The following is a 72,089-nucleotide window of genomic DNA, read 5'->3' as shown; positions in this document are numbered from 1 at the left end:
GATCATGCATAACACAACTAATTACCTGCATTGATGAATGGACAGACGCCTTGGATAGGGGAGAACCGATGGATGCGGTATACCTCGACTTTAAAAAGGCATTTGACACTGTACCCCATGAAAGGCTCATTCAAAAACTACATAACTATGGCATCAGAGGAAAGATAAACGAATGGATATCTAACTTCCTGCACGACAGAAAACAGAGAGTCTCACTGAACGGGCACACATCACAGTGGTCGGATGTCACCAGCGGCATTCCACAGGGGAGTGTTCTGGGTCCAGTATTATTCGTGGTATTCATCAATGATCTACCTGATGTTGTAAATAACGTGATCAGAATATTTGCTGACGATACAAAGTTGTTTGGACCTGTAAGAACAGAAAGTGACCGACATACTATACAAGATGATATCGACAAATTATCAGACTGGTCAGACAAGTGGCTGTTAAGGTTTAATGCAAGCAAATGCAGCGTAATGCATCTTGGTTACAAAAATCCAAAGCACACATACAGAATGAGAGACGATAACGGAGTGTACCAGCAGCTAGGGGAAACAGAAGTAGAAAAGGATTTAGGAGTGCATGTAGACAACAGACTATCCTTCCACCATCATGTCAACTGAGCAATAAATAAAGCAAACAGAACTCTAGGAATTATTAAAAGGACATTCACCAGCAGAAATAATGATATTATTAGGCGGCTCTACACTGCTCTGGTACGACCATCACTTGAATATGGTAATGCACCGAGGATATCACAGCATGTCGGTGACATGGATAAAATTGAAAGGGTACAAAGGAGAGCAATGAAGCTTTGTTCAGATTTGAAGCATCTACCATATGAAGATAGACTGAGGCATCTCAAACTACCATCATTGTACTACAGAAGACAAAGAGGAGACATGATACAAGTATATAAGATAATAAATGAGAAAGATAGAGTAGATAGAGAGCAAATACTACCAGAGAGCACATTTAATAGAACGAGAGGACAGATAACTGGAACAGCCTTCCAGAAGATGTAATTAAAGCGAGGACAGTGAATGAGTTCAAAGACAAGTTAGACAAACACTGGCATTACAAGCGTTACCAGCTCCGCCCCAACCATGCAGGTGCGCGTTAGATATATCAGAGATAGTGCAGAACGGGTATTACAGGCATAGCCTTCAACCCGAAGAAGAGGTATCAAGGTATCATTTATCTTTTTCTTTTGATACTAACATGTGTTGTTGGTTTGTTTGTTATATAATGTTAGTGTCTTCCAGTGCAAGCAGCAATTTTCATCTGTTAAATGAAGGACCATTATATTTCTTGCATTGTGATTTTCTTTGTGCTCAAAATGTAGGTTTCTGGTATAATATGTGATCCATGAAAGTGAATAATAAGGCCAGTCAAATATTAAGCATGTATTGCCATTAAATTGTGTGATCCATAAACCAATATTGACCATCCATCTTATTTGTCGGCATCGCCAATGTTTATTTAAACCAATTGTGATATAATCACAAAATGTGATAGGTAATGGCCCAACTTAATCCTTCTTTCTCTCTATAACTTTTCTTTTCCTCTTTCACAATGTCAGTCAATCGTGCTGATTTGACTTTTTATATATGTGAAACTCCCACAGAAGCTGTTAACTTCATCAAAAATTTGGTAACAGAGGTAAAATTTGAAAAAAAACCCACAAAAACAAGCCGTCGTAGACTATTGGCTTAAAGCAATATGACTTCTTGCAAACTGCAGTGGATTTCAAAATATATAAATATTTTAAATTTGCTATGAGCTGTAAAATATATGAATATGAACGTTATGAGCACATATAGATGATTATTAATTAATCAATTGATTCATTAAAAAGATGTTTTGGTTTTGGATAATTTAAAGGCTCTTGATAATAATAATAACTTGAAAGAGAGGACTCAATGTAAATATTTATGGTATATTTCAGGCATGTTATCCAAATACCCTCTCTGTTTCAGTACTGATTTACTAAACAATTTGGCATAATAACGATGACCAGTATCACATAAACATGTCACAATAGTATGACCAGGACCCATTTTCTTGGCAACATCAAAAGCAGCATGGACATTGAGTCCTGTGGAGGCCCCAACGAATATTCCTTCTTCATGTAGCAATCTAAAAGTCATATTAACAGCATCAATATCCATTACAACTAAAGCATCATCTATTGGGGCATCTTTCAAATTTTCTGTCACCCGGCCCTGTCCAATGCCTTCCGTAATGGAATCACCTGGCGTTCTCTCCAATTTCCCATGCTTGATAAAGTTGTACAAAACACTGCCTTGGGGGTCAGCAAGAATCACCTCTATTTTCGGATTTTTGTCTTTAAGGTAAGTACCTACACCAGACAGAGTTCCACCAGTCCCTGTACCGAACGTTACTGCATCCACTTTACCATTAGTTTCACTCCAAATTTCTGGACCTGTTGTTTCTATATGAGCTTGCCTATTTGCTCTGTTATCAAACTGATTTGTCCAAACTGCGTTTTCAAGGGTATCAGCATGTCGTTTAGCTTGATGATTGTAGTTGTTTGGATCATCCCAAGGAACAACTGGCACAGGTCTTACATCCGCTCCTAAAGTTTTCAATAAATCAATCTTTTCCTGGGACTGATTATTAGGCATGTATATAACGCACTTGAACCCCATAGCCAGACACATATGGGCCAACCCGATTCCGGTATTTCCAGCTGTACCTTCGACTATTGTTCCACCAGGTTTCAAATCGCCCTTTTTTAACGAATCATGAATAAGAAAATATGCAGCCCTGTCTTTGACAGATCCACCACCATTGCACATTTCAGCTTTAGCTAGAATATCACATCCTGTCTCATCACTTATCTTGTGTAAACGAACAAGGGGTGTTTTACCTACCATACCAAGTAGGCCATCGCGAATGTTTGTATTCGTAGAGGCCGATAATGATAAAAACCGTTTAGAGCAGCGAACGATTTGTTGTCCTTTACCATGCAAGAAAAGGTGTGCACACATGATCAATTACAATTTTCTGATGATCTTTGATAAAGTTATAAGAAATTTAAGAAATTACAAGAAAGTTAAAAACGTTTTTAGTTTCTTGACTTGATTGAGAAGAGCCGAGTCACGGTTCACTCTTGAACGTGATTTTAGGTATGTTGTTTGTAGAATGCAGATTGTTGTGGGGCGTGACCCATTGACCTCTGAACTTTCAACCTCTATATTATTTTCTTGTATTGAAAAATTTCAGTCAGTCGCTGTCGACTGCTGTAAGCTGAAACAATTTGAGCCAACTGCTTATTTCTTGATTTCTTATCAGGCTTGTCAGATTGTGACAGTCCAATATTTTGACTGAATAATTCGAGCCAATATTCTTGCCTAAATTGGTTTAAAGTAGGAATTGCAACACGATATTGCCATTGCTATCGCATGACTTAAAAAATGTGGGATTCCTTCAACTTTGATGAATTTTCCTTTGGTCTTAGTCTTAGTTCAAGAGGAAGAGTGTGCTGACTGGATCTGGAACATTATTTATTATTATCCCAGATTCTCTCAATATTATACTTTTTTTTACAGACACAAGAGTTTAAGAAATGCTGAATGTGATGTTTAATTGAATCTGAATTAGGTTGTGCGAGCACAAGCTTCTTCTAAGTCAAAGTCCGTAAAGTAACGTTGCAGACCCCATTCGTTCCTTTAACATGTCACATTGATTTTGAAGCACCCTATATTGAGACAAGTTCTATCAAGACGTCTGATTTGCAACAATTCACTGAACCCACGCCCAAGACGTAACTAGTTTTCAACTATATGAGATAACAGCCTTTTATGATGAACTATACAAATTTGACAAATGGTGCATTGCCACAGCCACTAAAATGTTTTCAACACTGTAGAAAAAATGTTGACTTGATCTGTTTCAATATACCTTACATTTGTCCTCTATGTAATCAGTATACAACAAACACTGAGAGCCGGATTCCTCCATACATCCTTCCATCACCTTTCACATCATCTGAGAAATGCACAAGATCTGTTGTACTCAAACCTACTCAAGGAGATTTTATTAAGTGAGGGGATATTTATTTATAAATGTTTTTTTGTTTGTTTTTTTGGGGGGCGGGGGGTCTTTCCACAAGTTCCTAGCAGTGAAGGGCAAAAGTCCCATTGGGAAAAAAGTCATTTGTTGCACAGGATATTTAATTTGTACAGCGCATCATTCATTTTATGCCCCCATATAGTTGATTTGTTAGGTCATCCCGTAATATGAAGGTCCCGATAGCTCAGATGTACTTTAGACACAAAGGGACTGAGATCGATCCCAGATTTTTTTCAGACCCCCCAGTCCATCCAGCAGTGATTGGGAAGTTAGGTCTACTAGATCTGGTGGAAAGTGCTTTGCGATCTACTAACCAAAGGGTAGCAAGTAATGGCTATTGTCCATTTCACGCTATAGAAACCGGGATAAACTCCCATTGACCTGATGGCTATTGATATTATTATTAGTGTTATTATAATTATTATTATTGTTATTTTTTATTATTATTATTATTGTTATCGGCGTCAGCGTCATTCTTGTTATTATTATTATTATTATTATTTCTTGTGTCATTATCAATTTAATTGTATGTCGTCCACAAGAAGTAAATACATTGCAAAGGGGGTTGAGCATAGCAATAAGCCAAGGGAAATTTGCGCATAATGGACTATTTTTTAAAATGTAGGTCCTCAACTAGAACATTTAATGAATATGTCAAGCATTTTAAAATTGATAAAAATAAAAATTAATGGATTATGTATATTTATGCTCAGGGGAAATTTTCATTTAGGTCTGTCTCGAGATAAGACTGAGATATCTTAGGCATCAGCCGCAGTGCACTGCTGCTAAGTGAGAAATAGGGGATAAGTTTTTTTGCGGAAGTTGGGCTCAAAACCTGGTACCCAGGTTGAGGTGCGATACTATACCAATTTTCATCTCACCTTAGATAGCAATTTCTGAAATAATCCTCGGTTATTATTAACGAATATATATATCAGCAGTAAAAACTGTTGTCTCTCTTCTTTCCACTCTATTTCAGCAATTATGTGCAGACATGCAATCTTCACATTGGAGTGTCAGATAAAAATGGTAAGCATCCACATTTTTCCTTCTTAAATAGACATTTACATTTCTTTCTCACCCATGGGTGCCAGTTTTCCGGTTCATGCCGGAATTCCGGTTTCGCGATATCTCGAAGTCAAATACCTCCGGTTTCAGTGTTTTGAGTAAAATACTAAATTTTTCAAAAAATGTTGAGGGAGTACCTCTGGTACTCTCTGTCTCTCTCTGTTCTTTGGCTCCTCTAGAGAGAGACAACTGCACTGTGAGTATTTCACTATGTATTATAAGTTGGTTTTAAAATCAAATTTATTTCCTGATTGTGTCAATATGTTTGCTGTGTAATCATTTAATAAGGGTATAAAAACAGTGATGAGATAAGAGTAAAGTTTAGCCCGTATTTTCAATAGGAACATTTTCAGGTTTGGCAAAGTGCCGAGATTTTAGTTTCAGGTTTCATCACTTCTTCTTGCTGGCACCCATGTTCTCACCTCTTCTTCTCTTTCTTTGTTTATACTTATACTGTCAATAACTTCATGTTAAAAAAATAATTCTTGCTGTTTTTATTTTTTGTTGTTGCTGTTGTTGTCGTCGTCGATGATGATGATTATAATGATGACGATGCTACTGCTGCTGCTCTTCTTCTTCTTCTTCTTTTTCTTAATCTTCTTCTTCTTCTTCTTCTTCTTCTTCTTCTTCTTCTTCTTCTTCTTCTTCTACCTCTTCTTCTATCCATCTGTCTGTCTGTCTATTTATCTATCTGTCTATCTAACTGTATCTATATATCTATCTATCAATCAGTCAATCAATCAGTATCTATCTATCTATCTATCTATCTATCTATCTATCTATCTATCTATCTATCTATCTATCTATCTATCTATCTATCTATCTATCTATCTATCTATCTATCTATCTATCTATCTATCTATCTATCTATCTATCTATCTATCTATCTATCTATCTATCTACCTATCTATCTATCTATCTATCTATCTATCTATCTATCTATCTATCTATCTATCTATCTATCTATCTATCTATCTATCTATATATATATATCTATCTATCTATCTATCTATCTATCTATCTATCTATCTATCTATCTATCTATCTATATCTATCTATCTATCTATCTATCTATCTATCTATCTATCTATCTATCTATCTATCTATCTATCTATCTATCTATTTATCTATCTATCTATCTATCTATCTATCTATCTATCTATCTATCTATCTATCTATCTATCTATCTATCTAGCTATCTATCTATCTAGCTATCTATCAATCTATATTTATCTATCAGTCTGTCATTCATCCATCCATCATATTTTTTATCTATTTTATTATATCTTTACTTTAATCAATCTAAGCATGAGTATTCAAAATTGTTTTTCTCATGCTTTTTTGCATTTTGAAAATTTACAGGTCATATTTATGACTTTGATGAAATGGGCTTGAAGTATGGACCCCCGTGGGCAGAATGTCTTACTGTGCAATTTGATGTGATAACTCCGTCTTTATGGGACTCTTGTCTTTCAAAAGCAGTCAGTAATGCAGAAATGTGGAAGTCAGTCAGGTAAGAGTAAAAGAGAAACAACATTGTAACAAGAATACACAGTCAAAGTGGGTAAAAGGAATTACGCTTAGTTGGAACATCTCCTTAATTGGAAGATCTGCTTAATTTGATATATATATATATACAGTAAAATTACTTTAAACCGAAAGAAGCTAAACCAAAAAATACCTTAAACCGCAAAGAATTTAATAACTTGTACTAGTTTCTTCATTATCTTTGTACTAATTCTTACGATGAACCAAAATACTTCTAAGCAGGACTTTCTTTAAACCGAAACAACTTGAGAGCACCTTCCCTTTTTCTCTCTCTATTTTTCTTCAAAAATTCGGGAAGGAGGCCACACGTAATAATGCCCGGCGATATTAAATAAAGAGCGTAAGTATAAGATGAGGGTGATGGGTGGGTAGGGGGGTAGGCAAACACTTCAATCACTGCACTGGGGCTTGGCCAACACCACAATCGCACAGACTGGAAAAGGAAGACAGCGGGTGACTGGCAGGCGAAAAATGAGGATAGAGGGGGGGTTGGGGTGTAGAATCACGCAAGCGAGAGGTTCTTGCTCGTGTGTTGATGCTTTGGAACTGACTGGATTTTCAACACGACAATAAGGAGGGGGGTGGTAGACAACTTACCATTGACATGCCATTTCATTTCCACTTCGTTTAAATGTGTGTGTGTGAGGGGGGGGGGGGGGGGGGGTTCGATGTAATTAAGCCTTTGAACCTAATGGCTTTTCAACAAAAGAGAGATGTGTAGTAGACAGCTTAGCATTTACACGCCTTTTCATTTCTACTTCACTTCACCTCTGAGTAGCTGCGCATCATTCATTATCAATTATCGCACAAGAACTTTCGATCTTATTTTAGCTTTGCATTTTACTAAAAGATGTCTAAAAGAAAGCACTGTGCTTACACGTTGGAGTTTAAAATCAAAATACTATGTGAAATCGATGAAAAAAAAGTTGATCAAGATGGAGATATGTAAAATACACGGCATCCCAAACTCAACTCTTTCAACAATTTTGAATTGAAAACGAAAACCCCCAAAAATATTTTTAAAACACAAAAAAAAAAAAAAAAATGTAATGGTTACGAAGACGGCATTTATTCAACAACTCCATGGAAACCCATGATACTATTAAATGAACAAATTCCTTAAATAGTTACTACCTTGAAAAACATTGCAAAACGGGAACTTGCTTTAAACCAAAATGTCTTTAAACCGAAATGGTTTAGAAGGTCCCCAAATTTTCGGTTTAAAGTAATTCTACTGTATATATATATATATATATATATATATATATATATATATATATATATATATATATATATATATATATATATATATATATTATTTTTAAAAATATTTACCACAATGTTTGAGACAGTCTACATTAATGTTTCAGGCTTAATTCGCCATCGTCAGGACTGAGTTGTTTTATTGACTGTTTTTTGTTGAAGACTTCAACAAACAACAGTCAACAAAACAACTCAGTCCTGATGATGGCGAATTAAGCCTGAAACATTAATGTAAACTATCTCAAACATTGTGGTAAATATTTTTTAAAATAATACTTCGCTCCATTACTACATGTCGAGCACTTTTCGTACCATATTTGTATCAAACACGATTCAATATATATATATATATATATATATATATATATATATATATATATATATATATATATATATATATATATATATATATATATATATATATATAATTTCAGCTGGTTAATTGGAATGAACACAGGTTAATTGGAATGATTTTAGAGCTTCCTTTAACTTTTTTTACCCTTTTGTCAAAGAATTCTTTAGAAATACAATATGTCTTTTTAAAGGAGCAATAATAATGGTATAATAAAATATATAATGACTCACAACCAACAACGTCATTGAGCCACTTACATTCAATGACCTTTATCTTGTTTGCTAGACTTTACAATTTGAGCATCTGGGAGAGCAATGAATAATCAGTAAGGTACCAGGCTATGTTGCAAATGGTTGCTTGCTTTAATCGAGCACGTTGCTCTTTGAGGTTTCGACGAAAGGCGCTATAGAAATATGCTTATTATTATTATTATTATTTGAATGAGTATGAGGAAACCATGTGTTAGTGTTAGAGGAAACCATGTTGAGGAAACTACTCGAGTGCATTTACATTTTAGGACTGATTCACATACTTCATGCACATAATTAGTTTATTTTTTTAAAATTGATAATGGTCCAGTGCTTAGTTCTCAAGAGTTTTTTGTTTTCATTAAAGTTTTTATCATCCCTTTTGTTCTTATTAACCAGATACAATGAGGACAAATGGAATTGCTTCGACTTTGTATTGTACTTCATGAAACATCTTGCTACTTACGGTGAAGGACTTGAAGAGTTTGCCCAGATGTCAAGAGATGAATTCTCCACTCTGTTTTTGACCAAGAAAACAAAGAAGGCTGAGCAGTATGTCCATCTGTATCGGCAAGTCATGTCGACAGGATTTGTATCTGTCTTGAATCAAGACAATCCTTCTTACTCATAATGAATCCAAAATTGAATATGTCCTTAGCATTTTTCCATGTTATCAGGGACTAGATGGGACTCAATGATTCCAAAAACTTTGTTTATTGGTAAATGCACATTACAGACTTTACCCTACACGACCTGGATGTGAATGAGTACCTGGCCGGAGATGGAATGCTTATTTTATTGTTCATACTCTAAAGAGTGGGCTTAACTGATAATTTGATAATAAACTTGGAATTTAGTTCCATGTGGCCTGCTGGAGGAATAAATGAAGCATTGTGAAGCTCAATGAGCATGATGAAATCATGGAACTGACCGTTATAAATGTTTATATTTTTTCAACGTGAACAAAACTATACAATTTAACAGGCGTCAAAATCTGTTAAATTCTATATGTTATAAAAATGCTCAATTTGTGAGCAACATGTAGAAATACACAAAAAGCCATAAAAACAATATATATTGCAATATAATATGAATCTTTAATATCCCCTGATGATTACTGTCATTGGTATCAATTAATCAGCAGTTTAATTCATCAATTTGGAACTGTTCTGCATGACAAGCGAGTTGATGGATGACTAAGTTTGCAAAACTCTGACTCCAACATTGTGTACTTGTGTAAGGATTTTATCACATTAAATTTCTCTTGACTGAGATGGAAAAGTACCAGTGATGGCAGTGATGCAAATAATAAGAGTGCTATTACAACAAAGAGGCTTAAAGGTAACTTAGTGCACGAAATAGAAATTGAACGCCATTTGTCAGCTAGGCTAAATAAATCAAGCATTGTGAACCATATTGGGCATGGTGAATCTATGGAAATAAAATAAATGATGTTCAAATTTATTCATTTGACCAAGCTAAGTGGAGTCTTTTGACCTTCAATTGTAAGCAGAGAAGTCACATTTGCTGTGTCTTCTAATCTATCCGCTTTAAATGTTTTTCCATTTCCATGTTCTCTGCTATCGTTATGGATTGAGATTGATTGTTTATTTTCCTGGTCCTGGCGGGGATCCTTAGCTTAGAAGGAAGCAGTCAAATGTATAGTTCCTTTTATTGAGAGATATTTTCCTTGTAAACCATCTGTTATATTTTAAATTTTGAGTTTATCGTACTTTGTAAACATTTAAGTGTATCCTTCATTGCGGAATCCATTGCTTGTGTCTGGATGGGACTTTTAGGTAATATAAAAAATGGGCAAATTGATGGAGTTGTGAAATTCTCTGTTCCCTATTTGAGCTAGTCTTCTTTGTCTGACTTTTTCTTTTGTGCTTTTAACTTCAGATCTACAATTTTCCCCCTCACATCTTCCTTTTTTATTGGCCCTGAAATGACCTACAAGTGTCACTACTGCCATAAACTCTGATAAAAATAAAAACAAAAACATATTATACAAGCAAAAGCAATCAAAAATTTCTTTTAATTTTTCAATTTTTTATTTGTCATGAATTGGTCCATTTTTTCAAATAATAAATGGGTTTTTTAGGGCCACTACTAATAAAACACATTTCTTCCCTTCATTCGCTTCTTAAATTTCTGAATGAGAAATGTTACCTCTCCATTCTACTCTTATTATTGATATTTTGGCAGTCACTGCTGACATCATCCTCACAGCTGGTAAAGCGTGCTTGTGATATAAACTAGCATGTGATATCTTACTTAGACTTTCATTCTTGTTATTTATTTGAAATCTCTAGTCTCTAGTTTTCTTATATTTTTCTCAAATACAATTTTTTGAATTGCACTTTAAAGTACTTTTTTAAAAAAATTATTTTTCATGTTTTCCATTTGTCCTGAAATGCTACATAGATGTAGAAAATAACTTAGTATGGATGAATAAAGTATTAAAAATTTTTGTACTACATATATCAGTTCTCTCCAAGTAAAAGTTGAATAGAATGGCGTTAAATTTATAAAAAAAAACTTTAGGAAAGGCAAAAGGCTATAGGCCTCCTTTACAACGAATCGCAAATTAATTTAATAGCACTATTAATCTAAACTTCTTAGGCCAGGAAAATATTACAAAACAAAGAGAGCAACAAACAAAAAAACAAAACAAAAATGAGTTTTTATATTGTGCAATATCCACTAAAGAATTCTCAAAGCACTTTACAAAGGGTCCCTGGCCAACAGCAAAACGTAACATGTAGGGCGAGACATGACACCTGGTAGGTGATATTACAATTTTTTCCGACAGAGAAACGCTACCAACAGCCAGGTTCAGGTACTCATATTGTACTGAGTATGGTGAGAGAATGTGAGAAAAGAGCCTTTTCCAAGAACTCAACTATGCACTGGTCAAAGTGGGACTCAAACCCAGGACCTTTCGATCTGAAGGCGAGTGTCATACCACAATACCGCATAGACGCATAAAGAGTATAAAGCATCAAAGCAGTTAATAAGTCAAAACCTTATGAAAATTAGTCTTTTAGAACTATTGTAGTCAACATTTTATTTCTTTATTTGGAAATATTATTTATTATTGCCTTTAGATAGACAGCACTGAGGATAAATGTACAATATAGAATAATGTATTAGTACTTACCTGTATTAGATATAATATGTAATTGAAAATATTGAATTCATAAATCTTTGGACAGTAGTTATTTTCATCATAATCATCATACTTGTTGTGATTGTCATCATCATCACATTAATCCTGGGTGGGGATCCTGATTTCCCATAGTGGGCAGGGAGGCACCTATGAGTCTTCTATCCCCCTATACTGTTTTCCAACATGCTTTCCATCTTTGTCTTGGAATGAGATAACTTGATTTTATCCTGGCCCTGGTCGGATGCCCTAGATGGAAGATAAAGTCAAAGTCAAATGTATACTTAGTTTTGGGAGATTATATTTTTTGTCTTGTAAACAATCTCTCTGTTATGCACTGTATTTTAATTTTAATTTTATATGCTTTGTAAACATGTGTGTTCCTCTTAGTGGGGGCATGTGTTTGTGTCAGGATGAGACATTTATGTCATCTCAAACTAAGTACATTGATGGTGGTATGCTCTTGGAATCTACGTGTTCCCTATTTAAACCCATTTCCCTTTGTCTTACTTTTTCTTGGGTGTTTTAATTGTAATTATAGAGCTTTTTACTATCCCATTTTCTTCCTTTTTACTGGCGCTTATATGACCTAAATGTGTTGCAAGCGCAGTAAAACCCTTAAAAACAAAAATAAAAAATCACCATCATCATCTATTATCACTATCATTCCTCTTTTTGTTTTTGAGGTCAAATTACATAACTTTTTACTTTTATTTAGATTCTTTCATGAATTACTATTTTGTACATATTTTCATACAAATTGCATTCACTGCTTTTAAAATAACCTTTAACATTGACTTTTTATGAATTGGTAATGATAGCAATGGTGTAATGAATAAAAGTTAGTGAAATTTGCTTGGTTCAGAATTGTTTATGTTTTTGCTTTTGTCTAACAGTGCTTGTGACACCGCTATGCAAGTCATTTAGTGATTAAGATTATAGCACAGTTAAATATGAATTGAAATCGAGTTTATCAGTGCTGGTAACACTCATGGTCAATTCTCCCACCCCCCTTTATCATATTTTGTCCTTTCTATATAACTTTGTGTCCATTTGATTTTGCCTGGGTTCTATAGTGCAACTTCTGGATAAAGACAACCCCTGGATAGCAACATTGACCTCTGGGCCCAATTTTTTGGCTATATGCAATAAGTAATAATCACCAGAAAATAGCGACATACATTTTAGTAAAACCCCTGTTTTGCGACATTGATATAGCAATCAACGGCAGTTGATACGGTCTAGCCTCACGTGTTCGATCAACATTTATCTTGTCTTCTTAGCCAATAAAGACTCCTTTTCCTGTCAATGAGATGTCACACTGAAGAAAATGAGTTTTCTGGATGGGGTTCCTGACCTACAATAGTGGGCAGGGAGGCACTTACTGTGTCTTCTATCCCCCTATATGTTTTCCAATACGCTTTCTGTCTTTGTCTTGGAATGAGATTACTTGGTTATGTCCTGTCCCAGACTGGGAGGGAAACAGTCAAATGCAGAGTTTTGGGAGATTATATTTTTTCCACTTGTAAATCATTTCTCGTTTATATTTTTTCCACTTGTAAATCATTTCTCGTTTATGCACCAATCTTTTTGAAAACATTTGAGTGTAATCCTCTTAGTGTGGACCTGTGTTTGTGTCAGGATGAGACATATAGGTGGTCTCAAATTAAGTACACTGATAGTGTGCTCTTGGAATCTACATCTGTTCCCTATTTGAACTAATTCCCCTTTGTCTTGGGTCTCTAATTGTAACTCTAGAGCTTTTTACAATCCTATTTTCGTTTTTACTGGCGCTGATATTACCTTAAATGTGTAGCAAGCGCTGTAAAACCCTTAAAAAACAAAAACAAAACGAGTTTTGTCATTAGTTATTTTTTTCAAAATGACTTCAGTGTTGGATTATTTTTGTGACGAATGTTACAGAAAATATCTTTTGGCATAGTCAAATGCACCGACTTCTGGTCCTATCATCTGCGAGCAGGCAAAAATTATTGCGGACAAGCTTGGAGTAGCAGATTTTCAAACGAGCAATGGTTAGCTCAAAAGATTTAAACAGCAACATGGCGTTGTCTTTAAAAAAATGTTTATGAAACAAGTGTCTGACACATTTTATCAGATCTTTATATTATACCAGTGAGTGCTCCTTAATTAATCAATTTCATGTTGTCTTTAAAGAGGCCTGTGATGAATCGGCTGAGCACTATTTACAATGAAAACAAAGACACTACACATTGGAGAGAGAAACTTGAGCTTTTATATAGCGCAATATCAACTAAACGTGCTCAAAACACTTTACAAAGGGTCCCTGACTAACAGCAACATGTAAAACGAGACGCGAGGCGATATTACATTTTATTTTCAACAAAGACAATGCTGTTGACGGTCAGGTACTCATTTTACACCTGAGTTCGGTGAGAGAATGTGAATAAAGAGCCTTTTCCAAGGACTCAACTATGCGCAGAGCAAGGCTGGAACCCAGGACCTTCCGATCCGAAAGCAAGTGTCATACCACAAGACCACATAGCCACACATAGAAAGTGATACTAGTAAAACCTTTGTCAACATGAAAAATACATATTCTAATGTGGTAGGGATGTCTTATTACAGGCACTGGTATGTGCACCGTATTGTTTTACTACCAGGTCTTACCATGTCCCCTTTTCCCGCCAACTTGAAAATCCCGGAGTGAAGAGTCCTGAATAATATAATTTTCTGGTCCCCGGCGATATTGTTATCCATGGGTTTCACTGTACTTGGAGTTCTTTTGCTAAGAAGAATCAGTTGCGTGGATTAATCTTTTCATGATTGATATTTTTTAAACTTTGTAAATCATCCCTCTGGATGGGGTTCCCGACCTCCTATAGTGGGCAGGGAGGTACTTATTGTGTCTTCTATCCACCTATATTTATTTTCCAATTGCTTTCTGTCTTTGTCTTGGAATGACAAATACAGAAAGCAACTTATAACATATAATTAGGGAATAAAAGACACAGCAAGTGATCTCCTGCTCACCATGGGAGGTCAAAGGATTGTATGGAATTCATACTTAAATATTCTTATTCATTATTCTGATCTTAATACACAGTCATTCAAAGATGATTTAGAATAAAATAAACTATCTCTCCTATAACACACATACGCTTACATATGACAATCTCCGTCATTCGCAATTAGTCTTGTTTGTTGCTTTAGGTCTCTTCCAACACAATTGAGGTTATATGAGAGACCGCTGAAACAAAAAAACAAGCAATCTAACAAAAATAGTACAAATGTAAATCAAAATCATAACCTAAAGATATCATAAGCTAAATTATAAATAACCAAGAACAAACAGGCAGAAGATTTACAGAAAAAAAAAATATCCCCTGTCAAAAATACAATCACAAACCAAAGAAGCAGGATAGGCTAGTAAAAAGAAGAAGAAACGACATCACTATCGGATCGTACACCCATGAGAACATCAGGTATATGATTCAAGGGTGATGCTCCCATCCAACCACCCGCCAATTAGTCTTGGCAAACTTTTCATGGGGTCTTGCTCCAAGACAAGAACAGAAAACACTTGAAAGGGACATAAAGCTGGATAAAATTCCATACCAGTTGTCTGCTTGTTTTTGTTTGTTTTTAAGGGTTTTACGGCGCTTGCAACACATTTAGGTCATGTCAGCGCCAGTAAAAAGGAAGAAAATTGGATAGTGAAAAGATTCTAGATGTACAGTAAAAAAGGATTTGAGGATAAAAGTAAGACAAAGGGGAGTGGTTCAAATAGGGAATAGATGTAGATTCCAAGTGCACACTATCAGTGTACTTAGTTCGAGATCACCTAAATGTCTCATCCAGACACCAGCACAAGACCCCACTAAGAGGAATACACTCAAATGTTTACATTATACATTCAAACAAACATAATAATACATAACAGAGAGATGATTTACAAGGAAAAAAATATCATTTCCCGAAACAATAACTATGCATTTGACTGTTTCCCTCCCAGCCAAGCACTACGGCCAGGGCCAGAGCCAAACCAAGTAATCTCATTCCAAGACCAAGACAGAAAGCAAATTGGAAAACATATAGGGGGATAGAAGACATAGTAAGTGCCACCCTGCCCACTATGGGAGGCCAGGAACCCCACCCAGCCAGCAGTCTGCGTTCAAATGAATTTAATATGAATAAAATCCACACATAAAATAGTTAGAAAAATTCACAAATAATTTCTATTTTTATTTCATTAAAATTCATCCAATTATCATTTATCAATGAATTATTGTGAAAATCAACAAGAAAACATGCCATTTAATTCACAGTAGTTGTAGTAACTACAATAAATTCATTACAATTAAGTCATCAAGAAATCAAAATGAATTCATAATTGGAAATCCCCATTAACATGAGATACAATTTTGCTATTGTAATTTTATTCCTTTTAAATAATCCACTCATGGAACATTTCTGCGACATTATACAAGCTTGTCTCTTAGGTGCAAAGTAATTAGATAATCTTGCTCATTGGACATTGGCAAGGGGAGAAAAATCCTGTTTGTTTCTATGAGTTTGTGAAGGGGAAGGGGGGGGGGGGGGGGGGGGGGTGTTGTTTTTAAGGGTTTTGCAGGGCTTGCGACACATTAAAGTCATATCACCAACAGTAAAAAGGAGTATGAGACAGAAAAAGTAAGTTTTGTTTTTACGGCGCTTGCAACACTTTAAGGTCATATTAAAGCCAGTAAAAAGGAAGAAAATGGGATAGTAATAAGTTCTATAACTACCATTAAAAACCAAGAAAAGGTAAGACAAAGGGGAAATGGTTCAAATAGGAAACAGATGTAGATTCCAAGAGCACACTATCAAAGCACTTAGCTTGAGATCTCCTAAAGTCTCATCCAGACACAAGCACAGGTCCCCACTAAGAGGAACGCACTCAAATGTTTACAAATCATAAATAATTTGTAAACAAAACATAATACAGTGCAAAACAGAGAGATGATTTCCATGGGAAAAAATATCATCTCCCAAAACTAACTTTACATTTAACTGTTTCCCTCTCAGGCAGGGTATCCGCCCAGGGTCAGAACAAAACCAAGTAATATCATTCCAAGACAAAGACAGAAAGCAAGTTGGAAAACAGAAAGGGGGATAAAAGACACAGTAAGTACCTCCCTGCCCACTATGGGAGGTCAGGAACCACACCCAGTGAAAAAGTAAGACAAAGGGGATTGGATCAAATAGTGAATTAGATTCCAAGAGCAAACTATCAAGTGAGATTACCCAAAAGTCCCATCCAGACACAAGCGCAGCATCCCACAAAGAAGAATAAACTCAAATGTTTACAAAATACACAAAACAAAAATTAGAACATTACACAATAAAGAGATGATTTACATGGGGAAAAAAATCCCTCAAAACTAATAGGCCCCAACTATACCGGAGATAGGACCAGTATCAGTGATCACCTCACCCACCACGGGAGGTTAATTGACCCCACCCAGTTCTGTAGTTTAATGATACTTCGATAAGACTTATCAGCCCCCCCACCCCCAATTTTTAAAAATATATTAATAAAAAAAATAAAATAAAACTATTAGGCCAGAGAAATTAATTTGACCATTTTAGCATCAAAGAAAAGGTCAGACAAAGGAGGTTTAAACTGCAGAAATAGATTGGACTAGATTGACCTATACATTTGACAAAATGCCTCTCTAGGACTAGGACAAAACACAAGTTGTCTCATTTCAAGTCAGCGAATTGAGAGTGGTGCAAATAAAAACATGGAAAGAACAAGAAAACCCCTTTTTCACTATCTGTGAGGAAGAAAATTCTATTGCGAGGGGAAAGATATGGCCCCTTTGTCTCAAAATGATTACTGAAGTTTACAGTACTCGTGAGCAGTTCTACGTGATCATATTAGTTTAGATCATATTATTTCTAGCAAAGTAATCCAGTACCAGCAAAATTGTACCCTTTTGTCCAGTTTTCCAGTCCTCTGCATTTAATCTCTACAAAAAAAAAATACATTCAATTCATTTATAAGAAAAAAGACAAGGATAAAAATAAAGAGATTTTAAAGAGAACACGTTAAGAGGTGGGGGGTGGGGGGGGGGGGGGGGGGGGGGGGGGGTGGCAGTGTGGCTTAGCTGTAGTCTTTGCTTCACACCTGAAAGGTAACAAGTTCTAATACCCGCTGTGTTGTGTGGCCTTGAGCAAGTCACTTTGCCCTAGTTCAGTTTGCAGTGCTGCATTGCGGTTGATGCCTGGGTTATTCCAGTCTTCCCTTGGAATAGACCCTAATGAGAAATTTCCCCTTTGGGATTAATAAGGGAATTTTATTTATTTATTTTTCTTTGTAAAATTTTATTGAGAAGTAATGTAATGAGACAAAACAAGTACCAAATGTTGTCCTCCTTATTGTAAAATTAGAACCAATTTGTAATGTGATCATTCCCAATCACAACAAATGCTAATCAATTTTGAGTATATAATACAATTTATTATTATTGACCACACGTTTGTGTATTCTTTTCAAGGAATTATAATTCAGTAGACCCTTCCAATAGCCTTAATCAACCTCTCATTTACAGAGATTGTCTACTCATTGTATTTATAGGCATGAGGTTGAGAATTGTTGGGCAGGCAGCTTACTATTACAATGATCAAGTCCCCCCTTAAAATCTGTTTAGTCGTAATAGTCTTATTATTTGTAATATGAAATAAAAGAATGCGCTATTTACTACACATCTGATTTTACCTTAAATTTTGTTGTTTTTTAATAACTTTTATTCTTGTGTTTGTTTTGGGTTTTTGTTTTTTGTTTAAAGAACTATATGACATCTTGGGTGAATTTTTTTTTACAAGTACAATGAAATGAATTTACTCACAACCTCAGCATCAACAAATCTCATTTAATGTTGTCAAGTCTGTACAATACACATAAGTAATATCATCGGGATAATTTACAAAGATATCATTGATACATACAGGTTTTGAATTAATCATCTCCCTTTTAATACAAATTACATGCAAAAACTTAAAAGAATTGAGAGTATTATGATACAGTGGAAAGAAATTGCAAAATAACAAAAGATAAATATTGATGCAGGCTAGAACGAAAATCCAAATTATTTTTAGACAAAATCAATATAAGCCTTGCTAGAATAAATCTAATACATTGCATAGATATGGCAACAATTTTTGTCTGTCATTCAATTTGTGGCGATAAAAGCTGCCTGAAGTAGTAAACATAATGATCAAGAATTGATAAGGATTTAAAAACCAGGATGAATTGGAACAACTTAACACGCACGCACACACACACACACATACAAACACACACACACACATATATACAAACCATACACAAAAAATGTTGATGGTACTTACATCCCTTGCCACGAAAGTTCTGCATAACAGAAGAATCGCAAAGACGAAATTAGATAGTGTCATAGTAATGGTGGTGGTAGTCGTAGTAGTAGTAGTAGTAGTATTAGTAGTAGTAGTAGTTGTAGTAGTGGTAGTATCAGTAGTAGTAGTAGTAGTAGTAGTAGTAGTAGTAGTAGTAGTAGTAGTAGTAGTAGTAAAAGTAGTGGTATCATCATCATTATTATTATTATTTAAATTCTTTAGACACCATTGACAGATTGTCCAACCACCATCAGATAATCACAACCTCATTTCATTCAGATAATCTTTTCAGTTTTTACGATACTTCAGCACCAGTAAAAAGGAAGATGATAGGAGAAAAGTTGTAAATGTTAAAAGAAACAATTGGGGCTGGTTCAAATAGGGAACAGAAGATTCCACGAAAAATCCATCAATGAGCCAATTCTGACATCACCTTAAAAAAAGTCCCATATAGGCCCAAATCAAGGATTCTGCTATGAAGGATACATTTAAAAATTCTTACAAAGTGCAGTGTATTAAAAACGAATCACTTTATTAGTAGTACATAACAGAGATGATTTACAAGGAAAAGGTGATCAGATATGTGGGATAGAAGACACAGAAATAGACATCTCTGTCCAACATAGGGAGTCAGAAAGCCCCCATCTAGCATCTTGTACACAATGATTAAGTAAGTGCTCTGCTACTACTACTACTACTATTACTATTACAACTACTACTACTACTACTACTACTAATAATAATAATAACAATAATTGTTATTATCTATCATTATTATCATTTTCCTTTTTTTGAGAGGGGGGGGGGGGGAGGCGGCGGAGGGAGGGCAATTTGGAAAACTACAGTTAGCCCTTAATTAATAAAAGCATCATATATGGATTTATATGAAATGTCAAGCATCATGATAACAATGATAAAATACCATAACATGATTCGAGAAATCAATGACTAATTAATTACCGCAAATTTCTGAAAACAGAAGAGTTCTTATCATTGAGACAAGAATGAACTAATCAATCCACGGGAAAGCGGTGTTGACTCTCCAGCTAAAGCAAATGTTTTGGAAAAATCTTTTTATTTTCATGAATTGAAGATAGCAAATAACAGTTTCCAGGAAGAGATTGATTGTCAAATAGAAGTTGTTGACAAAATAAAACCAAAACTATAAGTCTTCCAAATAAATAAGAAGCCCTACTTGAGAAAATAATTGCCAGTAAAGATAAAGAGATGGTGGATAACAACCAACTTTTGACCAGCCCCCAAGATTAAGCCATAAAAATAATTTCTTTGAAAAAGGTAGAAGAAAAGTTTCTACTTCTCTGTCACGGTTTCTGAAGGCATTAATACCATTCTCTCTGTAAGATTACTATCAGATTATAACACTAGCTGGTGAGGATCTGGCAAGGAAAAAGACATAGTTTTTCTTGCCTATTTGTTTCCTTTTCTTTCTTTTTTTGGTTGTTGTTTTCTTTGGTTCATTTTGATGTACACAGTTTCCCATTAAGTGGGTTGTACAGTGCTAGAGACACTTTTAGGTCATTTCAGCAAGCGTAAAAAGGAAGAAAATGGAATATTTAAAAACATTTTAGATTTACAATTAAACGCATCCGAAGGATAGTTCTAATAGGAAATAGAAGTAGATTCCAAGTGCCAACTATCAACATGTCAGTTTGAAATCACATAAAAGTCCCATCCAAGAACAAGCTCAGGGCCCCCACTAAGAGAAATAAACTTAAATTATTGTATTCAAAATGCAAAACTAGAACACTACACATCAGAGAGATGATTTACAAGACAAAAAAAATATTTACCAAAACTAATACACTACATTCAACTGTTTCCCTCACAGTCATGGAATCCAGCCAAGGGCAGGACAAAACCAACTTATCTCATTCCACAAAAAAGATAAATGACAAACTGTAAAAGATATAGGGGGATAGAAGACACAGCAAAAGTGACCTCTCTGTCCACCATGGAAGCTCAAATGACCCTGGGGCTATACATTAATTAAACAATCTGTTAAAAATATGTTAAGTAATATTTCAAGTACAATACAAATAATTTTCTCCCTTTCTAGTAACATTTAATCAATGGGAGCGATCTATATCCAATTTTTCGTCTAACAAAGTCATCAATCATGATTTTTTGCAGTCCAGTTATTGGATATTTCTTAATAAATGTAAACACACTCATTGTTATGAGTGTTTTAAACATATTCATGGGTCAATCTGAACAAAATGACCAAATGTGATGTTGGATAGTCATAAAACGGTGAACAATTTTAAGTATGAAGGTCATTTTTAGCACATTTTTCAATGTAACCAATGACTCAAACGCATGGAAGAATAATATAGATCGTCCCCATTCATAGTCAACAATGCATCACATAAAACTCTAAGCACATCACATTCTTATCTGCTAAATTTCAAATGATCAACAATGGTTTGAAGAACAATAAACACATAATTCAGAAAACGTTTCAATTGTATTTACCAACTGGACTCTGGTTGCTGCCTTGTCCTGAATAATAATTTTTAAAAAGGATATATATTAGATGAATAATGCAGTATATAACATGTTACAAACATGACATAGCAGTTAAGAAATATTAAAATTTAAATTTCACTATATCAAAGCTAAGTTCACATAAATTCATCAACCATTTATTTCCAACGAGTTATGATTTAAGACTACACTTTGTCTCCTAAACCTTCTTTGTTTTTGTCACTTTGTCAATGATTCCTATTAACTCCATTTTGATTGGATTACCCTTAACGAGAGTGAAGATATGACTAGTGCAGTGACATTCAAGCAGTTATTTACACATACACTCATGAGAGAGAGAGAGAGAGAGAGAGAGAGAGAGAGAGAGAGAGAGAGAGAGAGAGAGAGAGAGAGAGAGAGAGAGAGAGAGAGAGAGAGAGAGAGTTTATCTCAGTTTCTAAAGCATGAAACGACAATAGAAATTGCTTGCCACCCTTTGGATAGGATGCTTTTCTACTACAAAGTACAGGTCCAAATCCCATGTTCGATGGAGGGGAGAGTGTCAGAAAAAAAATCTCAAATTCACCCAGGATTGATCTGAGTCCCTTTGTGTGTGAAGGGAGTGCTCTACCAACTGAGCTATTCGAACCCAGACAATAATAATAATAATAATGGTAGTAGTAGTGGTTGTTGTGTTAGTAGTTAGTGCGGCTATGTGGTCTTGTGGTATGACACTTGCCCTCGGATTGGAAGGTCCTGGGTTTGAGCCTCACTTGGCGCATAGTTGAGTCCTTGGAAAAAGCTCTTTACTCACATTCTCTCATCGTACTCGGGTGTAAAATGAGTACCTGGCCGTTGTCTCTGTCTGAAAAAATTGTAATATCACCCCACAGGCGTCTTGTAACATCCTACACGTTAAGTGTTTTGCTGTTGGCCAGAGACCCCCTGTAAAGCAATTTGAGCATGTTTAGTCGATATTATGTTATATAAAGCTCAAGTAGTAGTAGTGTTAGTAGTAGTAGTAGATGATAATGAGATGATGACATCATTAATAGAAAACCTCCCTACCTAATTTAGGCTTTCCTTCTATATTCATAGCCATAGCCAACACCTTCAACCCCTGCTCCTGAGTGGCTTCCTGGTTTAATATCTGTGACTGGATTTGATCATATAACGATGTTGCTGTAGTGCCTGGGGACCCTGGGGACTTTTGAGGGGATGGGGTGCTTGTTCTGGACACCGAAAAAATCGATGTTGGGGAAATACTGGCCGATGACAGCATTGAGGTTTGGATAGACAATGGTTTGGTTGTTGAATTGGTATTGGTATTATTACGATTGGTGTTAGAATTGCTTTGTGGTTTAAACTTTGATAATGAGGTACCCAATACAATGCCCGATTTGACTTGCGATCCTGCAGGAATTGACAAAGAAGATGACGATGATTGTAAGATATTCACAGGGCTAGATTTGTTGTTCAGTAAAAACTGATTATTCTTGGAAGGTAAATAGTTTGAGGATGACTGAGAAGACTTTTGTTGCTGTCTCAGTGGAGATTGCTTGGCCATCCCGCCAATGCTTAAGGGTGAGGTATTATTACTAGAAGCAACAGCAGGCGTAGGGCTAGATTTTCTATTTGCTGGTTGTGAATTGGGAGGTGAGACTATGGTAGCTTGGGATTGAAAAGATTTCACACCTTGAAATTGTTTTTGTTTTTGCTGCTGTGGTTGCAATGCAGGAGATGGATGAATGATTTGTTCTGGCTGCCTCTGTTGGTTTGTCAGCAATGATTTATTATTGCCAAGGTGGGCTGCCTGAGAGGCCGTTGTATTTCCCCCCTTGGTAACTGAAATTGGTATGGATTGCTTGGATGCCACCATTGCTGCTTTTGGTATAGAATTTGAATTTATAGTAGGATGCTGTGGGTCTTTATTGGAAGCAGGGTAGGGTGCTGTATTTTTTTGTTGCATAGGAGTCAATTTTGTTTCCTTTGATGGACGGATTTTCTGCTGTTGCTGCTGTTGATATGATGTCAAACTGCTGCCTGATTTAATAGAAGATTGTATGGTGTTGCTGTTGTTTCTAATTTGAGGTGATGATGATGAAGATGGTAAAGATAATGATGAAAATTGATTTTTTTTCTGTTGTTGTTTCTGTTGTGGCTGATACGCCTGTAATACAGCATTCATTATATTACTACCAGTAGATTTATTCTGCTGCTGTTGTGGCGACAATAGGGAAACATGTGGCTTGGATGGGAGTGGCCCTTCTTTCTGGAGTTTTGGAGGGTCCAAAGCTTGCAGGAATGACCGGTTGTTGAGAGAGGTAGAGGAAGTAGTCTGAGGACACAATTTGTTTTGAAATTAGAAATCATGTGAAATATTACATCCAATAAAATATCTAAGAAATTTAATCTTTGTCATCTTCTGCCTTAGCTTTTTGCTTTTTTATTCAGGAAATAGAGGAAGAGAAAATAGAGACAGTTGCTTGAAAAGCATAATTCAACTGTATTCCCCACTATCTAAAGTATATTACATGACTATTGTTCGATGTTTAAAATGGTAAAATACTGTATTCGCATCTCCTTCTGAATGACCAAATATTGAGAATCAAATTATTACAGGTATCATTTTTGCAGAAAAAAGGGGACAGTCACTAATGGGGACTCTAGGACATGTTGTTCCAAAAAAATTATAAAATTTGATGTCAAATAATGAACTCTGACACAATGTTGGACTTTTTAAAAGCATTTAAACTAAAATTTCTAACCATACTGTTAGATCCATAAGGAGAGATCAAATATGAATATTTCTGAGTTTTCCAATTTAGTACTAAATCTCTTAGCACCAAGAAATACCTGCTTGATGGGTCATGTTAAAATACAGTGAAAGGCAATACTCACCACATTGGACCCAGTTAAAACTGGAGTGGAAGCGGCTTTGGGAATAGGAGTTGAGATCACAGTGCCTAACCTCATGGGTGTCGCTTGCATTTTTGGAGATTCCGCCACAACGATTGGTGAAGATGATTTATTTCCTGTTCCAGTTTTGTCAGGTAATTTTTTAACAGCATTATATAAATGGTCACTGACTGGACCGGATGAAGACGATGATTTATTTGGGATTGCTTTGGACTCGGGTTTAACCTGATTGAGTGGAGTATTAGAAGAAGAAGGGAGGACTGGGAGTCCAGCGCTAGAAGGAAGAGAGGAGGAACGAGACTGAGCTTGCTGAACGTTGATATTGGAAAGAGAGGATTTTGCATCTGAATCCGGGAGGGTTATGACAACATTTTGCTTTTCTTCGACATCATCGTCAATTATGCTCGATATTTCAATGATATCATCTGTAATAGAAGTGTTGCTTCTCATTGTTTCTTCAGCACCACCAATTTTTTTGTTGATTTCCATGGTACCATCCTTTTTAGCCAATGACAGCTGATTCGTGTTAACTGAATCAGATGTGGGAACTGGAGAAGTTTTTCCACTGAGGGTTTTCTTCGATTTTCCCCTGAAAAACAAACAAACCGAGAGTTACACAATTTCATTGGCTTTTTAAAATGAGTAAATATCACTTGAATAAAATAATAAAAAATTAAAAATTGTAAAATAGTTCAACAATTGTTTTAAAACTTTTATTATTCAATCATTTATATTCAACAATGGTTTTTAATATTTTGAATTTAAAAAAAAAATTAGACACAAAGAGTTGAAGCCATAAATGTTGAAAAATAGTTCCTTACCTCTTAGCAGTTTCCTCTCTATGAAGCTTCAACAATGCTCTGAAAATGAAATAATTGAAAGAATATTAAAATAAATTACAAGAGATCTTTGAAGTATATTCCCTTCACGTTACCTTCCACTTATTGTACAGTTATTAAAAGGAAAATGGATAAAATGAGAAAATGTAACATTGATAATCCCGTACAGTGCTATAATAAAAATAGTTGTCTTCACATTACCTTATCAATACTATACACAAAAAAATTGGATAGAATGAAACATTGATCACTAAATACAAAAAGTAAAGTAGTAGTCTTTCAGAGCCATTAGGCCCATGGAGCCAGAGTTTATCCCAATTTCTATAATGTGAAACAGACAGTAGCAATTGCTTGCTACCCTTTGGATAGGACGTCAGTCTATAGCAAATTCCATCAAATAATGAGCTAAAAGTATCGTAGCATTGAGCTAAAAGTATCGTAGCATTGATGAATTACTGATATTAATCTTTATTCTTTCAGAATAAGAGAGATAAGCCATATGACATGATTGACAGTAAAAAAACAGTTGTTTTCTAACAAGATTTTATGTTTTCAAAGACTGTACTCAACTGGTTGATAAATGAATTACTTGCTATCTCAATTTTATTTCTTCTTATTTTTACTTACTTTCAAGAGAAGTGTTGAATACAATTACCACCCAGTAGAAACATAATACATTTAAGGACATTTTAAGGAAAACTAGTGAGGGGTCTCTATTCATTTCTTTGTATCATTTAATGTCAAATGGCTCACGAAAATCTGAATAACCCAGATTTAGCTGTTTTAGTGGCAGGCCTGGAAATGTGAAAATTTCAGACTTGCCAAATTGAAAACTTCAAATTTAGTCATTTTAATGTCAATTTTTAGTAATTTGACAAGGAAATTCGTAATTTCTGAAATTTTGTATGAACAACCACAATATTATTATTATTATCATCATCATTATTATAGTAGTAGTAATAGTAGTAGTAGTAGTAGTAGTAGTAGTAGTAGTAGTAGTAGTAGTAGTAGTAGTAGTAGTAGTAGTAGTAGTAGTAGTAGTAGTAGTAGTAGTAGTAGTAGTAGTAGTAGTAGTAGTACTAAGAATTAAAAATTCGTAATTTTCCATAAAATTTCGTATTTGGCTATGAAATTTGTCTAAAATTTGTAAAATTACGAAATATTCGTAAGATTCGGCATGTATGAAATTTACAAAATATTTAATACATCCTCCTTCATATCTGGAAAAGAGATGTTACAGTTTGTGACAGCTCTTGTGCATCTATTAATTCCTGATACATCAATCATGTGTAGAGTTGTTCAAATAGGCTAAAGAAAAATGAGAAAAAATTCCCAAAGCAGTACCTGGTGTTCATCCAATTGTTGGGCCAAATTGGTTTGACCTCTGCTTCCAAAAATGCCTTCAAATATTCATCTGGTGTTTGGGACTTGGTTTTCATCAGGCTATAAACGCTCATTTTCACGTCAACAACTTTTAAAAACAATTCACTGGAACAGTCATGCAAAAAGAGAAAATGTTGAGAAAAAAATTACTTTAAAAAATTACAGAAAAACTATTTGATTTCAGAGTTTAAAGATACCTTCCACATCATCAGTGCAAATGAAGATGATATTTTTTTTTCTGTTGTTTGCAATAGATACAATAAAATTTACTGATTCTTCCATTTAAAAATACCAAAAGGTTTATTCATCAACGTCGTGGCATCTCGCTCTATCAAAATATCATATAACATATTCACAAATACAAAAATTGGTAAAATTCTATTTACAATATCTGATAAAAATTTCAAAACAGTAATGAATTCAAACAAAATCTCTATTTAAAAAATTTTAAAACAGCAATAAATTCAAACAATTTTATCTTTATAATAAATCATTACCTCCTTTGGAATGAGATTTCGACACGCTAGGATTCTAGCATGCTTTTTGGCTTCACCCGAGAGCATGCCAGAGTACAATGAGTATTGTATTAACAGCAGCCGAAACTCTTAGATTTTGCCCATCCTAGGAAGGGACCACTGTATTGTTATCATTATAATTTTTTCCTGAACTGAAACTGGAAATTTCTTACTTTGGAAATATTTCCAATTCCATGATAGTAGCATTAGAACAATCTGGAAAACTGACACCTATCTATTGCAATACGGAGGGAATTAATTTTTTTATTATTTTCAATGGAATATCACCAACACCATGACCCTGTGACCAAAGTGATCAGATATTTACATGATTTCAGGACTCCATGAAAACTTTCGTCTTGGCATCCTGGTCTTCTTTGTGTCAGTTGTTTTATTTTCATCTTCATCACTCTCTGTGGCAGCATCTTCCGTGGGAGTGTCAGCACCATTTGGTTTGGCTTCAAGTCTGAAAAAAAAGTAACAAAAATATTAATAGTAATAATCAATTAATTCTTTTTAAAGTAATAATTTTTTAAAAGAAAGTAAAATAAAAGGGTTTGCTTTCCATTGTGTATATCGGAATAGGAAAAAGCAACTCATACTCTAATGACTGCAGTAACTACACAGCAAAGAATTCTGACATGGAAAAGTTAGCAGTTGTAAGCTAAGCAATTAAAAAGAAAAAGAAAAGAAAAAGGGATCAGTGATAAATTTCTGAAATAAGAGTGTGGACAATCAAATGTAAAAGAAACCAAAAAAAAACAACAAATAAACAAAAACCCCAAGAGAATTGGCATGTGTTGTCTTTTGTTAGGTTTTGAAAGCTTCTGATGATTGAAAATCTAGTAAACAGTTGATTTTTACAACATGGTTACAATTCCGGTTGTCATTAGTTCAGAGAAAAAAAAATTATATGAAAACAGACGTTACAATAAACAACAAAACAATACAAGACAAACAAAACAAATTAAACTTTCAGTAGTTTACTTACTTAGCCTTTGCAATGATAATCTGATGATCCTCTATGGCTTTTGGCATGGCTTGTTTGACAGCTTAAATAAAATATAAAAGCAAAAAAGCAAAAATTAAATCACAGTCCTACGATAAAGTTTCCAAATAAATCTTGCTACAGCTTTCCGAAACAGTGAAAAACTTTAATTCAGTTGCAATCCAACCACTGACTTTTTTCCTCCCATTTATGAAGACTCAAGAAAGGAAATAATGTAAATATTACCAATTTCCAAAATAAAAATAAATATATTAGTCTCAGCAAAAAAAAAAAATCTCTTTTCTTCTCTTGTTAAAAGATAAAAGTTAAGACACAAACAATTCTGTAGTCAATTTTGATACATACACATCAATACCAGAGGACCTAAAATGTGATGTGTTTTCTTCTCAATTATAGAAGGGCTTTCACCTCATCAATGTTAGAACTGGGTTACACATGTTTAGGAACTTTTCTTTTTCAATGCCCCATACATTCAGATCAACAAGTCATTGCTTTATTCTTGTTTTCAAAATTTGTTCATTTCCTTCTACCTATTAGTCTTTTCAAAATCTTTGGGAACACTAGTGCATTGTAAATATTAAAATGCTTTATTTTATTCTATTTTACCCATGGATTATTTCACTGAGATAAAAAAATATTTAAATTGATAAAAGACTAAGCTGCCTGAAAAGGTGAGAATAAATCTGACCTGCTGAATTTCAAAGAATAGAAAATGCCAAACCTCAATGGAAGATTCCATACTTTTTAAATGGATTTTCATTAAATTATACTTTAGAATTTATCAAATGTTCACCTCAGACACAATGTTCACCTCGGACACATATTCATTTGTGGGTATATTTGTAGGTAATTATAAATTACGTCCAAAACAATAAGACATCCAGATTTGACCACTAAAAGTGTAGCAATTTCGAAACTTGTTGCTTTGAAGTGGTAGGTATGTGAAAATATGTAAGATAAAATTAAAATAAATAGTTAAAATACTAATAGATGGAAATTGAAAAGTAAAAAGTTAAAGAGGAAAACTGTGAAAGGAATAATCATGGCATTTGCTCAACCGTATAATGTTGGAAGTTTGACTTCAAATATTGCTCTCTGAACTCTCATCCTCATTGTCTCAATCTTATTTCTTTGTCACATAAAATAACAATATTCTAAATTTCATTTATGTCAAAATAGATATATACTCTCTCATCTCTCTAACAGTGACAATTTTACCTTCTTGCAACTTTCCCATAGGTCCTTTCAATGGGTCTTCACATTGTGCCTGTCGTAATTTTTTCGCCCTTCGTAACAAAGCATTCTTTCCGCAGGGTAAATGCTCAGCCAAATGGTTGAATATGGCGGATCGATGACTTTTGGACAACTTGAGGGATTCGTTTTCAATACTGAAAGTCATACATATAAATTGTGTCATTTACATAAAAAGTCATTTATTACCGAAAACAAAAACAAAAAAACTACCATGAGAAAATCTGTTATTTTGCTCAACACATTTAAGTCTGGTTACAATACAACAGCATGTGAAGTTAGTGCAGAGTTCATAATAAAAAATAATAGAGAAAAAAATTCTTAAATCTTTATTCATATGTAAATCTCCAAATCTGAAATTATATCTTCATTATTTCGTGTATAAATAAATTTACCTGTGTGATATAAGATCACATATTCTGAAGTTTAGCAACAACAATAAAATTATATTAAGCTCTTCATTCTTTCCGCGAAACAAAATAGCTCCATAAGAATTTCACCATCACATTTTCATTCATAGGCGTTATGGATGGGGGAGGGGGTAAAATGAAAACCCATTTGATATAGTGCTACACATAGACACAAAATAATTTAGGTTTGACTCAAGTTTTATACTGGCCCTTATACTGGTCAAGACATTCATTCATTAATAACAACAACAACAACAACAACAACAATAATAATAATAATAATAATAATAATAATAATATAATAATAATAATAATAATAATAATAATAATAATAATAATAATATAATAATAATAATAATAATAATAATAATAATATTTTTCTATAGTGCCTGAGCCTCTCCACAGTGCTTTACAATTAACTCATTAACTAATAAATTGCCTGTACAATAATTAATTATCAATTAATACTTACGTCAACAACAATTTGCTGGTGTTCCCTGAAAAAAACTTTGTTTTTCCTTCTGTGCTCATCTTTGCCAACTGAAAAACATTTTAAAATATGTGTGATTTAGCTTGACACCATACTTTTATCATTTAAAGCAAGGCGCAAAAACTGGGATACTATTACTCAGCTTTATCTGTTCAAATTAAATTAAACTAAAAAGCAAAAAAAAATTTTTTTAAATTAAAAAACGAATAACTTGAATCATACGCCTGATCTGACATAAAGTTTTCTTAACCAGTTTGAAATAGTTTTCTTTGTTAATTGTAAACTTTTCTTAATCGGTTAAGACGTTTTGCAATGAGATCAATGATTATTAGTTATAAAAAAAAAGCTTAATACCTGTTTAATCTTGGCAATATCCTCAGCTAACTTTGATGGCAATGAACTGGGCAACTGTGTGTTCTTTTCCTCACTTGTGGACTCTGCCTTTTTCTCCTCATCCCCTGATTTGCTTGATGAATCATCTACATTTATTACTACATTGTCAGGCTCCTGCAACGTTGTCCATTTTGTAAAGAATGAGAATATTAATTAGTGAAGAATATGATCCAGGCCTTGGGGGGGGGGAGGAGGAGGAGGAGGAGAGAGAGAGAGAGAGAGAGAGAGAGAGAGAGAGAAAGAGAGAGAGAGAGAGAGAGAGAGAGAGAGAGAGAGAGAGAGAGAGAGAGAGAGAGAGAGAGCATAAAGTGTTACAGTATTTCAGGTATAAAGGTAAATTCTAATCATTACTGGAGGAATCTTCCTTCTAAATCTCTAACATGAAAGAGAGATGAAGAAAAGAAATGAACAGAGGAGTGACAATTCAAATCTTACCTTCATGACCACATCCTCAGGAACTCCGCTCTTATCTTCCTTTGGAGAAGTAATATTGCCGTTAAGATTAGGGGTAGTCTGCGGAATGGTGGCTGGATTTGGTGATGTTGACACCAAATCTGTTGATGCAGCTGGAGATGCATCATCTGTTGTCTGTTTCGGCACGGGTGAGACACCTGAACTGGTTTCTTTGAGAGGGAGCTCATCTCTTAGTGATTGTTTTCTTTTTAGAAGACAATAAGTTAAAGTTAATAAGGGACATACTGGTAGAAAAAATACAAATACTGTTTACAGAATAAGAAAAAAAGGATTTTTTTTCCCCAAATTAGTAAATTGCTAGTTTAGCTACCATATGATCATAAATGAATTATTGCCTCTGTTTGGGATAGTGATGGGATGAAAAAAATTATTAAAATTGGAAGAAAAGTAGGAATAATAATTAAACGAATTTCATTCAATGTTCCCGATAAAGGCATATTTTCAGCATCTGGATTTACTCCACCATAAAACCATACTGAGGCTGTTGGTAACATTTGGGCCAAATAAAAATTCACTTTATAATGGAAAAATATCTATTGCTTTATCTTAATAATAGCTTTTGGTACATTAGCCTTAATTTTTATATCCTTATGAAAGAAAAACAGTTCCAAAGAGTGGTTAATCAAAACATTGAATATTTATTATATACTCACAATTTAAGGAGATTTTTCTTTTTCTTCTTCTTTAGGATGGAGACATCTCCATTCAAACTGCCTCCTAATTTTTTCTTCTTCTTTTCTGCCTCCCTACCTTCTAAGAGCTTCTTCCTCTGCAGAGTGATAATAAAGGTGCAATTAGTTTTGATTTTTCAAGTTATGAATAATTTTGGGTTTTTAAAACTGTTTTTAGGAAGGTTTTAATGAATCTAAAGGTTAAAAAGCATAGGACATATAGACGGAGTTGACATGGCACTGATGGCTGCATTATTGAGAAAATTACGAAATAAAATATTTTAAAAAAATTTTAATGGCAAGAATGGATACTTACAAAATTTAAAAGACATGCTTTTAAAAAATCAACTATTTTTAAAAGTGGCAGATTTCCCAGTTGGCTTTAGCAACAATTACTGTGGGTGATCGTATCTTTTTAAAAATTGGGTAAAGACAGGATACCACCATTAGACCTTTATTTTGAATCATTCACGGATCCAAGCTCACACATCAATAAACTATTCTGTTCCATCATTGAACTTGACCTGTAGTTTTTACTTACCAATATACTTAAGCTTCATCTATTCATTATTTTTTTATTCGCCTTCTATGGTACTGAAACTTGTAGTTTTGCTTATATCCAAATAATAATTATACCTTCATGGCCTTGAACTTCTTTGCAATTGCTTCTGGCGTCTCTTCGTCACTGTCCGATTCAATTATTTTCTGAAAGGAAAAGAATTATAAAAAGATAAAATAAAACCGTCTTCCTTCCATACCTATGAAGCATAGCTTTCTCTCTCTCTCTGCTTTTCTCCAATGGGAGTGATGCTAAGTCAACTTCTAAGTAAATTGCATAAAACAATCATTACAACTGTGTACAATATTGTTTTTTTGTTTTTAAGGGTTTTACGGCGCTTGCAACACATTAAGGTCATATCAGCGCCAGTAAAAAGGGAAAAAATGGGATAGTAAAAAGTTCTAGAATTACAATTAAAGCATCCAAGAATAAGGCAGACAAAGGGGAATTGGTTCAAAAGAGAACAGATGTAGATTCCAAGAGCACACTATCAGTGTACTTAAATTGAGTTCACCTAAAAGTCTCATCCAGACACAATCACAGGTCTCCACTAAGAGGAATACACTCAAATGTTTACAAATAATATATAATACATAAATAAAACATAATAGAGTGCATAACAGAGAGATGATTTACAAGGAAAAAAATATCATCTCCCAAGACTATAACTATACATTCGACTGTTTCCCTCCCAGCCAAGGAACTCCGACAAGGGTCAGGACAAAACCAAGTAATCCCATTCCAAGACAATTACAGGAAACAATTGTTTTTTTTTGGTTTTTTTTTGTTTGTTTGTTGCTTTAGGTCTCTTCCAACACAATTGAGGTTATATGAGAGACCGCTGAAACAAAAAAACAAGCAATCTAACAAAAATAGTACAAATGTAAATCAAATTCATAACCTAAAGATATCATAAGCTAAATTATAAATAACCAAGAACAAACAGGCAGAAGATTTACAGAAAAAAAATATCCCCTGTCAAAAATACAATCACAAACCAAAGAAGCAGGATAGGCTAGTAAAGAGAAGAAGAAACGACATCACTATCGGATCGTACACCCATGCGAACATCATAGGTATATGATTCAAGGGTGATGCTCCTATCCAACCACCCACCAGGAAACAATTGGAAAACGGGTATGGTGGGATAGAAGACACAGCATGTACCTCCCTGCCCACTATGGGAGGTCAGGATCCCCACCCAGTGTGTACAATATGGCATAACATTATGATCTTTGCCTTGTAACAGAAGGGTACCAGAGTCCATGTCACACCTGCCACATACTGTAAGTTTGTGAAAGTCCTCTCACCCTAGAATTAGGGCATTATTCTTATGGTGCCGGTGGTGCTTATGACTCGGAATTTAATTTCATTATTTCAATGGTGCTTATGACTCAAATATAATTTCATTATTTCAAAGGTATGAAAAATGTTAACTTTTAAAGAGAGAATCTAAATGTTGCCATTGCTCAGATATATTGTGCTCAATCAAAGCCTGCAAATTAATACTTAGTACAAAAGGCTAGCCTGGTAAATTTTCAAAACAATAATCTCTGATAAGATTTGTTAAAAATTATGAATTAAGGGCAGGGAAAATATAGTTCCGACTAATTTTGAAATATTAAAATTGCTCTGTAGTTTCCTATTAAAACTTCAACAGCAAGGCCTCCAGATGAAGCTAATAAAATATAATCCTTAATCATTAAAATGAAATTTGTTTGATCACATGAGAAATGAATGAATAAAGATTGCATTTGAATGGGTTAACTTTAAAAATCTTCAAGAGATAGGCGAGAAAACATACCCTCTTGTTCTTCTTTTTGCTTTTGTCCACAGCAATAGAGTCATTGGAATCATCAGAAATTGATTTAAAGTCCAGCCTGCCTTGGTTGATATAGAATCCTCCGTACTTGGTTGTTATGGTGGAAGGAACCACTTCGTCATACTGGAATTGTAGAATTGCATGATGTATGATGTATTTTTTAAAAAGCTTCACAAGATGCTTTTCTTCAACAGCAAAAATTTCTATTTCTTTCCTCCCTTTCTTTCATACAAATAGTAAGGAGATGTCAAAATTGATTGACAAAAATAAAAGAGAATTTTTTTTTGTTAAAGCCTGTTATGAACAAAAAATTTTAACTTTCATGACAAATTAAAAAAAAATAAAAAAATCACAAATTGATAAATCGGTAAAACATAAAATCTAATTGATTTACTACATAAGAATGGATATAAATAATAAAATTCTCATTTAGCAGCATCAAAACCAATGCAGAATGCACAAATGTGGAAGGTATTTACTGAAGTCCTCTTATATAAGATACTTTTAAAAAATTGGGGACAGATGTAAACTGACTGTAAGACTTACAGGACTGACTTGAAATAATTGAAGAGTGGTTTTCCAAAACTCCCTAACTCCGTTTTTCCCATTTTGAGATATTAAGGATTATTTCCCCTAAAATTTCTCATTCAGTCTATTATTTCTCATATTTAAACCCACACAAATCTAGGGAAATTCTTGTGCAAAATGATGCTTAAAATTAAGTTTACATTTCAATTTATATCATGGATGGAAAATCTCGAAAAGTAGAAAAATCGACTTAACGAGTTTTGGAAAACCAGCCTTCAATTGTACAATGAATTTGCAATTGTCACAATTTGAGAGGACGGAAAGAATTATAATAGTATTTATTTGATTATCTGCAGTCTTGATAAAGAGAATGGACATTTGTTTTTTTTTAAATAGAGCATTTATATTGTGTTATATCCACTAAACATGCTAAAAGCACTTTACGGGGGATCCCTGGCCAATAGCAACACTTAACATATAGGACAAGATATAATGCCTGTTAGGCAATATTACAATTCATTTCACCAACAAAAACAATGCTATAATAATTTTACACCCGAAAATGGTGAGAGAATGTGAGTAAAGAGCCTTTTCCAAGGACTCAACTTTACGCTGCTTAGTGTAGGACTAGAACCCTGGGCCTTCCAATCTGAAGGTAAGTGTCATAACACTAGACCACATAGATGCAATAGAATTTCAATAGAAATAAATTCAAATGTTTAGCTACACATTTAAAAACTTACAGCCTCTGAATTGTCAATAAAAGGGTCATCCTCATCATAACCATCACCAACATCATAGTAGTCATCCATGTCTTGGGTTTGCCTTTTCCTGCCACTTTTTAATGTCTTGGTGCCCTTTGGAAAGAGCAGATTAGAGGAATGAAGCGTTTTCTTTCTTTTTCATAACATTTTTTTTTCAAAAAAGCAATCCCTCAAATATACATATAAACAAAAGATTAAGAAGAAAAAGAAAGGACAAATATTGAATAACTTTGCTTTAAAAAAAAAAGCCAGTCTAAAGTCTAAGGTCTGCAGCTGATGGGTTCAATTTAGGTTCAAACAGATAACTCCAAAGATTGTGAGAATGAAACTATATTAATGCGACATATTCAAGGAAATTTTGTGTTCTATCACTAGAAATTACAATTCAAAAGTTATGGAGACATTATCTACATTTTTTTGAGGAGATAAGTAGACTACTCACATATTTTGCTTCAAATCGCTGAGCAATGGCAGCCACTTCCTTTTCTTCGTCAACTTCAAAAGGATCAAAAGTGGCCCCATTTCTGTCCTGTAAAAGAAGAAAAAAAAAGAGTTGAATTCAATAATTTAGAGTTACACCAATGCCAACAAAGTACTCCATGATAACTGGGGTTTTATAACATTAAAATGGTTGTCATTCAAATCATTGATGGTATTATTGTCAGTCTTTTCCATAAAGGTAGAATTATTCAAAGTTACTTCACACAGCAAGGACATCAATTAAATGGATGGAGGACATTACAATTACAACCAACATTATGCCCTGGCCCAGCAAGCGTCCAACTTGAATCCTAGCAGCAGTGAGGAGGGAATTCTTGAAAAACAAATTCAAAACAGAAAAAAAAGAAACAAACAAAACTGAATGGACCTTTAAGGAATAAAAAAGTAGAAAAGTATGGTGCACCAATATTTAACGTTGGGTTACTCCCTCCAGTAATATTTAACAATGAGTCCTTACCAGCAGCAATATATAATGATGAATACATGACAAAGTACCCCTCGATTATTCGGGTTTTAATAGGGTTGTAATTCAAATCATTGATTGATCATTGACAGTTTAGTTACTAATATTGTCAGTCAATTCTAATATTTCACGAGTCCCAGAGACGCCAACTTTAAATTTGGCTCACAGGAGTTTCAGCCACCACTCGTAGGAATTTCAATGGAAAGAGGAATTTCCGCGCACAAAAAAAAAAAAAAGGAATTCAAATGGTATTTGGCATTGTGTTCACATATTGTATAGTTCTAAATAGATAACTGATTAGAATTATATTATGATACATAAACACATTGCAAATTACAATCCCACAAAGTTTCCTTATTTCAAATGAAGTAAAGCGTCAAAACCTAATGGTAAAGATTGTAGTACTGATGGTAGTGAGGATGATGTGGTGTTGGTGGTTGTAGTAATAGTGGTAGAGATGATGAAGATGTGATAGTGGTTGATGTTGTAGATGTAGTGGTAGTGACGATGATATGGTGGTGGTGGTATAGTGGTTGTAGTAGTTGTGGTCGTGATGATAATCATGTGGTGGTGGTTGTAGTAGTGGTGGTAGTGATGTTGATGTGGTGGTGATGGTGGTTGTAGTACAAATGGTAGTGATGATGATGTGGTAGTGGTGGTTGTAGTAGTAGTCGTGGTAGTGATGATAATGCGGTGGTGGTGGTTGTAGTAGTACTGGTCGTGATGATAATGTGGTGCTAGTGGTTGTAGTCGTAGTGGTAGTGATGATGATGATGCAGTAGTGGTTGTTGTTATATATAGTAGTAGTAGTAGTAGTAGTAGTAGTAGTAGTAGTAGTAGCAGCAGCAGTAGTAGTAGTAGTGGTAGTAGTAGTAGTAGTAGTAGTAGTAGTAGTAGTAGTAGTAGTAGTAGTAGTAGTAGTAGTAGTAGTAGTAGTAGTAGTAGTAGTAGTAGTGGTGATGATGATGATGTGGTGGTGGTGGTTGTGGTAGTAGTAGTGGTGGTGGTAGTGATGAAGATGACGTGGGTGGTACTTGTAGTAGTAGTGGTAGTGATGATGATGTGGTGGTGGTGGTGGTTGTAGTAGTATTAGTGGTAGTGATTGATGATGTGGTGGTGGTGGTTGTAGTAGTATTAGTGGTAGTGATGATGTGGTGGTGGTGGTTGTAGTAGTATTAGTGGTAGTGATGATGTGGTGGTGGTGGTTGTAGTAGTAGTGGTAGTGATGATGTGTGGTGGTGTGTTGTAGTAGTAGGTAATGATGATGGTAGTAGTAGTAGTAAGTAGTAGTAGTAGTAGTAGTAGTAGTAGTAGTAGTATAGTAGTAGTATGTAGTAGTAGTAGTAGTAGTAGTAGTTAGTAGTAGTTAGATAGTAGTAGTAATAGTAGCAGTAGTAGTAGTAGCAGTGGTGATGATGATGTGGTGGTTGTAGTAGAGTGGTAGTGATGGTGTGATGATGTGGTGGTGGTTGTGTAGTGTGGTATGATAGATGAGTGGTGTGGTACTGTATGTAGTAGTGGGAGTGTGTGAGTGGTGGTGTGTTGTAGTAGTATAGTGGTAGTGATGATGATGTGGTGGTGGTGGTTGTAGTAGTATTAGTGGTAGTGATGATGATGGTGGTGGTGGTGGTTGTAGTAGTATTGTGGTAGTGATGATGTGGTGGTGGTGGTTGTAGTAGTAGTGGTATGATGATGATTGGTGGTGGTGTGTGTAGTAGTGTTGATGATGATGATGTGGTGTAGTAGTAGTGGTTAGTGAGATGATGTGATCTGGTGGTTGTAGTAGTAGTGGTAGTGATGATAGTGGTGCGTGGTGGTTGTAGTAGTAGTAGTGGTAGTGATGATGATGTGGTGGTGGTGGTTGTAGTAGTAGTAGTGGTTGTGATGATGATGTGGAGGTGGTGGTGTAGTAGTAGTAGTGGTTGTGATGATGATGTGGAGGTGGTGGTGTAGTAGTAGTAGTGGTTGTGATGATGATGTGGTCGTGGTGGTGTAATGTTGATGGTGGTTGTAGTGATGATGATGATGTGTTGGTGGTGGTTGAGTGTAGTTGTGGTAATGATGATGATGTGGTGGTGGTGGTGGTTGTAGTAGTAGTGGTAGTCATGATGATGTGGTGGTGGTTGCAGTAGTAGTGGTGGTGATGATGGTTGTAATACTAGTGGTAATGATGATGATGTGGTAGTTGGAAAGGGGAGGGGGGGGGGTGGGGGGTATCCTTGGAACAAATTGACCCCACCGGAATTTGACGGAAGTTGCCCGGAGCCCGGAATTTTTTGCTCCAGACCGGAGTTTTTTCCAGTGAAACCAGAGTTTTGGCATCACTGCGAGTCCCAACAAGCAGCATTATAATAAATTGTGCATGCCAACAGCAATATTTATCAATGTGCTCCTACCGGCAGCAATGTTTTTACAATATTTAACAATAGGTCACAACCAGCAGTAATATTAAACAAGTCCCTAGTCGCAGAAATTTAAAGTGAGTCCCTACCATCAGCAATATTTAACAATATGTCACTACCAGCCGCAATATTTTACGATTCCCTATCAGCAGCAATTTTAAATGAGTTCGTCATACCAGCAGAGATTATTTAATGATGAGGACATGCCGACAACAATATTAAAGGATGAGTTCCTACCAGTACCAATATTCAACGAGGATCAGTGCAGCACCAGTATTCACCAATATAGCCTTACGTAGCAGCAGTGATATTTTTACGAGTTTCTACCAGCAGCAATATCAAACAATGGGTCCCTATCAGCAGAAACAATTTTTACTACCATTTAACAATGGATCACTACCACTACCAGCAGCAATATTTTAAAGTGGTGCATGCCAACAACAATATTTAACAATTGAGCCCCTACCAGCAGTACTGTTTCATACAAGTCCCCTACCATTTAACAATGTGCCCCTACCAGCAGTGATATTTTTATGAGTTTCTATCTGCAGCAATATTTAACAGCGAGTCCCTATCAGCAGCAATATTTAACAATGGGACCCTACTTGCAACAATACTTAACAATGGCTCGCTACCAGCAGCAATATTTAGCCGTGAGTCCCCATCAGCAGCAATATTCAACAATGAAATTGGACCCTACCAGCAGCAATACTTAACAATGGCTTGCTACCAGCAACAATATTAATCAAGAAGTCCCTAACAGCAACAATATTTAGCAGTGAGTCCCTGCCAGCAGCAATATTTAGCAAGGAGGCCCTACCAGCAGCATTTCAAAAGGACTCCCTACTAGCAGTGATATTTAGCAATGAGTTCCTACCACTGCAATATTTAGCAATGTCCCTACCAGTAACAATATTTAGCATTGAGTCCCAATCAGCAACAATTTTTCAAAATTATTCCATAATAATAATAATAATAATAATAATAATAATAATAATAATAATAATAATAATAATAATAATAATAAATTGCTTATATAGCGCACATCTTCCACATGAGTGCTCAGCGGTGATTTATAATATTATTAATTGCCATTCAAACATTTTTTCTCACCGACAATTTTGAGAACACATATATAAATAAATAATTGATAAAATAAAATTCCCTTTCCCATAGGGGAAATTTTTCTTTAGGGTCTATTCCAAGGGAAGACTGGAAAAACCCAGGCATCAGCCACAGTGCAGCGCCCCAAACTGAGCTAGGCGAGACGACCCCATCTTGTGAAATGCGCTGTCCCCAGGTGTAAAACTAAAATTAGGGATAGTCAGTCTTTCAAAAAACACATTAAGACGGAACATTTTTCCAGAGCGTATGAATATTTCGCATACCAAATACGCCTTAAATACAAATTTAATTTTAAGTTTATTTTATTCCAGTTTTGATCTTAAGTTCAGACAGCAGACAATTTTCCATTGTATAACTGGCCTTTTTTTTCTTCAAATTGTAATTAATCAATCAAATGTCTTTCATTGGAATAAGTTATTAATGTTAGTGAGTAATATTGGTGTAAGTATGTGTGTGTATGTTCGTGTGTGAGCGTAAATATATCTATGTGTGAGATTGTGTGCATGTGTGTGTGTGTGTATGTTTGTTTCATTTCTGTTTTACTACAACCCCCACCACACCAACATCCTTTCCACTACTACAACCACCACCACACCATCATCTCTACCACCATAACTACCACAACCACTATCACACCATCATCTCTACTACCAGTACTACTACAACCACCACATCATCGTTTTAGGAATGAGTCCTGATCGGCAGCATCATATCAAAATGACTCCCTACCAGCAGCAATATTTAGAAATGAATCCCGGCCAACAGCAATGTTTAGCAATGAAACCCTAACAATGATATTTTAAAATGAGTCCCTACCAACAGCAAAATTTAGCAATGAAAATGACTCCCAACCAGCAGCAATATTTTGCAATGATTCCTGATTAGCAGCAATATTTAGTAATGAGTCCCTACCAGCAACAATATATATATAGCAATAAGTTCCTATCAGCAGCAATATTATGCAAGGAGGCTCATCAGCAGCAATATTTAAAATGAGTCCCTACCAGCAGCACTATTTCAAATTGATTCCCTACAAGCAGCAATATTTAGCAATGAGTTCCTATCATCAGCAATGTTGAGTGATGAGTCTCTAGCAACAGCAATACTTAGGAATGAGTCCCTAACAGCAGCAATATTTAGCAAGGAGGCCCATCATAAGCAATATATACAATGAGTCCCTACCAGCAGCTCTATTTCAAAATGATTCCCTACAAGCAGCAATATTTAGAAATGAGTCCTTACAAGCAGCAAGATTTAGCAATGAGTCCCTACTAGCATCAACATTTACCAATGAGTCCCTACCAGCAGCAATATTAGCAAGGAACCCCATCAGCAGAAATATTTACAATGAGTCCCTACCAGCAGCACTATTTCAAAATGATTCCCGACAAGCAGCAATATTTAGCAACAAGTCCCTACCAGCAGAAATATTTAGTAATGAGTCCCTACCAGCAGCAATATTTAGAATTGAGTCCCTACCAACAGCAATATTTAGGAATGAGTCCCCACCAGCTGCAATATTAAGAAATGAGTCCTTACCATCAGCAATATTTAGCAAGGAGGACCATCAGCAGCAATATCAACAATGAGTCCCTACCAGCAGCACTATTTCAAAATGATTCCATACCATCAGCAATATTTAGAAATGAGTACCTATCAGCAGCAATATATAGCAATGAGTCCCTACCAGCAGCATTATTTACCAATGAGTCCCTACCAGCAGCAATATTTAGGAATGATCCCCTAAAAGCAGCAATATCTAGCAAGGAGGCCCTACCAGCAGCAATATTTAGTAATCAGTCCCTACCAGCAGCAATACTTAGCAACAAGTCCCAACCAGCAGCACTATTTCAAAATGATTCCATACCAGCAGCAATATTCAGCAATGAGTCCCTACCAGCAGCAATATTTAGAAATGAGTCCCTACCAGTTGCAATATTCAGCAATGGGTCCCTACCAGCAGCAATATTTAGAAATGAGTCACTACCAGCCGCAATATTTAGGATGGTCCCCTAAAACCAGCAATATCTAGCAAGGAGGCCCTACCAGCAGCACTATTTCAAAATGATTCCCTACCAGCAGCAATATTTACAATGAGTCCCTACCAGCAGCATTATTTCAAAATGATTCCCAACAAGCAGCAGAATTTAGCAACGAGTCCCTACCAGCTGCAATATTTAGCAGCAAGCCCCTACCAACAGCACTGTTTCAAAATGAGTCCATACCAGCAGCAATATTCAGCAATGAGTCCCTACCAGCAGCAATATTTAGGAATGAGTCCCTACCAGCAGCAATATTTAGAAATGAGTCCCTATCAGATGCAATATTTAGAAATGAGTCCCTACCAGCAGCAATATTTAGAATGAGTCCCGACCAGCAGCAATATTTAGAAATGAGTCCCTACCAGTAGCAATATCTAGGAATGAGTCCCTACCAGCAGCAATATTTAGAAATGAGTCCCTACCAGCTGCAATATTCAGCAATGTGTCCCTACCAGCAGCAATATTTAGAAATGAGTCCCTACCAGCCGTAATATTTAGGATGGTCCCCTAAAACCAGCAATATCTAGCGAGGAGGCCCTACCAGCAGCACTATTTCAAAATGATTCCCTACCAGCAGCAATATTTACAATGATTCCCTACCAGCAGCAATATTTAGGAATGAGTCCCTACCAGCAGCAGAATTTAGCAACGAGTCCCTACCAGCAGCAATTTTTAGCAACAAGTCCCTACCAGCAGCACTATTTCAAAATGAGTCCATACCAGCAGCAATATTCAGCAAAGAGTCCCTACCAGCAGCAGTATTTAGAAATGAGTCCCTACCAGCAGCAATATTTAGGAATGAGTCCCTACCAGCAGCAATATTTAGAAATAAGTCCTTACCAGCAGCAATATTTAGAATGAGTCCCAACCAGCAGCAATATTTAGAATGAGTCCCTACCAGCAGCAATAATTAGAAATAAGTCCTTACCAGCAGCAATATTTAGAATGAGTCCCTACCAGCAGCAATATTTAGAAATGAGTCCCTACCAGCAGCAATATTTAGGAATGGGTCCCCACCGGCAGCAATAGTTAGAAATGAGTCCCTACCAGCAGCAATATTCAGCAATGAGCCCCTACCAGCAGCAATATTCAGCAATGAGCCCCTACCAGCAGCAATATTTAGAATGAGTCCCTACCAGCAGCAATATTTAGGAATGGGTCCCCACCAGCAGCAATATTTAGAAATGAGTCCCTACAAGCTGCAATATTTAGAAATGAGTCCCTACCAGTAGCAATATCTAGGAATGAGTCCCTACCAGCAGCAATATTTAGAAATGAGTCCCTACCAGCTGCAATATTCAGCAATGTGTCCCTACCAGCAGCAATATTTAGAAATGAGTCCCTACCAGCCGCAATATTAGGATGGTCCCCTAAAACCAGCAATATCTAGCAAGGAGGCCCTACCAGCAGCACTATTTCAAAATGATTCCCTACCAGCAGCAATATTTACAATGATTCCCTACCAGCAGCAATATTTAGGAATGAGTCCCTACCAGCAGCAGAATTTAGCAACGAGTCCCTACCAGCAGCAATATTTAGCAACAAGTCCCTACCAGCAGCACTATTTCAAAATGAGTCAATACCAGCAGCAATATTCAGCAATGAGTCCCTACCAGCAGCAGTATTTAAAAATGAGTCCCTACCAGCAGCAATATTTAGGAATGAGTCCCTACCAGCAGCAATATTTAGAAATAAGTCCTTACCAGCAGAAATATTTAGAATGAGTCCCTACCAGCAGCAATATTTAGAATGAGTCCCTACCAGCAGCAATAATTAGAAATAAGTCCTTACCAGCAGCAATATTTAGAATGAGTCCCTACCAGCAGCAATATTTAGAAATGAGTCCCTACCAGCAGCAATATTTAGGAATGGGTCCCCACCGGCAGCAATAGTTAGAAATGAGACCCTACCAGCAGCAATATTCAGCAATGAGCCCCTACCAGCAGCAATATTCAGCAATGAGCCCCTACCAGCAGCAATATTTAGAATGAGTCCCTACCAGCAGCAATATTTAGGAATGGGTCCCCATCAGCAGCAATATTTAGAAATGAGTCCCTACCAGCTGCAATATTTAGAAATGAGTCCCTACCAGTAGCAATATCTAGGAATGAGTCCCTACCAGCAGCAATATTTAGAAATGAGTCCCTACCAGCTGCAATATTCAGCAATGTGTCCCTACCAGCAGCAATATTTAGAAATGAGTCCCTAACAGCCGCAATATTTAGGATGGTCCCCTAAAACCAGCAATATCTAGCGAGGAGGCCCTACCAGCAGCACTATTTCAAAATGATTCCCTACCAGCAGCAATATTTACAATGATTCCCTACCAGCAGCAATATTTAGGAATGAGTCCCTACCAGCAGCAGAATTTAGCAACGAGTCCTTACCAGCAGCAATATTTAGCAACAAGTCCCTACCAGCAGCACTATTTCAAAATGAGTCCATACCAGCAGCAATATTCAGCAATGAGTCCCTACCAACAGCAGTATTTAGAAATGAGTCCCTACCAGCAGCAATATTTAGGAATGAGTCCCTACCAGCAGCAATATTTAGAAATAAGTCCTTACCAGCAGCAATCTTTAGAATGAGTCCCTACCAGCAGCAATATTTAGAAATAAGTCCTTACCAGCAGCAATATTTAGAATGAGTCCCTACCAGCAGCAATATTTAGAAATAAGTCCTTACCAGCAGCAATATTTAGAATGAGCCCCTACCAGCAGCAATATTTAGAAATGAGTCCCTACCAGCAGCAATATTTAGGAATGGGTCCCCACCGGCAGCAATAGTTAGAAATGAGTCCCTACCAGCAGCAATATTCAGCAATGAGCCCCTACCAGCAGCAATATTCAGCTATGAGCCCCTACCAGCAGCAATATTTAGAATGGGTCCCTACCAGCAACAATATTTATGAATGGGTCCCCACCAGCAGCAATATTTAGAAATGAGTCCCTACCAGCTGCAATATTTAGAAATGAGTCCCTACCAGCTGCAATATTTAGAAATGAGTCCCTACCAGCTGCAATATTTAGAAATGAGTCCCTACCAGCAGCAATATTTAGGAATGAGTCTCTACCAGCAGAAATATTTAGGAATGAGTCCCTACCAGCTGCAATATTTAGGAATGAGTCCCTACCAGCAGCAATATTTAGGAATGAGTCCCCACCAGCAGCAATATCGAGGAATGAGTCCCTACCAGCAGCAATATTTAGGAATGAGTCCCTACCAGCAGCAATATATAGGAATGATCCCCTACCAGCAGCAATATCTAGAAAGGAGGCCCTACCAGCAGCACTATTTCAAAAGAACCAACCGTAATAACACTGGTCCCAACCACCAGCAATATTACGCAATGAGTCCCTATCAGCAGCTATATTTCAAAATGACTCTCTACCAGCCGTAAAATTTAGAAATGAGACCCTACCAGCGGCAATATTTAGCAATGAGCCTACCAACCGCAACACTTAGCAATGAGTCCCTACCAGCAGCAATATTTACCAATGGGTCCCTACCAGCAGCAATATATAGGAATGATCCCCTACTAGCAGCAATATCTAGAAAGGAGGCCCTACCAGAAGCAATATTTAGGAACGAGTCCCTACCAACAGCAATATTTCAAATGACACTCTGCCAACGGCAATATTTAGCTTTGATTCCCTACGAGCAATGTATCAAAATGACTCCCTACCTGAAGCAATATAAAGCAAAGAGTCCCTACCAGCAGTAACATTTAAAAACGAGTCCCTACCAAAAGCAATATTTAGTAATGAGTCCCTACCAGCAGCAATATTTAGCAATGGTTGTCTTCGAGCAGTATATCAAAAAGAGTCCCTACCAGAAGCAATACTATAGCAATGAGTCCCTATCAGCAGCAGTATTTCAAAATGAGTCCCTACCAGCAGTAGTAGTTAGTAAGGAGTATCTACCAGCAGCAATATTTCAAAATCACTCTCTAACGGCAGCAACATATATCATATAGCAATGAGTCAATACCAACAGCAAAGTCTAGCAATAAAACCAAATTGAGAGAGAGAGAGAGAGAGAGAGAGAGAGAGAGAGAGAGAGAGAGAGAGAGAGAGAGAGAGAGAGAGAGAGAGAGAGAGAGAGTATACGATTGAAAAAAAAAAACATAATTATTCGAGCAAAAGGTCGATACAACAGTCATTACACTCGCTATCTTCCCGTACTCGCTAGACAGCACAGCTAAGAAGAACCGCTTTGGAAACAAAAGATGAAAAAGATGGCGAGCCGCAACCTCCCGAATCATTTCGCCGCCTCGATTTCACAAACAACACGATAACACGCCAACAGTATGTCCTCCTGCAGCCCCGAAACTCCCGTTAAAATCCGATCACTAATATCTCTATAAATCGATGCCCGGCGACGCAGCCGAGCATGGCAATCTTTCCACATACGGCTATTCCGGTTTGAACCTCAACCTTTCAGCGACCGAGCGACAATTTTTCCACTCACGTTTTCATGTTACTGATCGACTAGAAAAAGGCCGAATACGAGAGGTATATCTATAAATAGATCTGACCTTCTTCACACAATCTGTTGTTCCACCAACGAACTCCCTCCCACTTCTAATTAAACAATACTCAGGAATCTAGTCTGAATTTATTAATTATTATGTACGAAGTAATCAGTGTTACTGCAAGATAATAATTGTTTTTTGTTTGTTTGTTTTTTTGCGTATCAAGCGATTGTTATTTTTCGTTTAAAAAAAAAGCACAACTCACTAAAGTCTAACCAATGACATCCCATAAAGAAACTTTAAAAATTACAAACGAACCGTCACAAAGAAACCAGTCAAGACTGTGTTGACAGAACACACCCCCCCCCCCCCCCCCCCCCCCAAAGAAAAGAAATCCACATAGTTTAATTATGCTTTTATGCCATTTGCGATGTCTTTAATGAAAACAGTATAGTGAAAGCGATCTACCCCCCCCCCCACCCCCCCCCCCCCCCCGTCCCTAAACTGTTGCTATAGAAACCATTTCAACCATCGGTCTCTCAACCCTTCAAGTTTCGCTGGTTTTATCGACGAGTTTGTTAGTGTGTAATTGTAACGGTCGTAAAGACGATTGATAGTTACGCGTGTGAACATTACACACATTATTTAGATACTATATTTATCAGGTTAGAAATTAAGAGGTGCGCTCAGTGTCAAGGATATATAACGTTATATTATAGACATTGGCATGCGCATTATTCATCGAAAGTATATTTCCTGCGCCTGCACCGCAGCAGTATGATAAATATAACTAATGGCGAAACCGGGGTAAGCCCCATGTCCCAAATATACAAAACCAGTACATATTATAAATAATCCCCAAGGTGTGTTGTTTGTCGGGTGTATTTTGGAAAATGGATCTATGCCTATGGGACTAACAACCAACAATAACTACAAACAGTCCTCCGGAGCTCTGAGGGTGGGGACAAGATGGCAGAGGCATGTAAATTGACTTGTTCACTTTCACTTTCCTCATGCATAATCACCGTCTATGCCATGCATCTCAAAGTATGAGGATTTGAGAAATGAAAGTGAAAACATTGAGAAAATGAAAATAAATTGACACCGCAAAACCACTTATAATACAATTATTATGACGGGGGAAAGGGGCGTTGATAGAAGCAAGATATGCCATTATTACAAACCGAGTCTAGAGTTATAATATTCACCACAACCAGATACGGTTCAAAGCCAAAGTGAAGCCATATTTCCCGAGTGTTATCATGATTAGGGTTCGAAACGGGATGTCTGCTGACTGGGCAAAGGACACATTTGAGACTGGTATAATGTGGACAAAGGTCAGCAAAATCATGTAAGAAAGAAAATAATTGGGGATTTGGGAAACAAGCAGATGAAATCACTCTCGTGTTTATGAAATCATGAGGAAAAAACTTTAATGGCAGTAATATGAAATATTGCATAGCTTACATTCTCGGCTTTGATCAGGTCAGCAAATGAGTATTCTGGGCACGACGTTGCATTCGATTCACCAAGAGAAAGAACAAGTCGCACAGTTTTAGCTTTTCTTTTCACTTTAGGTTCCTTCTCTGAAGTTTTCACAGACGACAATTCTATTCTTCTCATGTCTGTCATTTTGACTCGGTCGATATATATCCCTCAGAATAAACATTCAACTATAATATATCACAACATACTGACTGCCCATGAGCTGAATCTGCCGCCATTTTGCGTTGACTGACAACGAAATTATTTGTTTTCCGGAAGGGGATTCCTCAGAATAGTTCATTCAACGGGTCCGTAACGTAGTGTTTTCCAGCTGACTTTTCCATGAGAAGAAAATTTTGCCAATCAATAAAGCGCCTATAAGTTTAAAAAGTTAATAAAATTAATATAATATAAATCTACGTTACATGAAAATGAATAAACTGAACATAGAGAAGCATTTATCACAACTTCACTGCAAAGAAAAAAATGAACTAGCTGGTTTGACCTTTGACATAGGGTTCCTCATTGTTATGGTGGTTAAAAATAGTAATACAACACGCGGTCTCGAGGTTTCCCAGTGTTGACATTTATCATTTAGTCTTATAATATTACAATTTAAAAATGAAAAAAAAAAAATCAAATATCTACACATTGTTGTGAGTTTTGCTCAATTATCTCAAGTCATGATGGAACTAAATCACGTTGTTCCTAATATTGCTTAGGGCGAAAATTTTAGGGCCACAGTTATTTTGTTAGTCAAAGTCTAAAGTCAACACTAGACGTCTAGGTGACTTAAACGAATACTTTTAATTGACTTGTTATTTTTGGCCCCATCACTTATATCTGATACAAAAACTATTAATATCTAAAAACCTCATTTTCTTGATTAATCTGTTGTCTTTTTTTTTTTACCATGAGTAGTCAAACTCGACGGCGATTCGTACTTTCGAGGAATGCGCTGATACTGCATCTGTCCACATCCACGCCCCTAAGGTCTAAAAAAATGTCAGTGCCTCCATTGGAAATGTTTATCCAATAAGTCATGTGTAATGAATTCGTAAACACACACCAATTCCACAAGACACCATCAGCTCTTTCTCAGTGAGCCATGACTCCACCACTGGGGTGTATATGAAGTAAAACGCATGCCCCGAGCCCTGTGAGGAATATAGATATTAAATTTGTCCAAACAATCGGGAGCCTCCGTGGTATAATGATAACACGTCTGACCGGTTATCACGTTCTAAGGTTCGATCCCCAGTCGATGTAGATTGGTTTTATGGGATGGTTTTTTTTCTTCTTGTTTTGTCTGACACCTTCCATACACATTGTTCAGATCTTTATCTTACACCGGTGCCTGCTCCCTAGTTTCTTAAGTTGATATTTTCAAAAATAAAAATGAAGCAACTCAAATATCTTCGTCCTCGTCCTCTCGTATTCAATGTGTGTGTGTGTGTGTGTGTGTGTGTGTGTGTGTGTGTGTTGTTTAATGCAAGCGTTCACAGCAAGGGGTAACAACGTAAAACGCATACCCTTGTGAAGAATACAGGTATCAAAATTCTCCCAATTATCGGGAGCCTCTGTGGTACGATCCCCAGTCGATGTAGACTGATTTTTTTCTTGTATTTTTCTTTTTTGCTTTGTCTGGCGCCTTTCATACACACGTGTTCAGAAGTAAAAGGCAGAACTAAGCTGAGAGAGACAGAGAGAGAGAGAGAGAGAGAGAGAGAGAGAGAGAGAGAGGGGGGGGGGAGGAGAGAGAAGGGGAGGGGGGGGGGTCACAAAGTATATTTAGGTGTGGATCGCGGAAGAAAGAAAAGGCTGTGACAAAAGGCATTATCAGTATCGTATTCGTATGTCACAAAAATTAAAGTTATTTCTATGACTTAGGTAAACAACGTTTGTACACGCCCTAAGCTGTTTTCTTGGGCGGGCTTGAGGGTGGGTCACAAATCCCGTGTTTTGATTGGTCACAATTTTATTGGTTTATTGTGTACTGAAATGACTGTTTTTACAATGAGGTTAGGTCAAGTGGTGTGGTTATGCACGCAATATGAGTTCATTTATTTTAGGTATGATCTAATTGTGTTCATATGACTCACATCATGAAAAGTACTCACAATTTTCGAAATGCCCAAACAATCCAATTTACCAGCCTTTGTACGAGGCCTGCAAATTTGTATACTTGCAATTTTGAGTGACAAAAGTCGGATTTAATAATTGGGAGGTATGGCACGTTCACATTAGCGCCAATAAAAACGTCGTTGGGATAGTCAAAAACATTTTAGACAAGTTTTTTGGTATGCTTAAAACAGCACTCAAGAAAAAAAGCAAGTCAAGCAAAATTCATAGTTCAAATAAAGAAAAGAAGATCCAGGAGAGATCTATCCTATGTTTATACTGAGACTACCTTAACCTTGTGCGGTTATGTGGTCTAGTGGTATGATGTGGGGAAGATTTTATGTCATTGATTATTGTGATAGGTTTATGTTGTTGTGAGTGTTTTGTTATGATATGACTGTCGTGTTTCGATCGAGCTGTTGTGAGTAATCTTCATGTTATGTTCGTTCACTGTCTCCCGCGTAAACGTGACGTCGTTTCTATCTTATAAAAGCTCGCGACACTCTCCATTCTTTCTCTACGACTTGACTTTTTCAGATAATAACACTTTTTCAATTTCGTTGATCTCTTCAGATCCGAACCCCCATTAATTGGTATAAGTATGATTTTACCGGGACGATTCCCAATGTGCTTGTAGAGCATTTAAACCACCCATGTATGTCCTTTACATATATGGAGAACGCCCACTTCGGAGGAGACTTTTTCTTACATTTTTCCTTTATTTTCCCTATCGTTCAGGACAATGACACTCGCTTTCGGATCGGAAGGTCCTGGGTTCGAGCCTTGCTCGACGCATAGTTGAGTCCTTGGAAAAGGCTATTTACTCACATTCGCTCACCGTACTCATGTGTAAAATGAGTACCTGACCGTTAACAGCGTTGTATCCGTCTGAAAAAATTGTAATATCGCCTAATAGGCGTCATGTATCGTTCTACGTATTATTTGTTGCTGTTGGTCAGGGACCCCTTGTAATAAGAGCCGCCCCTCTCCCACTACCCTTCCACAGAGAAAATCATCTTATGTTTTTTGTTTTTAAGGGTTTAAATGGCGTTAATTGGATTTTGCGCTATATAAAAGCTCTTTATTTTGTTTTAGATCCCACCGAAACATAACAAGCCAAGGGGCTTGTTTTTTATTGTTTAGGGTTTACAGCGCTTGTGACTCATTTAAGTCATGTCAGTAATAAGAAAGTGGGATAGCCAAAACAAAAAAAAAAGATTTACAATTAAAAGCATACAAGGGAAAGTAATGCAAAGATGACTGGTACAAATTAGAAACAGAAATAGACCCATGGAGTTTATTATCAGTGCACGTAGTCTGAGAGCACCTAAAAGTCTCATCAAGACACAAGCACAAGATTCCACCATGAGGAATACAATCAAATGCTCACAAAGTGTATAAAACAAAAAATACAATAGTACACTAAAGAGAGATGATTTATAAGGGAAAACAAAATCATCATCCAAAACTAATATTTGACTGTTTCTCTAGCTCTCTAACTTTCAGCCAAGGACTCCGGCTATGGCCAGGACAAAATCAAAGTTCACTTGTAATCTCTTTCCAAGACAAAGACAGGAAGCAACCTGGAAAAGAGGATATAATGGTGATAGAAGACATAGCAAGAGTGACCTCCCGCCCACCATGGGCGGCCAAAAGACCACCCAACGCATAAGAATAAGAGCCGCCCCTCTCCCACTACCCTTGCCACAGAGAAAATATCTTATGTTTTTGTTTTTAAGGGTTTACGGCGCAGGCGACACATTTAGGTCATTTCAGTACCAGTAAAAAGGAAGAAAAATGGGATAGTATAACAAATTTTAGATATACAATTGAAAGCACACAAGAAAGTGGACAGGTTCAAGTAGGGAACATATGTAGATTCCAAGAGCAAACTATCAGTGTTCTTAGTTTGAGATCACTTAAAAGTCTCATCCAGACACAAGCACTGGATCACACTAAGAGGAATACACTCAAATGTTTAAAAATCATAATATATTCAAACCAAATAGTTCATAACTGTCACAGTAAAGGTTGTTCACAATTATCTTATTAAATTTTATTTTATTAAGAACTGAATTCATCTCACTCCAGTTATATTTCGGTAGGCTTAGATAAACTTTACCTTCTTTATTAGATCGTCTTTCCTTTTATAGCCTTCCCTCGAATTAATTTCTAATTAGTGAATACTTTTCGTTCTACATTCTGTCACGTAGCCATTTATTATAAAAGCTGATAGGTCTAACACTCTACACTCACTTTCTCTCCACAATCTATGCCGGACGGCCAGTCGCTCTATTCCTATATATATACTGGAAGATTTTTATCTTTTGGGACTTTGTAGATATTATATCTACACCATTAAGACGCCGGAGCTTTTAACTTTGATTGTATAATCTTCAAGGATCAAACCCAAGCCCGCTGTCAAAGGACTACACAATAACTTCTTACCAATTGCCTGGAAGTGGAATTTTACGAGTCCGATCCTGTTATCAGAGGAATAGATCATCCAAGCCCATCAACTGCCTGGAAACGTAAACTTATGAACCTGACATATTATCATAAGTTACGTAAAATATTTATATCTCTATTTGTAACTGCCACGATCACTGTTTATCTCTTTTAATTAAATTCCATCATTATTTTTATTTCATTGTAAACAAATCGTTAATTGTTTTTCATTTATAGTAACTAGTAAATTCTGGGGCCTCATTCTACATATATCTTTATGCATAGTCGAGTAGCTCTTTACTCACTTGAGACCATGACATTTTGGAGGGGACACATATAAAGAATTGAATTTATTTAGTTACATATATCTATTTCATCTAACTTTAAAGTTTAAATTGTAAAACTCTTAATTGCCCCACTTGATCATATTTTAATTGAACTCCCTATTTACAGGATTAATTTTTTTTCTCTTTTTCATTTCTTCATTTAAATGGAATAGCAATTTATCCATTCATTCTTTCATTCAAATTGAATAGCATTTTATTGATTCATTCCTTCATTCATTTATTCATTTATAAATTATTCATTCATTCATTGTTCATTCATTTATTTATTCATTCATTCATTCATCCATTCATTCGTTTATTCACTCATTTATCCAATCATTCATACATTTATTCCTCCCTTCATTCTTTCATTCATACATTATCCATTCATTCATTCATCTATTCACTCAGTTTTTCATTCATTCATTCATTCCTTGTCAACTTTGTTATTACATCACTCATTTTATTTTGTTGTTTGCCTCATTCATGAATTGTTTTCAATATGTTTACAGTCCATAAGGATTCATTCACCTATCATCCAATCACTCAGTGTTGTGAACACATTTTGTAACTATTGTAAATCTTACGATATTTTATTGTTTTGTATTTCAGACATCACTGTTAAACACTCTTCAATGCCTAATTACAATTGTTGAACAACCATTGAACAAGAGAGAGGTCCCAGCCACGAACTGAGTTGGTAAATATATCCTTCATTCAGGGACGGCTGGTAATAATGGGCAGGGTGGGCAAATACCAGCCTGTTGTTTCAAATTATATGCTGTATTACCAGGTCTGAAATAATCAAATTTAAATTAGATAATTTCAAAAGTTAATACTTAAACTTTATACTTCGTACTGAAATCAATTTTTGTGTATTTTTGATAGATTGAGAATCACCATGCATCCCGTAATGCATAAACCAGGATACGCCTTTTTTATCACCCCCCCCCCCCCCCCCAACCACTCCACTCCGCCCACATCGTCATCTCATCGTCACGTCGCCTGACGGTGAACTAACTCCGATTTTTGCTGTCTGGCCTCTCCAGTACTAGGTCGGGCTAATTCAAATGAGCCCACCTTATTAACCAGTGAAAACTAAATAGAGATTTTGGCAAACGAACTTTTTCTTATTTATTGCCTTACTTGTGCTGGTACCATTGATGTAATGACTTTGGGAATGTTCCAGTATTGAATTTAATTTATTAATTTACTAATTTTATATCAATTTAGTATTAATTTGTGTTGTTTTTATATATTTGTTTATCCATTTAAACTTTTCTTTTTTTCTCGTTTTCTTTAGTGCTTCTCAAAACTCATTTATTTAAATTGTTTTCTTATTTGTTTTTTGTTGTTGTTGTTGTTGTTGTTTTGGGGTTTTTTTTGTTTTGTTTTTTTAACAAATTAATTTGTTAGTTCTTTTTTTTTTAAATTCTTAAAGAAATTACCGCTGTATTTTTATTGCCAGACAAATAAAATTTTGCAAAACAATGTATATTCTATTGTATTCCGTCTAATAAAACAAAACACTTTTATTCAAAAGTCACGACTAAATAAATATATAAAATACAACCACCATATTGGTTTCTCAACAATTGAATTAGTATACGAGAAATACTCTTCTGAGAAAGGAGAGAGTTGAATTCTAACTAAGTTATAGAGGAAATACGGAAGGGTGGGCAGATTCCGTACTTGCCCGTCCTGAAGCTAATATATACATAAGAAGATAGTTCGCGATGAAGAGGCGGGAAGCTCGGGTTGGTTGGGTAAGGAGTAAAGATAACACGGTCGTTATTGTTATAGTCTAACGAATGCATGAGGAGAAATTGGTAACATTATTTTGTCTTAATTGTATTGTATGAAGTATTGGCGAAAGCCTAAGATTAAATAAACTTTGTTTTTGTTTGTCTTATTTTGACCATGGAACTGATACTGATACTTGTCATAGCAGACCTGCCTACTTGAAATAGGAAAATAAAAATCGTAGTTTTCAGGGCTAATAAGATCGTAGATATTTTAACTACCCTTTAAAAAAATGACCGGAATTTCGTCTGTTTTGATAGATATCAAATTTTTAAAAACGAGAAAAAATGATTGGAAACGTAATAATGATGGTGATGGTGGTAGTGATAGTGGTAGCGGTGGTGGTAGTAGTAATGATGGTGGTGGTAGTAATGATGATGGTAATATTATTATTGTTATTATTATTATTATTATTATCATTATTATTATTATTATTATTATTATTATTATTATTATTATTATTATTATTATTATTATTATTATTGTACGTATTGGTGGTATTACTATTGTTGTATTTTTTGTGTGGTTATTAATGGTATCAGTTTATTGTTTGGTTCCATTTACCATTTTTTTCCACTTTCCTGTATGTGGTCATCAAATTGTATGATTTATTGTCGAAAGCCTAAGATTGAATAAACTTTGTAATATCGTATGGTAACCATCATTGTCGACGACATCGTCGTTGTCATCATAATCATCATTATCATCATCATCATCATCATAATCATCATCTTCATCATTAACAGCAACAACAACAACAATATTAACAACAAGTACTACAATAGCAATAAAAACAATATCAACATCATCATAAAATTTCCGTCATCGTCTCCACAACTATAACCAACTATAACCAACAGCATCACCAAAACCACTACCATAATTACATCCTCCTCCACCACCAACACCACCGCTACCACTATTCCAACCACTACCACCACCGGCACAATCATTCTAATCATCAAGACAGCAGTGAAATGCAATTTGAGTTCTGAATGAAACTCGAGTCATATCGCTGTTGTTGCTTCTCGATTAAAACTTTAAGGTTACTACATACTACTGAAAACCAGTAATGTAACAGAAATATTTATCTCGCCGTTGAGGGATTAAAGCAAATCTTTAATTTTTCGAGTGAACAAAATGGACTTGTATTGTCAAGGTGTTGTCGCATTATGTCTCGTCGCTTTATTTTTTAGTTGTATTCTCTTTCGTGATTCATTTTTGATTACGTTTGGAATAATTAAAATCTACTGGTATTGTCATTTCATTGTAAATGTGATTATTTGTGGTTGAAATATTATTTTTTAAAGGTGAAAAAAAATAATAATTTAAAAAAATTAATAAAAAAATAAATAAATAAATAAATAACTTTAAAAAAAAATAAAAAGATAAATTAAAAAATAAATAAATAAATAAATTTAAAAAAAACAATTAAAAAAAAAAAAAAAAAAAAATATATATATATATATATATATATATATATATATATATATATATATATATATATATATATATATATATGACCGAATCATCTTTGCCCCACCACTGTAAATAGGCTAGAACCGCCACTGCCTTCATTATTCTCTTTTACATGAGTTGGGCATCACATAGTAACTATAGACATCGTGATTTGTTTTGCATAGTGATTTGTTTTAAATGCATTTTTGGCATATTACTGTTACCGAAAACCACTTATATATTATGTTCTGAAAAGTGAGTCTTTAAAAACTAAATAATAATAAAAGGAGTCTACTAGCCGTCGTGTTATATTTAGTGATAGATAACTTGGGATTATTTTGGCATCCTATTATTGTTATCACACTCTAGTATATTAGCGTCATTGCGAATAATTGTACACAAACTAACGACGAGTCACACACATTGGTGATACATTTTTCGTAGTAACATAGTTTAGAGTACACGCGATTGACACATTGTTATGGACTCAAGTCATAACTCCGCATTGTATTGACACATTGCTTTATAAGATATAACGATAAAAGGCATCAAATTCAACATACATAATAAGTTGAAATAAGAGAGAGAGAGAGAGAGATTTCTAAAAATAGAACAGTTCATTCCAGTAAGTGTAAATAAATAAAACAGTCAGTAACAGTATCCTGTCAATATAATATATATAAAATATCGTAACTAATTTATTGCAACATGGAAGCATATAAAAGATACTTAAGTCTCGCAAAGGACTTAGAAATACCCCAGGAAAGAATATTTTCATGGTGCGAAGAGAAAGTAAAAGAAGAAAAAGAACATGAAGAAAGAATTCGTAGAGAAGAAAATGAAGAAAGAATTCGTAGAGAAGAAAATGAAGAAAGAATTCGTAGAGAAGAAAAAGAACATGAAGAAAGAATACGTAGAGAAGAACGAGAAGAAAGAGTCCAAGAAAGGGAACTAAAAAGACAAATAGCTTTAGCAGAAGAAGAAACCAAAAGGACCCAAATGATGCTGGAAATTGAAAAAACAAAAACCGGTCATGAAAGAAAACATAATAATAGTGATGAATTTTTCGTGAAACTTCCACGCATGCCAACATACGATGAACGCTCAGACTGCCTAGAATCCTTCTTACACCGATTCGAAGTTCAGGCTAAAGGTTATCGTTGGCCAGAAAGCAAATGGGCCACAGCCTTGATTAACTGCTTATCTGGAGAACCGCTAAAAGTTTTCTATACCTTAACAACTGAAGATGCAGATGACTATGGAAAAATTAAAGACGCTCTACTAAAAAGATTTAGATTAACGGAAGATGGTTACCAGGAAAGGTTTCACACTGCAAAACCGGAAAGTGGAGAAGACTTTAATACATTCGTGAACCGAATTACTCAATTTCTAAATCGGTGGCTTGAGTTGGCAAACGTAAAACAAGACGACTTTGCAGGCCTTTACTATCTCACGCTGAAGAATCGAATCTATCAAGCTTGCAACCCAGATTTAGTCGCATTCTTTAAAGAGAGAAAGCCAGAAAACTTGGACAAATTAAAAATCTACGCAGAAAACTTTAACAGCGCACATCCATTGACACCCCTTAGCAGAACATTGAAGGAACCATACTACGCTGCCGCTGCTCAGAGTCCAGGTACACCTAAAGTTCAGTACTCAAATAGAACGAGCCGATCAATCACTCGGAACACGCAAGTGAAACAAGATGATCATAGTAACAAACCATAGAACAAACAGTTCAATAGAGACCATAGCCGACCCTATCAAAACAAAACAAGAAATAGCACTGACAATAATACTGAGTATAAGAAAACCAACAAACCTATAATTAAATGTCAATATTGTGGAATGAAAGGCCACACAGCAGACAAATGTTACAAAATCGTGGGATATCCAAAAGAAACTGCAAATGCATCACTCCAAACCAGTGTAAATAATCAGACACGAGTAATGTCAGGAGAAAATATAAATGTGTATTGCGTGAAAGGTATGTCACTTTTAACACAAACTCACAAGTCAGGATCGCTATTTTTTTGTGAAGGCAAAGCTAATGGAACTGATTGCAAAATATTGAGAGACACAGGATGCAGTAAGTAGTAATATAAAAAGCATGAGAAGCCGTTGTTAAATTGTTAAATAAAAAATTGCATGATCAGCAGTTTATGACAATAGTGTGTAAGTGTGTTATAGTATTACACATGTGTAATAGGTGTGTCAATTGTATTATTGTTGTGTGTTGTACACACTTTGCAGTTATTTTTAATTGTATTATTGTGTGTTTTACACACTTTGTAATTATTAATGTCGTTAATATACATGTGTAGGAGAAACCGTTATTAAATTGTAAAATATGTATTATCATTTTATTATAGTAGTGTGTAAGTTTGTTATAGTATTAGATATATGTAAAACGTGTGTTAATTTTATTATTGTCGTGTGTTTTACAAACTTTGTAGTTATTTTTAAAATTGTATTATTGTGTGTGTTTTACACACTTTGTAATTATTTCTTAACATACATGCGCAGGAGAAACCGTTGTTAATTTCTTTAATATGTATTATGATTGTTTTATTATAGTGTAAGTGTGTTAGGTATAGTATAAGATATATCTAATCCTTGTGTTGATTGTATTATTGTTGTGTGTTTTACCCACTTTGTAATTATTTCCGTCTTAGATGTGCGATAGCTATATTGATAAGATTTAAAAAATAGATAACAAAAAGTCCATGTTTTAATGTCATTGTCCTAATGTAATGTCTGTGAATAGATACGAAGATGCAACGTCACATAAGTTAATAACACTCACTTTAAACAATGTTGATATATTTTAGAATAATAATAATCATAGGTTCAAAATTACTCATAATAGATCTCACATCTCTATTCGGATTTGAACTTGAGATATTTTCGTGCGATAGATAGACACCTTACAATTTGATCAATAAAGAATCGGTGTGTGAATACGACACATGGTTGTGAGCAAAACACTTCGTTGTTTTCTCGCTATCCTTGTCTTATGACACACTCGATACTCGTAAAAACAGACGGCAGGGAAATAATCTTCGTTCACGCGTCACGTCATCTCCAAGTGTAACCCCCCTCCTTCTTCATATTTTACAGTCTAATTCAATAAATGGAATACGGCTGCTCTAAATAATTAGTTCGAGTTATTTAGTCATATAATTATTCATCACAAGACTTCGCGAAAACGTTATAGAAAAAAAAAAAATACTATACTATCAACTTAAGTAACTGTGACTGTAATTTTGATTATCTCGCCTCATTGGACACTACATTCTAAATATCTCATTTTATTTTGTGTCACCTCACCATTACCATCGCACCATGAATTTAAAACTTCTAGCATCAAAAAAAAAAATTCCATTATTTAACTAAAAAAGATCTAGAAATATCAACGTGGCGTTACGATCATGTTACAGAAGATTTTTTTTTACCTGTATTAGACAGAGTGGTAATTGCGAATAAGCATCAGTTAAAACAATTTTTAGACTATATAAAATTGATAGAAACAGCGGTTAGCACAGCCAGAGACTATTCTTTAGGTAGACTTGCAGAGAGAGGTCAGCATTGGTTATTAGAACAAAAATTTAGATTTCTTCTTGTTTATATCACATCGGTCAAGGGAATGATTGAGGCCGCTCAACAGGAATAAGACACGTAAGTTTTTATATTTAATTTTATTTTATTTTTAAATTCCCCCTCTCCTTCCTCCTCCTGAGTTGATTTTTTTCTTCTTTTTGTCTGTTTGTTTTCCATCTTGTCTTTCATTATGATGCGATATTTTTATTTTTAGACAGCGTAAACCGCCTGGTGTGTAATCGTTATACCAATACTCTCACGATATCCGTAAAGGTTTATTGTACTCATTCACATATGAGACGAGAGATTTTAAATGAGTAACAATTATTCCCAAGACCACAACGCAACCATTTTTTAAAACAATAATACCCATCCAGTCACGGATATCGTCTGTGATTACTGGATTTATCATATTTAATACTGAACTTTCGAGACCTTCAAATCAAGATAGGACATCGTCATTACCACAACCACCACCACTACCACCGCCACTACCACCACCACCACCACCATCACCACTACCACCACCACCACCACCATCATCATCATCATTATTATCATCATCATCATCATCATCATCACCATCGCCACCACCACCACCACCATCATCATCATCATCATCATCATCATCATCATCACCATCATCATCAGCATCAGCATTCTCTTCAGCAGCAGCAAAGACAACGACAAAAGCAGTCACATTCTCATCCTTTTCGATTTCAAATACAATATAACACAAAACTCAGGGAGACATTTAAAAAAAAACTTTATTAATCAGTAAATACCCACCACCATTTATAGAACATTGAACATTAATAATAATAATAATAATAATAATAATAATAATAATAATAATAATAATAATAATAATAATAATAATAATAATAATAATAGTAATACATTTATTATTATTTTATAGTAAATTAATATGAACATCACAATTGTATGGTTATATACCTAATCATTGACATTTCGATAACAATCAAGTAGACCATGAATGTGGAAATAGCTTAATCAAGATTATTTTATTTTATTTTTTTGTTTAAATTAAACAAAGATGAAAACGATTACATTAATAGTGATGGTGATAGCGATAGTAGTAGTAGTAGTAGTAGTAGTAGTAGTAGTAGTAGTAATAGTAGTAGTAGTAGTAGTAGTAGTAGTAGTAGTAGTAGTAGTAGTAGTAGTAGTAGTAGTACAAATAGTAATGATTACAATAATGGTGATAATAATAATAATAATAATAATAATAATAATAATAATAATAATAATAATAATAATAATAATAATAATAATAATAACATTATTGGGTTACTTTGACAGTATATATATATATATATATATATATTATATATATATATATATATATATATATATATATTATATTTCGTAGTATATCAAAGTATATCATAATAATAATACATGACATTTATAACGCGCATTTGCATCACCGGGTGATGCTAAATGCGCAAAATCATCATCATATCATTCCAATATAAACATAAATAAATACCCTTCACCGTGTTGTGTACTTACAATAAAGATGATATAGCATATAAAACGGAGGGAATCATTTTTATTAGATTACACCATTGTGATAGAGACAAATTGATACCTATAATCGTAGGTTTTTCATTTATAAATTTTCTAATATCTATGATAGATTTCTGTTCATTTGTTCTACATAGACTCAACCTGACACTATCAAATAAGTTGAATTGTTTCATACATCCAGTTGTGTTTGATTTTACGATATCTAATCTCCCAAAACCACATGTTTCATTAAATATACTTGATTTATTCCACGTGTTTGTACCACCGCCATACCAGATACTTAACAAGATGAAAAAAATAACCCAACTAACAACTGTTAAAACCAACATTGAAATCAAAGCGTAAATAAGCAGTTTTTCTTTAACACGTCTGACACAATACACTCTGTTGCTATCCATAGTTAATTATTTATCTGTTATATTGAAGCAAAATGTGGTAAGTACAAAGGTGTTTGAGTAAACTGTTTAATTTTCTCCTCGCAACCTAGTTTTGAATCATTATCGAAGGTGTACCCACCTTTATTATTATTAACAAATGTTTGCCCGTTATCAAAATGAGATTTGTAGAAGGGTTGTGAAATTAACTCTCCCTCTTTACTTTTATTTACAAATGAGTTAACATTTTTTTGTTTAAAATCAGAGTTAATATTATCGCGAATTTTAATCAAACGTTGAAATTCCTTTTGATCTATTTTGATACCTTTTGGTAGAGGTGATAATTTTCTATTTTTTTCTGCGTACGGTTGAATATGAAGTCTGGTGATACCTCTCCAAGTTTTTACCCTGGCGTAAATGTTTCTACCTAATGGATACATAACACACTCTGTCTTTTTCATATCCATCTCAATTGGAGTTCTTTATTCGAATGCTTAAAACCAGGCTGTGATAAGCGCCAAGCTAGGTTTTGAAGCAGTTTGAACCAGTCTAAACCAGATTACTTTGTTATACTCGTTCAACCAATCATCTTCTTTTTTTCATCATTTGAACAACCAGGGAAATAACCCTTTTGTCGTTATTTTTAAGTTTGTGTGAATGAAACTGAGACAACAGACGTGACATACTGAAACCTTTGGCTTTCATTACAACAAAATAAACACAGTACTACATACCACACACGGAACTAGTTAGATCTTGTAATAAACGCGTGTTGTGGTAACAAACTGAACTATGCCGTGTTATGAAACTCTGTATTTCAGGATAAAATGAAGGAGCGAAACCAAAACTATCCATAAATTCCATTGTACCGAATCCGTTTTGATAGACACATACCCAGTGTTCTCCAGGTCCTCGGCTATTACCCGTATTGATTATAAAGGCACTAGGCTCTCGGGTGTTAACCCTCTTAGGAAGTAAATCCTTTGGATATACCCCTCTAAATATCCGCCTTGAAAAAATATTACATTTCAGAAAGTTTACAATGTCATAAGTATTCATCTATAAAAATCGATCAATACTTGACGGGAGTGATCCAATTCAACAATACTATCCATTTCACCGTAAACGATCACATGTATAGGATTGGGGAGGGCTTCAGAGAACTTCATTTCTAAACGCAGAGCACCGCTTTTCACCAGCTCAAACTGATCACCATCCAACAAACTGGGACTTAAATCGAAAGAGAATAATGTATATCCCCCAGAATAATCATTATAACTTATTCCGTTTCCGGCGTCCTTGTTTACTAAACCATTGGCTAACATCAGGCTGTGATACGCTCTTACATATCTGTTGCTTTTAAAATCAGGTGTTAGAGCTTTTGATGGGATTTGATGTCCATCCATGTATAAGGCTAAAAAGGATAGATCATGATGTTTGAAATCAAAAGGATTTTTATTATACGTCCCATTAAACGCAGAGCTATCTACTATACCTATTATTATCTTATTTGGGGTTTGACTTAAAAATAGATTATCTTGAATAGCGCTTAAATTACCTGTCGGGATAGCGAAAGTTTTTTGAACAACTCTTTTCAATGGATATTTTATGTTACCTTTTTTTAAAGCACTCTCGTGAGCTAGTTGAACAGCAGGATTTAATTTAGCCTTTCTGACATGAATAGACGCATGAGTGATCTTACTCCGAAAACCGGAGGTATTATCATTAGCTATCAGATTAAATGAATCTTAAGAGGGTGTGAGTCTGATTTTTACATCCACACCATTTATCAAATATCTTTCTTGATGTGTAAAGTCCAAGTGTAATCTTCCTAGCATGTCTATTTCTTTGCTGTTTGCGGTCAGGGATCGCCTGATTTTTAGTCCTTTATTCTCATCACCTGTGGTCTTTTCAGTGTGGTGAGGTGTATCGGTATAAAAAAATTGACTTGTCAGATGACTCTTCTTTGCTTCTGGACTCGAGTTCAATAATGTTTCAAAAATAGCTCTGTATGGATACAGATTGTCACTGGTTGAAACGAGAGTATCGTTTAATATGAGGTCAACCTGGGAGAACAGAGAGTGCAAGAAATAATTCGCAGGTGCCACATCCGCATTATCATCCAGATTTGTTCCATCCGCTTTTGTAATCTTGGCCTTAATATGTAAATACGTATTGGTTAAATCGATATAATCACTCGTACCTCCGCTTATTGTAAATTCAATAGGCGCTCCATGTGTTAATGTTGAGAGAGGGTGAAATTCTACAAATGATCCGCTTTGCACAGATGTTTGAGTCGGTAAGACAGTGAATAGATCTAAACCAGAATCTAAACTTTCCGATGATTGGTGATGCAACAGAGACATGTTTATCCGAAAATATCTTTGGGGTTTCTCTTCTCTCTATGTCTTACGTTTTTACCTTTGTTTCTCTTCGAGGTGCTTCTTTTAATACGTTTTCTTTGCGGCTCACCAGGTGGAGCGGGTGGTGTTATTCCCACACCACTTACAACTTTGTGAACTGCTTTATCTAATAATCGTTTTCCAGCTCTGGTAGCTCTATCTTTCACGGCAGATCTAACGCTTTTCCCGGATAACACATCACCAGCAACTTCTAAACCCGTGCGAGCAGATTCTTTGAGTAATGATTTCCCGCCTTTTTTTAAAATAGGAATAATAGTTCTGCCTATAGATCCAAGTAGTTTTCCAAAACCTCTTCCTCTGTAATTTCTCCCACCAACAAAGACTGGTAATCCGTGTCCGGCTTGTGTACAATAATAATCCTCATATGCTTTTTTATCTGCCTGAAATGCACCCGACCTCATGATGACGTCAATAATCTTCCGGTCTTTTTTTTTCGAAAATGTAATGTCACCACTGTCTTTCCCTCTTCGAATTTCACCTCCTTTCCGGTATCCGTGGTCACCAGGATCTCCACTGTGTTGAATTGAAATCGATTTATTGGTACGTAATTAATCTTGTCGAATATGAAATGTAATACTTCAGCTTCTCTGTCACCGGGTGGGATGATACGAACCAAGGGTGCTAGGGTATCTCCTACAGGTCTGGGTTGGAAAAGATCACAGTATATGTATACAGAATCGTGATCTTTATTGATCTTTACTATACCTTTGCTCTGATAATTACCACGCCCCCAGAGTAAATGTTGATCCGTAATATGAAGGATTTCGGCTAATGTTGGACTGAGTTCTATAATGCTACCTTTCCTGTAAAGTCTTATCGTAGCTTTACGAGTCGACGAGTTGTAAAACAATTTGATATTACCGTAATTTTTTTTGGATGAATTCACTTTGATTAGGTTGTTGATAGTCGAAATTAATTCATCAGCAGTCTTATATAGTCCAGAGGGTATCCGTATTGTTTTTTGTTCTGTGTCATTGTCGTTTCGGAAAGATAACCAGCACTCTTTTTCATTAATGTTACGGTAAGAATTTGGGAGTATAATTTCAGAGAGACCGACCTCGTAATTCTCATTTAAATCAAATGACTCAGCTAACTTTGTAAAAAAATGACCCGCGTGGTTATCGGGGTAATATATCATACTACTATTACTGGGTAGTGTTAAATAAAACATGACGTCATTCAGCAATTTATGATAAAGTTAAGAGTGAGTCTTTTGGAATCCACGAATTAAATGAATGATCATAACCACTCCACTTAACAAGATATTCTATACGTCCTCGTTTTCGGTGTCTCAATATTTTTTCAATGTGAAAAATATGTTCATCTCCAGTCTTTTGCAATTCCTCTGTGTAAAAAGAACCTTTTACCTCATCACCAGAATCGTCCTTTATCCTATAGGTAATTGGAGCAGTTCTATTAATCCTACTAACAGTAAATAATTCCTCGCTCCACCAGGGGAGATAACTCTTTCTAAATGTTACTCTAGTTTTACTGATTCTGACCCTATCTCCTAACTTATACTTTTCTACGCGTCTTTTTTTTTTTAGGTATATCTCTTGTATAAAGTTTTGACCAAACCTCCTCTTGGTTTTCGGGTGTCACCTCTACAGGGGCGCGACCTATACTTCTGTGAAAAGAATTATTATAATCGTTTAGAATCTGGGGCAATACGTTTAAATAGTTTCTGGTATTTTTCCACGTGAAATATCTCCATATCTTTTCTTTCAGTGTTCTATTAAAACGTTCAACAATCGCCGCTTTGATGTCGTTGTTTTCAGTAGTAAAAAATTCAACATTCTGTTCTCTTAAGTATCTCTGGAGTATCTTGTTGGTAAATTCAGCCCCACGATCGGTTTGCAGTTTCACGGGGATCCGATGATTGTTAAATATATTTTGAAAAGCTTCTTTAAGAGCAGTACCTGTTTTGGTCTTCAAAGGAATAGCCCAGGCATATTTACTGAAAACATCGATACACGTCAAGATATAGGAATATCTTCTGTTTTCCTTCTTTAGCTTTTGAAAATCCACAAGATCCGCTTGAAATTGGAACCAGGACCCGGGAACGATAGTTTTTCTGCGTTCAAAATTATACCTTACAGGTTTATGAAGACTGTAAGTGTCTTGATAAGCTAATCAACGTTTTGCGTCAGATGTTTTTGTTTTAGTAGCCTTTACCAAACGTCCAACTCCTCCAAAAGACCCAGGGTGACCGATTTGGTAATATACCCGTCTAAGCCTCTTCTCCGTCATTTATTTGTATTCTTCCCATTTAAAAAGTGGTTGTGTATTTTTAGAAATATTTGGTTTTATGCTATTGGATGGTTCACGAATAACACTCCAACGATCTGGGTGACCAATCAAATCTTGTGGGATATTTGATTCATGTAACACAGTCGCGAAAACACGCCAGCCTTCTGGATCAAAACCCTTTCGTTTTCTCAATACATCGTTAATCAAATCGATAATGTTACTGTTTCTGATCGTTTCTCCTTTATACGAGATTTCACCACGTGTGTTCCATTGTAAATCCGAGTTTTGATGAACGTGTTTAAGTAGACGCTCGGCTTTTCCTTTTAAGGTTTTAGGAACACTATCCATAATATCCTTTATACTTGTTTCATAATCATTTTTTATTTCTATCGGTTTTTGTGAATTTGTTCCAGTTTTAAAAGACTTCTCTTTTGTTTGGTCGTAACGTTTGAGATATCTCCATAATATCTGTTGACATTCATTCATTTTGTCTTGCGGGTTAAGGTCACTCCTTTGTAAAATTTCACTCATCTCATTGTCCATATCACTTAAACTTAACGATGTAGCATCGGGAACAGCTGGTTCATTTCTCACAGAATTTAACATCCTAGGGTCCACAAGTATCATTTTTTTTGCATGTTCCATGACTACTGGAGTAATAAACCACCGAGGACGTTCAATACAGGTCCCAATAAGGCTGGGGTAAATCCTCCTCTTTGTAAAATAGTTTTCTTCCTTTTAATCGATATTCTTTTAGCTGCTAATGATCGTAGACTCTGTTTGTGTCTACAGAGCTTTTTCTTTTGAGTCGATGACAGGGGTACGTTTCCTTTTAAAACATTTAACGCGCATTCGCTCAAACTTTTTACAACATCTGGTGTTGCACTTCTTAATAAGGCTTTTTTAGTACGAGAACCAGCTTTTGCTATCAATCTAATAAGTGGGATGTTTCTCTTTAAACACTTGGATATTGTCATTTTTGTAAATAAACGACCGTGTGCTCAGGTGGAAAAATATTTGACCGTAGACGTAGATGGTCAGGTGTTTTCTGTCTCAGATCAAAAAGTAAGTAACCAAATGGTTGTGAAGTTGCGTCTTTAAATGAACTTTCCACAAACTTCAACTTACTGGGATATATTTGCTGAGCTAATCTATTGATTTGACTCGCATCACGTGGGTTTTTAAAGACTACTAAGTAATGACTGTTCAGACTTATTGTTCTATGATGTTTATTTTTATTGAAAAGATTCTGAACTATATATATAGCGCTGATATTTCTATGATGCGAGCCTTTTGTAAATAGTTTTGTGATCGAATCGTCTGTTTCATTCATCAAGTCATCGATTATTACCAATCTTCTCTTCCCATCCTCCCATTCTTGCCATCTCGGTAATCCTTCTACAAATGAAATTGATTTTAGCTTTTCAAAAATAGGTTGCCATTCCGAGTAACACCACACTATCTCTGCTGGGGTTGGTGACATGATGTGTTCTATGTTATCTAGAAAGCGTATTACCCACATGGTCTTGCCCGAACACGTTGGTCCAGAGATTAGACAGTTAAAGGGGTGTTGAAATCTAACATCTATCATTGTTATTTCTGGTTGTTCTTCAGTATGTGTAATTAGATCAACAATCTAGATCAAGAGTGGAAGAGTGGTGATACCATCTGGGCATACCTTCCTTTTTATATAGAAATATGAAAGACTGGCTCGCTCCTGTTTATAGCTGTACACGTGGGCATCAATAGTTCTAAATCCCCTATTTACACCTGACCCGCTAGTTTTATTCTTTAAAACATTCAGATATTTTTCTTTAGTAAGTTCGTTTAGCCTTTACTCAAACCTTTGCAACTTATTTTTGTTTTCTTATCACTGAAACAAATGTATGTTTTTGAGCAAAGCGCAACACCCCCGTCTCCTTCATATTCCAATTTGAACAACCCGGGTGTTCTTTTCTCATGCTTTTGATAAATTTCACAACAAAGAGATGGAACAAAGCCGGTTTTGTTTGAAACGAATTCGTTGTGGTGAGTTTTACAGGCAATACTGGGAAACCAATCACCATATTCCTGATAAAATTCATCAATGAACGATGGTTTAATCATCTTAGTCAAATCATTTTCACTAAAGGCGATATACAATGAGTCTGTATCAGTTTCAAACAGCTGATAATCCATCCTTGGAATAAACCGATCAATAAAATCGTAATGAAATTCCAACATTCTAAGTTTTGCGTAAGAATATACTACTGAGCCTATCTGAATCGGTAAATACCAGCGAATATTGGTTTTAACAGATTCTATTTCATGTAACTTCGGGGTCAAAGGTGTCATTTTCCTAAATAAAGGAGAGTTGACCTTTTGAGAAATGGTTTCATCATCTTCCGAATAAAAAACTGTCATATGTTTGTCTAGTCCTTCTAGGGTTTTTCCATACGCTGAATTTCCCATCAGTTTCATTGTCTCTGCAAGTATACCATACTTTTTGTCCCTATCACCTTCACGTCTGGCATTAGACACGGTTTCAACAAATGTCGAAAAACATTTTTTCGGGACATATTCAATTATTTGCATGATATCATCGACCAGAAGACCATGATTCAAATACCACTTGAGCAAGGGTGTTGTCAGTAAAATCCCTCGAGCATGGTAACTACTGATCAAACTACGTCTAGGTTGTGTTAATAGATTATGATCAATGGCAAATTGTTTCATCGTTTCACCTATATTTTCTCTATAAATCATTGTATTTTTGAATATCGGAGGCATGTCAGCGTAGTACGGGTAAAGATGAGATGGAACTCGAATATCACACTGGACAAGCCCGAATAAATCATCATTCATGACTGCGCAAACGATAGCTTCTTTTGTAATAGATTTCAATTTACTGAAAGGATCTTTACGGGGAGGTAACTTTCTGTCTAGGTAGGCTCGAATGCGAGGATCACTTTTTTTTAATTTTAACCATTCGCACTCCCACATAACCACTACTTCGAGATTAAGCTCTTTTCTCAAATAATTCAATTTTTCCTCTGTCTTCCGTTTTCTTTCTAAAAAACTCTGGCCAAATATATTTTTTTCAGATCGATTTAAGTCACACTTACTGTGGCCGTGTATCCAGCAACCAAAATATTCGAACACGAGAGATTGATTTGCGTCAGACCACCAGCCATCGGCTTTGTACTTCTTTTTACTTCCCAAAACTTTCTCAGTACTATTAAATTTGTGTTTGATGTGAATGTTTCTTCTATAACTTTCCCATTCCAACCACGAACAGGCTTCCTGTCCATATGGATCGAGTTTCTCAGCTCTATAGCCTCTACTTTTACGTCTTCGTATCGCTAAATCTGTCGGCATGTCTTGTCCTAAACAATAGAGATAAAGACTGTTCGCGTCATAACCTTTTAGACTCTTGACGAGTTTGTCGCTATTACCTCTAATAGATGTTACATCTTTCTCTACATAACGAGTAAATATGATAGAGGGACCTCCACATACGTTGCTACGCATTAATTGATGCAAATCTTTATTTTTTTCATTAAATAAAGAAAAAATGATGTTTTCTGGAATGTTTTTGATTAAATATCTGAGTGTAACGCCTGGAATTGAAAGTGCGTTTTTAAAAATATCCAGTCCTAGGTGTTTATAGAACTCTGTTTGTCTATCGAGAGCGGTTAACATTGGAACACAATCCCTTAAGTTATACCATTTTAGGAAATCTAGCATTGTCGACATTTTTTCTTCTTTCCATATTCGCTGACAATATTTGTAATCTTCTTCAGAAATGTCGCTATTTTTTAGAACACGATGGAACGCTGCTCTAGGCGGAAGTGATGTTTCTTTTAATTTATCCAAAGTATCAAAATATTCGTAAGGAAAAAAAACCCTTTTTTTCTTCAACGTTATACGCATTTAAGTACTGGGAGTAGCTGAAACCGGGGGCAAGGTAATTGGTAATATCTAGAAATTTTAGTTTTTCGTTGCTGATACACAAGAAGGCGTGACTTTTTTTTACAACTTTCAGGTCATTTGTCTTTAACAACCTTTTGATTAAGAATTGTTTCAATACATTTAAATCGTAGTTTTTGGAATTAAACCCGACAACAATCATTTGTTTCAAGTAACGGTCTAAAATCTGCTGCTGTTTTTGATTATCCTCAATTTGTTCATAAGCGTGGTGAAATACAACGTCACGGAGATAAGAAAAGGCGTGATCGCTCACTGTCTCTAAATAATCTACCATGCGATCTACCAGCGCCTGGGGATCGTTCTCTGATACGAAGAACACAGGAGTGTCAAATCCTGGAACATTAGTTGCGATAGCTATCGACATGGGTACATGCTTGAGCGTATAAGTTGTTTTAGAAGTCGTGGACTTTGGTTGTTGAATATCATCTTTTTCAAAATAAGATTCGATATCAAAAACGCATCTAAATGGGTATACGTAATCAGGACTGATATCAATTCCCTCTTCTCTCAGTTTTTCTAGATCGGTCAAAGCGAGTTGATACACACCACCAGGGTAATGGTGACGTATTTTATCTCCTTGGCATATTTTCTCATGAGCTAAAAACCTCTTGTGAGAATTCCATAATTTGTTGCATTTATTACAAGTAAAAGTCTTAACAACTTGATCAATATTCTTGATATAGCAAAAGTGATTGTGATGGAGTAGAACGCGCATGGTAGCCGAATGAGTATAGTCGCTTCTTTTCATTAAAGTAAATCGAGATGATGCGACGTCGATATATTTGTAAATATCAATATTTACATCAAAAAGTTTCTCTAATTTCTCAATTTCGGTTCTAATCTTAGTTTTCTTGTTCTCCATTTTGTCCATCTCGTCCATTGACGAATTTTTTTTCTCGAACAAATCTAATACTTTTGGTATTATCTTCTTTAACTCTTTGACCTCTTCGGTGTCTAATGCGATCCCCTTTCTCTGGGGGATTAATTCGTTGTCCTTGTCAACATAATAGCGTATGTGAGTTTTTAATTTGCCCTGAAACTCGCCTACACTTACGAAAATATTTCTTTTTCCAATTTTTTGAGGTTCCATGGTTGAATTGTTCTTCTCCCCTCGTGGTAAAGTAGCTTTCATCACTCTCTATTATATATAGTTCTCGTCAATAATTTCTTGCCAAAAGATATCGATAAACGTGACTTGACATCGCGTAATTCTCTGATAAAACGTGCAATAATGAAATGACTTTAAACGCTTAATCTCCATAGACCAAGCAAGTGTTAGTTTTAAATGATAAGAATTGGGAAATTCAATACAACAACCGTGTCGGTTTCATGAAAATTTAACAGCCTGTTGAAATAAATATGTAAGGAACAAATGGATCTTTAATCAATACAACGCAATAAGTCTTTTTTTTTTTGATACTATTGATTATGTTTCATCTTTTTTCGCTGAGTAAGCTTTCTGCGCGATTATGGGCTTTCAGAGAAGATAGGAATCGTAAGAAAACGACGAATTGTTTTGCTCACAACCATGTGTCGTATTCACACACCGATTCTTTATTGATCAAATTGTAAGGCGTCTATCTATCGCACGAAAATGTCTCAAGTTCAAATCC

General features: G+C 35.4%; 3 protein-coding genes across 4 annotated transcripts; 1 reads left to right on the top strand and 2 right to left on the bottom strand.

Annotated features, from left to right (window-relative positions):
• Positions 1 to 2,223: 2,223 nt before the first annotated feature.
• On the top strand, positions 2,224 to 12,616 carry LOC144970309 (MKRN2 opposite strand protein-like). Of its 2 annotated transcripts, XM_078909805.1 has the most exons (5): positions 2,224 to 2,357; positions 3,957 to 4,072; positions 5,081 to 5,130; positions 6,532 to 6,682; positions 8,983 to 12,616. In XM_078909805.1, the coding sequence occupies exons 1-5, from the start codon at positions 2,280 to 2,282 to the stop codon at positions 9,212 to 9,214; spliced, it is 627 nt and encodes a 208-aa protein (XP_078765931.1). In that variant the 5' UTR covers positions 2,224 to 2,279; the 3' UTR covers positions 9,215 to 12,616. The 2 variants fall into 2 exon arrangements, with proteins under 2 accessions (XP_078765931.1, XP_078765930.1); XM_078909804.1 differs by lacking the exon at positions 2,224 to 2,357 and having other exon boundaries at positions 3,251 to 4,072.
• Positions 12,617 to 18,993: 6,377 nt separating this feature from the next.
• LOC144970308 (uncharacterized) lies at positions 18,994 to 48,417 on the bottom strand. Its single transcript, XM_078909803.1, has 18 exons — positions 48,133 to 48,417; positions 36,101 to 36,187; positions 35,638 to 35,751; positions 34,349 to 34,489; positions 32,622 to 32,690; positions 31,968 to 32,083; positions 31,276 to 31,498; positions 30,802 to 30,954; positions 30,430 to 30,497; positions 29,515 to 29,684; positions 28,279 to 28,339; positions 27,616 to 27,753; positions 26,734 to 26,877; positions 25,372 to 25,410; positions 24,533 to 25,139; positions 22,700 to 23,969; positions 21,641 to 21,667; positions 18,994 to 19,145 (listed from the first exon to the last, which is right to left on the bottom strand). The coding sequence occupies exons 1-18, from the start codon at positions 48,295 to 48,297 to the stop codon at positions 19,123 to 19,125; spliced, it is 3,615 nt and encodes a 1,204-aa protein (XP_078765929.1). The 5' UTR covers positions 48,298 to 48,417; the 3' UTR covers positions 18,994 to 19,122.
• Positions 48,418 to 49,190: 773 nt separating this feature from the next.
• LOC144971728 (uncharacterized protein F54H12.2-like) lies at positions 49,191 to 63,240 on the bottom strand. Its single transcript, XM_078912801.1, has 2 exons — positions 62,914 to 63,240; positions 49,191 to 49,307 (listed from the first exon to the last, which is right to left on the bottom strand). Exons 1-2 carry the CDS (start codon positions 63,238 to 63,240, stop codon positions 49,191 to 49,193), a joined length of 444 nt encoding a protein of 147 aa, XP_078768927.1.
• Between the last annotated feature and the right edge of the window lie 8,849 nt (positions 63,241 to 72,089).

This window comes from Berghia stephanieae, chromosome 4 (assembly GCF_034508935.2).
Source record: "Berghia stephanieae isolate SIO BIC M18660-M18661 chromosome 4, UCSD_Bste_1.3, whole genome shotgun sequence".
In the NCBI taxonomy this organism is placed as follows: Eukaryota; Metazoa; Mollusca; class Gastropoda; order Nudibranchia; family Aeolidiidae; genus Berghia; species Berghia stephanieae.
The sequence above is the reverse complement of the archived record's forward strand: the minus strand, read 5'-3'. Positions and strand labels throughout refer to the sequence as shown.

Coding starts and splice junctions, on each gene's coding strand:
- LOC144970309 (XM_078909804.1), top strand. CDS start 3,831: ATGATGAACTATACAAATTTGACAAATGGTGCATTGCCACAGCCACTA. Junction 4,073..5,080: donor ACTCAAGGAGATTTTATTAA/GTGAGGGGATAT, acceptor ACTCTATTTCAG/CAATTATGTGCAGACATGCA. Junction 5,131..6,531: donor TGGAGTGTCAGATAAAAATG/GTAAGCATCCAC, acceptor GAAAATTTACAG/GTCATATTTATGACTTTGAT.
- LOC144970308 (XM_078909803.1), bottom strand. CDS start 48,297: ATGACAGACATGAGAAGAATAGAATTGTCGTCTGTGAAAACTTCAGAG. Junction 27,754..28,278: donor ATTATCATTGCAAAGGCTAA/GTAAGTAAACTA, acceptor CTTTTTTTTCAG/ACTTGAAGCCAAACCAAATG. Junction 21,668..22,699: donor AGAAGGAAAGCCTAAATTAG/GTAGGGAGGTTT, acceptor ATTATTATTCAG/GACAAGGCAGCAACCAGAGT.
- LOC144971728 (XM_078912801.1), bottom strand. CDS start 63,240: ATGGATGGACATCAAATCCCATCAAAAGCTCTAACACCTGATTTTAAA. Junction 49,308..62,913: donor AATTGGATCACTCCCGTCAA/GTATTGATCGAT, acceptor TATTCCTCACAG/GGCTCGGGGCATGCGTTTTA.